This window comes from Rhamphochromis longiceps, linkage group LG1 (genome assembly GCF_057381845.1).
Source record: "Rhamphochromis longiceps isolate RC_006_pf linkage group LG1, R_longiceps_female_GT1.1, whole genome shotgun sequence".
NCBI lineage: Eukaryota > Metazoa > Chordata > Actinopteri > Cichliformes > Cichlidae > Rhamphochromis > Rhamphochromis longiceps.
The window spans coordinates 38067169-38139257 of record NC_140557.1 but is presented as its reverse complement, the minus strand read 5'-3'; the positions used below and the strand labels follow the sequence as shown (position 1 = coordinate 38139257).

At 41.5% G+C, this 72089-nt stretch overlaps 3 protein-coding genes across 3 annotated transcripts; 1 reads left to right on the top strand and 2 right to left on the bottom strand.

Moving 5' to 3' along the window:
- Window positions 1–1396: 1396 nt before the first annotated feature.
- Window positions 1397–18617, bottom strand: drd4b (dopamine receptor D4b). The gene is made up of 4 exons (XM_085412691.1): window positions 18000–18617; window positions 16042–16154; window positions 13820–14412; window positions 1397–3874 (listed from the first exon to the last, which is right to left on the bottom strand). Exons 1-4 carry the CDS (start codon window positions 18246–18248, stop codon window positions 3672–3674), a joined length of 1158 nt encoding a protein of 385 aa, XP_085268817.1. The 5' UTR covers window positions 18249–18617; the 3' UTR covers window positions 1397–3671.
- A 16961-nt stretch (window positions 18618–35578) lies between these two features.
- On the top strand, window positions 35579–47852 carry cdhr5a (cadherin-related family member 5a). The gene is made up of 14 exons (XM_085412670.1): window positions 35579–35669; window positions 38116–38288; window positions 38757–38816; window positions 39332–39421; window positions 39500–39586; window positions 39899–40003; window positions 40083–40268; window positions 41534–41624; window positions 42670–42767; window positions 42852–43058; window positions 45080–45193; window positions 45283–45349; window positions 45790–45950; window positions 47222–47852. The coding sequence occupies exons 1-14, from the start codon at window positions 35579–35581 to the stop codon at window positions 47801–47803; spliced, it is 2112 nt and encodes a 703-aa protein (XP_085268796.1). The 3' UTR covers window positions 47804–47852.
- Window positions 47853–54122: 6270 nt separating this feature from the next.
- Window positions 54123–60997, bottom strand: ctsd (cathepsin D). Its single transcript, XM_085408506.1, has 9 exons — window positions 60823–60997; window positions 58351–58507; window positions 57045–57168; window positions 56783–56901; window positions 56510–56709; window positions 56006–56128; window positions 55144–55288; window positions 54931–55029; window positions 54123–54663 (listed from the first exon to the last, which is right to left on the bottom strand). Exons 1-9 carry the CDS (start codon window positions 60882–60884, stop codon window positions 54502–54504), a joined length of 1191 nt encoding a protein of 396 aa, XP_085264632.1. The 5' UTR covers window positions 60885–60997; the 3' UTR covers window positions 54123–54501.
- Between the last annotated feature and the right edge of the window lie 11092 nt (window positions 60998–72089).

The following is a 72089-nucleotide window of genomic DNA, read 5'->3' as shown; positions in this document are numbered from 1 at the left end:
TAACTATGAAAAAATTACACTCCAAAAGACCCCGGGCTTCTGAAAAAACAACCCGGGCTTAAGCCCAGTAAGCCACCCCCCCCGCTCCGCCACTGTGACTGTGATGAAGTGAAGCTGGTCAGCCAGACACAGATAACAAAACTATTAAACCGCCCACAATGACACACAACATGACCAAAAGGACAGAAAGCCATGTCAAAGAGAAACAGGAAACAGGTCCTAGATAGAGACATGACGGCCTCAAAGAGAAATAGCAGCAATGAGACAAAATGTTCTTATTAGGTTAATAACGTGACTATAAAGAGGGAGAATCGCCTGAAAAAGAACAAAATAACGACAGAGACATGACGACCTCAAACAAAATGACTACACAAAACTCCCTCGATTATAAACAAACAACTACCAAAGAGCCTCAAGAATAACTGCAAAGTGGTTACAAAAGCCTCATCATGCCTAAAGCTGGGCATACACGGTGCGATTTTGAGGTCATTTTGAGCTGATTTTTCAGTCGTGTGACCGTTTTAGGGATCGGCCCAAGTTTCGCCTTAATCATCGTGCGTCGTGCATCGTGTAGTATACGTGGGGTAACGAGAAGCGATTAACACCTCACGACCATGGAAATCATCAATCCTTTGGTCGTAAGAAAATCAAACCTGTTTGAAATCCTGTCGCCCCTCGTGAGGGTGTCACCGCAGCCTCTCACACTGCGCACGCACAAACACAGAAATGGAAGTGAAAAGATGGAGCAGCAGTGCAGCGTGTGATCTGGACACAAGCGACGGAGGCACAACTTGTAGAACTCTTCGATGTGGCCTCACAAAATTATCACGACCACAACAACCGTGAAAAGAGTTGGATGGACATTGGTGCTCAATTATGTTTTTCATTAGCAATTTAACAAAGTTGATGGTGGTGGTGGTATGTGTGTGCGTGTGTGTGCGTGTGTGTGTGTGTGTGAGTGAGAGAGGGAGAGAGAGCGAGAGAAGATATTGTGACCTTCTAACCCCTGCGAGTCAATCTTACAGTTTGAGCAGGAGCTGAAATAATTGTATGCTCAGCTTAAGAAAGACGCAAAATGATTTACGCGAGTAAAAAGGACACAGCTTATTTCTGAACTCCACCTTTATCAAAAATTTTGATTTTTACAAATGGCACTAACATGCAGTACACAGTCCCTTCTCTCTCCATGAGAATGAGCTAAAACCACATCTGGGATGTGGTCTGTGTGCCTGGAACGACGTGTTCTGGCACATCCAACGATGCCATACACCCACCACGCCAACCTCAAACCGAGCTGATTAGATTTCAGATGAAGGCCACTAAAGATGAGCTTTTAGAAAGATGAAACATTTTATTAGAAACTTTCCCACTTAAAGTGTGGATGTGGCATACAGTAGGCACAGTCAGTAACAAAACACAGAGTGGTAATGATACCACTCACAAAACGTGGAAAAACTTTCTGTGAGCTTTCATTCAGCATCAAGCACACTGGAAATACACCAATGACCAAATAAAATTGCAACGTCTACAGCTGTTTTTAAGATTTTTCGGTATTATTCAGCAATAATGTGCTTTAACTGGAATCTTGTGAGACAGCAATAGTTGTTTTATCTTATATTCCTGTAATATTGCTCTAGGAACAATAACAATATTAGCATGGTTTCTTACATTAACAACAAATGCTCGTTAAAATGGCACACATTTTCATTATATTATGCCTTGAACTAAACCAACAAGAATGTCTTCTTACAGTATCAGAAAACTATTGTAATTTTCTTCCCCTTACAACATGCATTACAATCATACTACATATTATGTGTCTATATGTGAAAGAAAATGTAGAAAATAATGTTTGCAGAAGGAACATGTGGTATCTTAAGTATCATAAGCTGCTGTTATTTAGCAATTTAAAAAGAATTATTAATACCACTCATTTCCTGTAATAATGAGAAGTTGAGCAAATATAGTATATATAACAAAACTTTATGTAGACGTGCAGTTCCTTCAGCGCTGAAGCAGAGAAAGGAATAAATTACTCATTATTTCCACGACAGCTTACATTTTTTTGCATGTGTTTTAGATGGATCAATTCTATCATGATGGACAAGAACATCCTTTGAATTTAAGGCATAAAGCTACTAATATTATATGAATCATTTCATTATTACATATCTTAAAATTACTTTAAAGCAGTTAAAGTAAGCTAGTTTCGACTGTGCTATATTCAGTGTTGTATACCATTGAAGAGGTTCACACCAGCTCATTAGATGTCAGCAGTTCATGACTAAATATTGTTATCTTTCACACTTTGGGTCTCGTTCCAAAATCCTCTTTCTCTGAAGGAAAAACATTTTTCCATTTTTAGCTAAAATCAGTTAGGCAGTTACAATGCTTAACTGTACCTGACAATTCATACGACAAGATCTGATGCACAGTTTTACAGATTAGCCATGCCTGATCTAGAAGCAGTCTAAATTGAACTGATGTGAACTTTTCATTATATCAAAAAATTTATTCAGTCTGTTATGTATGGAAACACTTGAATGGTTTCTTACCTGAAGATAGAATAAACACAACATCATTATATCCTTCCACTCAGTCAAACACACTCACAGAGGTTGTTTAGCTCAGCTATGATCAGCATAAAGGCTGGAAAAGGTCGCACACTAGATTCTAGACTGGTAATGTAAAGGAGGCAATACAGTCTTCTGAGCAGAGTCAAAGTAGGACTTGTAACCCTACATAGGGCATCTTGCTGTGCCACTAATCACATCTAATACTATAAAAGTCTTTATTCAGTGGGTAACTCATAAGCGAGCACTGATTACTAATTCTGCTTCTAATGACTGAAAATTGCTACTATGTGGCCGAGATGACGATAATTCAGAGCTGTACAATGTTTTTAATGTTTCTATTCTTTCCAGCCTTTAGCCTAAGCTAAGCTATACTGAGCTAACCTAAGCTACTCTGAGCTAAGTTAAGCTAGGCAGCTGCTGGCTGTAGCTTCATATTTACCACACAAACATGAGACCGGTGTTTATCTTCTTTATCTGTCTGCAAGAAACACATCATGCCAAACTGTTGCTTTATGCTTATTCATAACAGTAGGCATGAGTGGCTGATTTTAGACAAGTTTTTGCTCTTGAAGCTGCTTTTAGCTGCTTGTCATTCTGCTCTGTTGAAGCTTACTCAGTCTTTCCGTATAGTTGGAGATGTTTTGAGATGCTCATGTCCTTCTGTGGAACTGGCTCACAGTAACCCCAGCCAGCCAAGGCTGATGGACAGTATATTCCAAAAAAAGTGCCATGTAGACAAAGTGAAATCTCTGTTTTCAATAAGGGAGGCTGTGTTCATCTGTTTTCTGTAGCTTTCCACAAATGCACTGTTAGTTTTTTCTAGGCCGTAATTCGTGGGGATCACAAAATCACGTCATCAACGGAGAAAACAGACCCAGATATGGAATTTATAAGATCAGTATTTGCAACTTAGAAACAATCTTAATAAGTTGTCAGCAAGCCACTATCAACCATAAGTAAGTGGTTAAACTGAAAACCTCTGACTTTCCAGCAGAAGTCATATGCTGTAAATCCTGTAAATCCTTCCAAAACCCATTCCCAGTCTCGTCATTCCGCCTTCAGCTCACTGCAGAGTCTGTGGTGGGAAATCTGTTGTCAGCAGCAGCTGCGGAAGCATTTCTTGAAGAATTTCTTGAACTCTGTGTTGAACATGGTGTAAATTATGGGGTTGAGAGCACTGTTGACGTAGCCCAACCAGGTGACAGTGCTCATTAGACCAGGATGGATGCTGCATGTCAGACACACGGCTCGCATCGTATGGACCACAAAGAATGGAGTCCAGCAGAACAAGAAGCAACCTGTGGAGAGCGTACAAAAGGGAAATCAAGTTTCTTTTCACTTTAAGTTGTAACTGACAGATTCATATGAGCATACACACACACCAGTCAAAGGTCTGGACAGCACTCCATCACTCTTTGGTCAAACAGCCCTCACACAGCCTGGAGGTGTGTTTGGGGTCATTGTCCTGTTGAAAAATAAATGATGGGATGCATGTCGCAGTAGGATGCTGTGGTAGCCATGCTGGTTCAATATGCCTTCAATTTTAAATAAATCCCCAACAGTGTCACCAGCAAAGCTCCCCCACACCATCACACCTGCTCCTCCATGTTTCACAGTAGGAACCATCGTTTCCCTTTTCTGTGTCACACAAAGACATGGCAGGTGGAACCAAAGATCTCAAATGTGGATTCATTAGACCAAAGCACAGATTTCCACTGGTCTGATGTCCACTCCTTCTGTTTCTTGGCCCAAACAAATCCCTTCTGCTTGTTTCTTTTTCTTGGTGGTGGTTAAAATGGTGTCTTAACAGGATGCCATGTAGTTTCTTAGCAGCTATTTGCCCATAAAGGAATTATGTAATTTTCCAGACTGATTGAGCTTCAGTTCTTAAAGTAATGATGGATTGTCATTTCTCTTTTCTCAGCTGATTAGTTCTTGCCATAATATGAATTCTAACAGTTGTCAAATAGAGCTGTCAGCTGTGTACCAACCTGACTGCTGCACAACAAAACTAATGGTCCCAACTCCATAAAGAAGGCAAGAAATTCCACAAATTAACCCTGACAGGCACACCTGTGAGGTGAAACCATCTCAGGTGACTAAGTAAGTAAGTAAGTAAAGTTTATTTATATAGCACCCTTCACAGACATATGTCACAAAGTGCTTTACAAGGTAAAAACATAATACAGTCATAAAATACACCATGAAAACCCTGGTCTAATTAAAAGCTTTTTGAAATAAAAATGTCTTTAGCTGCTTTTTGAAGGTCTCCACTGAGTCCAAACCCCGTAGAAATAGGGGAAGTGCATTCCGCAATCTGGGTGCAACAGCTTGGAAAGATCGGTCCCCTCGGGTTTTAAAACGAGTGTGGAGGACCACTAAAAGGGTTTGGTTTGCTGACCTCAGGTTACGAGTGGAGGTATGTGTATGAATCAGATCAGCAATGTAGGGGGGGTGCCTGTCTCTGTAATGCTCTAAAAGTTAAAACTAGAATTTTAAAATGGAACCTGAATCTGATTGGTAGCCAGTGCAGCGACTTTAAAACAGGGGTCATATGAGCACCCTTGTTCGAGCGGGTCAGTAGCCTCACTGCAGAGTTTTGAACAACCTGTAGGTGGGCTAGCCCTTTCATGTTTAAACAAGTAAACAGGCTGTTACAGTAGTCAAGTCTTGTAGAGATAAAAGCATGTATTATCATCTTGAGTTCACTTGTTGACACGATGGATCTAAGTTTAGAAATGTTCCTCAGGTGAAAAAAGCAGGTTCTTACTGTCTGATTTAAATGCCCCTCCAAAGAAAAAGCTTCATCAAAAATGACACCCAAGTTTCTAAGGTTATGTTTCTGTGAGGAACCTAAGTCACCCAGTCGCCGTTTAATATCAGGTATTGCACTGCCTGGTGCAATAATCAGAGTTTCTGTTTTGGCCGGGTTTAGCTGTAAGCAGTTATTGTTCAACCATTGTTTAATGTTGGTTAAACAGTCAATCAGATTGGAGAGCTTATGAGCTTCAGCAGGCTTAAAAGAATAATATAGCTGAATATCGTCAGCAAAAAGATGATAAGATACTTCAGGAAACTGCTGTATTATCTGACTTAAAGGAAGAATGTATATTAAAAACAGAATAGGTCCCAGCACAGAGCCCTGAGGAACTCCACACAACAACTCTGTAGATTCCGACATGATCTGGTCTGCAGACACACTAAAACTCCTTTCAGATATATAAGATGAAAACCAGTCTAGAACAGAGCCAGACATCCCAACCAGGTCTCTCAGTCTGTTTATCAGGATGGTATGGTTGACTGTATCAAAGGCTGAGGTAAGGTCTAACAAGACTAGGACTGTGTATTCTCTGGAGTCTGCTGACATCATAATATCATCAGTAACTTTCAGTAGTGCTGTCTCAGTGGAATGCAATTTACGGAACCCAGATTGAAAACGGTCATGGATGTTATATTTCTCCAAGTATGCCGTAAAGTGGACAGCTACTGCCTTCTCAAGGAGTTTTGACATAAATGGGAGTTTGGAGATAGGTCTTAAATTTTGAAGTAGTGTTGGGTCCAGGTTGGGTTTTTTGAGCCTTGGTTCCACAATGGCATGTTTAAAAAAGCTGGGGAACACCCCAGTCTGAAGAGAAACATTAAAAAGGTTCACAACCCAAGGACCAATGGTGTCAAAGGCATTAATAAAAAGCTTAGTGGGGATAATGTCTGAGGGGCTCTCGGACGGCTTCATTTTGTCCACCAGGGCTGCTATTTCATCATATATTACTGTTGTAAAAGTCGACCAGGAGTACAAAGGGAGTGCCTGACTCGGAGAACAAGAAAGCTTTGGGGAGATTTTAGCATTGATGTCGTTAATCTTATTAAAAAATCGGAGGAGTTTATTACTATCTACTTTAGAGTGTACATCTAAAGGTACCACATCTGGGGAGACAATAGCACTAACTTTGTCAAAAAGAAACTTGGGATTTCTGTTGTTTTTTGTTATGAGTCTAGAAAAATATTCTGATCTAACAGTTCTCACTGTGTCATTTAAGGAGAGCATGAGATCTCGAAGATGGAGCCTGTGTACGTCAAGTTTGGTTTTCTTCCATAGTCGTTCTATTTTGCGGCATATTCTCCTTAAGTTTAAGATAGACTCATTTATCCAAGGGCATGTCTTCTTTTGTAAAGCCGAGCTTGTTTTAATAGGTGCCACTTGATCCAAAATGGATGTGCATTCCCTATTAAAAGACTGACTAAGAACATTTACATCATAACAAGTGGAGACCTGAGTTTTTAACTTCACAGGCGTCTATTTAGAGCTAAAATTAAGTTCAACAAAGATACAGTTATGATCACTCAAATGTACATCCTCAGCAAACACATTGCCAATGTTGAGGCCAAAGGAAAAAACAAGGTCCAAGGTATGGCCTTTTACATGGGTTGGACCGGAGACATGTTGGACAAAGTTAAAAGACTCGGATATAGATAGAAGTTCAGCTGCAGAGTTAGATGAGGCATCATCAATATGAATGTTAAAATCCCCAAGAATTAAAGCTTTCTCCAGCTTGATAATAGAAGATAAGAAGTCCATAAAATCCTTTAAGAACTCAGTAGCAGGGCCAGGAGGGCGATAGACTAAAACACAATGAAAGATGTTCGTAGAGCCCACCTTAATTGTTTGCGACTCAAAGAAAGAATAGTTTTCAGTTTGCATACCTCTGCAGGTGAAACTGTCCTTAAAGACAACGGCAAGACCTCCACCACGGCGACCTAAATGGGGGGCGCCCAAGTAAGAGCAGTCTGCAGGACGCAGTTCATTTAGGTGAATAAATTCGCCATCCCTCTGCCATGTTTCGGTGAGAAACAGAAAGTCCAGGCTTTTCCTTGTGAAGAGCTCATTCAGAGAGAAGGATTTGTTTGCGATGGAGCGGGCGTTCAAGAGCGCGATCCGATTAAAAGCTGGCAGTGCAGGTTTCCCATCAGCTTGTCGGAGTGGAATTGACAGCAAACACCGTGCCCGCACGCGAGGTCTCCAGCAGCGCCACGGAACCGGCGGGGCCAACCACCGGTTGTGCGATGCGGGCTGTGAGGGCGCAGCGGTGGGGAGATAATCGGCAAAATCCAGAGCATCAGATGGGCAGGATCCATGCTGTAGTGGCTGCAAGTACGTGTTTCCAATCAAATCCGGAAGGGTAACTGGCAGCAGAAACCGGGGACGCCTCCAGACGAGTCGGGAAATCTCCGATCTGTAGTCTCGTCTGATGTGTACCTGGATGCCGGCCCTACAGCCTCTTTTCCTCGATTTCTTCTTGGAATTGCTTAGGGCACGTTTCGCAGGTAGCAAGAAGTAATCCGGTGAGGTGGAAGAGTGCACAAATGGTGGGGGGAAAGTTTTTCTATAACTGTCCCAGTCATCATAAAGACGTTCCATAGAGTCTTTGATGTGGAGCAAGGAAGAACGGTCGTAAATCACAGCAGCATAGCTCCATATATTAAACGTCAGGGCTGATATAAAAGCATAAAATACAACACAGCGTAGGCAGGTAGACGGCAAGCTGAGCAAAGGCGCCATCTTCCTGTCACAGTCCTGTCACAGTCGTCACGCATGAAGCTCACTGAAAGAAGGCCGAGGGTTTGCAGAGCTGTCACTAAAGGGTGGCCACAGCATGTCTTTATCCTGTCTTCCTTCTCTCACCCCAACCAATCACAGCAGATGGCCCCGCCCCTCCCTGAGCCTGGTTCTGTCGGAGGTTTCTTCCTGTTAAAAGGGAGTTTTTCCTTCCCACTGTCGCCAAAGTGCTTGCTCATAGGGGGTCATATGATCGTTGGGTTTTTCTCTGTATCTATTATTGTAGGGTCTGCCTTACAATATAAAGCACCTTGAGGCAACTGTTGTGATTTGGTGCTGTATAAATAAAACTGAATTGAATTGAATTAAAGCGCTGTCAGGAATCTGAAATATAGAGTTATGAATCTTTTTTTTCTTTGCTACAAAAAACCCAAAAACAAATTCCGCCACTCTGAACGTCTCCGTGTGGTCAACAGCAGACACACATTATGCCCCTATCGTGGTCTAAATCAATCAGAGACAGTCAGGGGCGGGGCCTCTCTGATTGGCCGTGGTCCAGATATTCCCGTAGTCCTTCGTGTGTACATTTGATTTGGATAGAGAGGTGAGTAGCTTGAATAAAGCGATATCGATTCATTAAATCCTGAATTGACATTTAAATATAAACTTATTTTGCCAGAAACGCCAGAATTTCAGGTTAAAGCTCATAAAACTATTTCAACAACCACCAAACAGTAAATGAGAGCAGGTACACGGACTCCACACAAAGACGTAAACGCAGAGCAGACCCCACGCAACAGAATCAGCTTTCTCTTTCTCGGCTTTCTCACCCGACGGCCCGTAGACAGACAAGCCGTCGGGGCTGAAAGCCGACAGCTCACCGATTCTGATGCATCGGGTCCGCGCTGTGTTTACGTCTTTTTTGCGCTAGAGTCTGAGCTGCAGGTTTTGTCTCTCTCCAACCAAAATTCACTGAACCAGCAGCAAAAGAAGATCAAACTACGCTTCACATTTGATAAACATCGTCATGAATTCACTCTGACTTTTGCTGTTTTGCTTCCACCACGATAAAATCACACTTCATGCACAGCGCTCTCTCTCTCTCTCTCTCTCTCTCTCTCTCTCTCTCTCAAATTGGGGTGATCGTGGCTCAAGAGTTGGGAGTTCGTCTTGTAATCGGAAGGTTGCCGGTTCGAGCCCTGGCTTGGACAGTCTCGGTCGTTGTGTCCTTGGGCAAGACACTTCACCCGTTGCCTACTGGTGGTGGTCAGAGGGCCCGGTGGCGCCAGTGTCCGGCAGCCTCGCCTCTGTCAGTGCGCCCCAGGGTGGCTGTGGCTACAATGTAGCTGCCATCACCAGTGTGTGAATGTGTGCGTGAATGGGTGGATGACTGGATATGTAAAGCGCTTTGGGGTCCTTAGGGACTAGTAAAGCGCTATATAAATACAGGCCATTTACCATTCAAATCTCTGTTTTCTGCATTATTCATTCGCTTATTACCCATCAGTCTACTGTTGTTTACAGCGCTGTCGGCCGCTGTCTTTTTTTATTTTTTTTAATCTTTTTACTTAAATGACCTCGGACAGGAATTTAAACATTTTAAAATTATGCAAAATGCAGAATTTTTAAAGGTTATCTGCTATAAAAAGCCAGGCCAGGAAAATCTGCTTCATGTTTTTCTGAGTTTTATTCTCAGTTACTTTGACACAAAGGCCTCTGCTGTGATGCTCACATCTCTGATAAAGTCTCACAAGTGTCAGTACTGATAAATGATCAGAATTATAATATTTCTGACTGTCTGAGGCAAAGTTGAATCAAATCGGGACTTTGTGAATTGGAATCGAATGGATTATAGAAATCAGTGATGATACCCAGCCCTAGCCTAAGAAAAGGTGCACCAGTGCAACCGTGGCAAAAAGTTAGTCTAGAGCCCTGTGAGTGTGTATATATATAAATATATACATGGGGAGAGAGAGAGAGAGAGAGAGAGAGAGAGAGATACTGATAATGACTGACATTTGGATAATGAGTAGTATTGTAGCTTCCAAATCTGACTCCCCCACACATCCCTTTCTGGGTCAGGTTGACCTGCCGTTAGTCCTGTAGTGTCTGTGTGTGTGTGTGTGTGTGTGTGTGTGTGTGTGTGTGTGTGTGTGTGTGTGTGTGTGTGTGTGGCAGGTGTATTGGAACCAGAGCTTTAGCAGCTGCAGCTTACTCAGTCATCAAGCCCTTTAAATACCCGGCTCTGCCACTTCCACTCAGCCTGACTGTAGACTTGGCTAACTGTCAGTGTCTGTATGCGTCACACCAAACCTAGACCAGGCAAGTCTTCTTTTGTCATAAATGTGCATCCCCCACTTTCCTCTCATTAAACGGCCATCCCACAGCTCTTTGCTCATTGAACCATAACAACGCAGCAGCCTCCCAGTGTGTATATTCTGCTAGTCTATTAAACGCCTGCTCTATTCTACCAAACTAGTTACTCATCCATAGCTCCAGCTGTCCATATGCCAGGCTAAACTCGTCTCCAGCTAGCTCTCAGTCAACAACAAGCTCCCAAAACCAAAATTCCCTTGTTTTTCCTGCTTTTTCTTACAGTTGTCCAATCTTTTAGTGGTCTGTGTAACAGCTACCACTTGTCTGTACAGAAAACCTACAGTGATAGTGACAAAGTCAGCAGCTGGCCACAAGTATTAAATATGGTCACAATCTTTGTTTCTGTTCCTCAGGTGTTGGGTTAAGTAATGGTTTGAAAAGGGCATTTACCTACAAATGTGACGCCCCCGTGGCACTGATATTAGTAGTCAGCACTGCTGCCTCACAGCAAGAAAGTCTTGGGTTGAAATCTGTTGCTCATCTGACCCTTTGGTGTGGAGTGTGAATGGTTCTGTGTCATTCTGTGACAGACCAGTGACCTCCACAGGTGAAGCACACACACACACACACACACACACACACACACACACACACACACACACACACAAAAGATCAAATTCACTGTAAGATGGCCCGTAAGGATTTGCCACGGAGGAAAAACTAAAGAGAAGAGAGATGGTTTTCTTTGCCGCCACAGAGTGAGTAATGGTTTCAGCCTGACCACAGGACATTCTTTCAGAGTTAATTTAATATGTAAAAAATGTGATACACTGTGATACACTATTAAAGGTTTCTGTTAGGTTCACTCTCACAATATGCATTTATAACAAACCAAAGGACTGAATGACTGAAATGTGATTACGCACTCAACTGTATGATATGTGCATAGTCTACATAGATATGTCTGTGAAGGTTCTCAGTCATCCAGGTCATCGTAGTCAAAGGAGCTTGCAAAGAAAAGCGTCTGGACTTCTTTAAGTTGCTTGAAGACGTTTCACCTCTCATCCGAGAAGCTTCTTCAGTTCTAAGGTCAAATGGTGGAGAGTCCCAGATATAAACCTAGTGGGAGTTTCCCCCCACAGAGGGACAAAAGGACCCCCTGATGATCCTCTAATCGCCTGAGCCAAGGTGTGAAACTGGGTGTGGGTCCCAATCAGTCAGAGTTGTTTCGAAAATGTGTTGGCTTGATTGTCAGCAATGAAGAGTTTGTAAACATCTGGTTTCAACTGTATATTTGATGATGTTGGTGTTTGAGAGAGAGAGAGAGAGAGAGAGAGAGAGGAACAGAGAGGGAGAGAGAGGAACAGAGAGGGAGAGAGAGCGAGAGAGAGAGGAACAGAGAGGGAGAGAGAGCGAGAGAGAGAGGAACAGAGAGAGGGAAAGAGAGAGAGGAACAGAGAGGGAGAGAGAGCGAGAGAGAGAGGAACAGAGAGGGAGAGAGAGCGAGAGAGAGAGGAACAGAGAGAGGGAAAGAGAGAGAGGAACAGAGAGGGAGAGAGAGCGAGAGAGAGAGGAACAGAGAGGGAGAGAGAGCGAGAGAGAGAGGAACAGAGAGAGGGAAAGAGAGAGAGGGACAGAGAGAGAGAGAGAGCGAGAGAGAGAGGAACAGAGAGAGAGAGGGAGAGAGAGAGGAACAGAGAGAGCGAGAGAGAGAGAGAGAGAGGAACAGAGAGAGCGAGAGAGAGAGAGAGAGAGAGGAACAGAGAGAGAGAGAGAGGAACAAGAGCAGGTGAGACACACATGTTAGTCAAATGGTTGTTTACCAAAAGTATCACCGTATCATAGGTCCTCATGTATCTCGTACCTAGTGTTTCTTTTTAGGTTTGTTATTTTTCAAATTCTATATTTATTAAGTTTTGCAGGCTTGTTTGCACAACAAGGGTAAATAATTATATAAATGTTTCTGAATCTAAATAGTGGACTTTGGTAGAATTAAAAAATAAGTGTAGTGCAGGTCTATGATGATTTTTAGTGCTACTATCATCTAGTTCTGATTCTGGGTCTGTCTTGGTTAAGTCCTAAGTAGTCCTGATTTTGAGCTGTTGTAGTCCTGTTTTAATTCTGGATCAGTGATATATATTTTCCCCTTTATGAAGTCATTTAGTTTTGAACAAAACTCAAAACAGAGCCTATAAACACCCCCCCCCCCCCCCCCATAATCCGCCTCTGTTATTGGTTATAAAAAACGGGGCCTTCACTATGAAAGACTGAATCAGTCTCTGCCTGTACTTTAAAAATAACCTCAAGCTGGCTACAACAAGATAAGAAACACATTTTAATAAGTTACTGTAAAAGTAGAACAATTCAAATGTGTCATCTTGTCCACGTCTGCCATCGGCCTCGCTCTCTTCCAGCATTCGCACTGCTCCAATCTGCAGCTCCACATTCGGTCTCTGCTCAGTTCAGCTGCGGTTGGACATCTAGATTGTTGGCCTGTAAGTCTAGATTCTGCTATGCAGGTGTGTCACTGGTTTATAATCTGTGACAGACGTGCACAATACAAGCTTCTTTGTGTAACCAAAATGAGAAGAAACAGCAGTTTTCTGTGTTTCAGTATCTTTGTCCAACAAGCTGTAACTGAGTAACTATGGAAGCTCAGCCACATAATAGGAAAAGATACATATTATTGGAAGAGATACATAAAAATATAAACCAAGCCCTGGACGGGCTTTCGTTTGTTCAACAGCAACATTCAGCTAACATTATTTATATTAGATTAGAAAGATTATAAAACCTAGTTCACTGTTACACTTGTATTAAAGGTCATACTCCCCATGAGAAAGTGTCCTAAATCAGTTTTAACTTGATTTCATTTATAGTTGAGGCTTTTCGGCTTACACCAGAATTATGTCAGCTTCATTTGCAGCCTCTGAGGTTGCAGCACAGCTCGTGCGTGCTTGGACGGAGGCATCATAAGAGAACTGTGACACGCTGCTTTCTGCTTTTCCCAAAACATTTCTGATGCCAGCTGACCAACAGGAAATGAGCTCAGGAAACTCTGATTCGTCTCCCTTTTTAGCGATCACAACACAAACCTCCTGTCGACTCGAATCATTGATGTGAATGATTGAACGGATGAATGAACGTAAACCGAGCGACAGCGAAAAGCCTGCTAGAAATAACAGGAACACTTAGGTCAACGTGTTTCGACAGCAGGCAGAGGAGCTACAGATCAAATCCTACAGTGCAGGTTATCACAGCAGCGCTGCTTCTGTCAACTATCCACCCAGAGTTGTAAAACACTGATTTGGACTAAAGCTTGGTAACACTAACGGTCCTCGGGTGCTGCTGGCTCACCAATAAAGGCACTCACCTACTACGACAGGCAGGACCTTCATAGCTTTCCTCTCCCTGCTGTTGAGCTTGGCTCTCGTCTTCATTTGCTGCTGGCTGAAGGTCAGCGTAGGCACCGAGTTCTCTCTGTACTGCCGTGGATAAGGAATCTCCTGTTGTATGTAGTCGCCAGAATCATCCATGCGAGACTGGGCTAGATCTCTCTCAATAATCCTGGGCAGAGGCATGGGCAGAGGTCCAGGGATGGTGCCCGGCACTGGGGCGAGGGTCGTGGTGATGGCGGCGTGCTGCAGCTTCCTGCAGGCCTCGATGCTGCTTCGTAGTTTGGCCTTACGGGTCTCCTCCCAGCGACGCAGCCCGCGGAAAACCCCAAAGTAGAGCAGGACCATGATGGGGCAAGGAATGAAGAAGGAGCAGACTGAGGAATACACCACATAGTTGTTGTCCTCCAATTTACACTCTGTGGGATCACGGTTAGGTACGTTGTTGATGCCAAATATGACAGGCGAGGCCACTGCTAAGGCCAGCAGCCAGGTGGCAGATAGCAGGATGATCTGACGATGGTCCACATGTTTGCGGTTGTAGTTTAGTGGAATGGACACGGCAATAAACCTGCAGAAAGAAAGAAGCGTTCACAAGGATATGTTTAACATCATGATCTCAAGCGCTTGGAAGCATTTTGGTTTCCATTCGTAGTCTATGTGTAGTCCAAATTTGATTGTCTAATCATTTTTAGTAAAGCTATCATTAAATACATTAAATACTGGTAAAAAGTCTTTTGGTAAGTAAAAGAAGTAAAATAATCTAAACTTTGTCCTAGGAAACATTTAGCTTTTGTCCACTTCTGACAGGAAGTCTCAGCCTGGTTCACAACACTGGAAAAAACTGTTATTCTTACAGTAACACAGCTGTTCAGAGTTTATATTGCATGATTTTCATTTCAGTATTTCCTGTTACTTCAAATGTATAAGGTTAAAAATGTAAATTTCAGTGTCAAAGCTGAATTATTCTGAGTTACAAAAATAATTCTCTGTCCTCGTGTCACTGAGCAAAGACTCCGGAGACTAATTCAGTCATAGTTACTGTCAAGTTATACTTTTTACCTTGATCGATCACGCTGGGTACGTAAGCGTTGTTTGGAGGTTTTAAATAAAAAGATAGACCTGGGAGCTTTGACAGTCATTTGTAAAGTGGACTCAGTCTATTAAAGGCTTTGGATGACTGTCTGCTGACATTTAGACAAACACAGGGACGAAATTTTTAGCCCCTCTATGAAAATTTCATTTAAAAAAATTGATGTTAAACAGAGTAAGGTTTTCACGCAGCTTTTCCTCTGGCCTATCCGAGCAGTCTTAGGGTGTGAGGCACCCTGGACAGGTCGCCAGTCTGTCGCAGGACTAACACAGATAACTATTTAACCTAACCCCACTAACTGCATGTCTTTGGACTGTGGGAGACGTGGGAGTACCGGGGGACAACATGCAAACTCCACACAGAAGGACCCCGGCCTGATGGTGATCCTGAACTCAGGATGACTTTACTCACTGGCTGCAGTGCTCAAGAGTAATATTTTGTGGTGGCTGTGCCTTTGAGAGAATTCAAAAAACAATTTTGATTCATTAGAACCTCCCATGGCGCAACATTGATTTAACTTGGCAAACGAATATATCCATCCTAAGCAGCTATATTTTCTGTCATTTTATTTTAGCTGTAATGATTTATAGTAAATCAGGCTTTTTGAAAAGCTGCAGTGACCTTGGACCTTTTCATGCTCTCCCGTAAATGATGAGTTCTCTTCCAAATCACCAAAGTTGCAAAGTTAAAGCTACAACAGCCATATTAATGGTTAATTCACCAGACTGAAATAACCTGACATTGGCCTTTAAAAATAGAGAAATTTCAGTTTAGTGTGGATGTGGTGATACAGAAAGTCCACGAAACATTTGTTTTAATGCTTGTTTTTAACTTGAATTTCAGTTTGGAACTTAATTATTTTATAGGAAACAAAATGTGAGGAGTATATCTGGATTACACTGTTATCTGAATGAAATAACTATATGATGAAATTCCCTTTTTAATATTACGTTTTCTTCTTTGTAGCAAGTATTTGTGTCCAGAACAGCTGAAGGATTAATCATAGTATCTGCTGTGTTTTTGTTAGTTTTCACCTTTCAGACTCATCTTCATCGAATGCCTTTGACAGTAAAAGCAAGCATGTAGGAGCAACGTAAAGAGGTATACCTGTCCACACTGATAGCACAGAGGTTAAATATTGATGCGGTGCACAGCATCACATCCATGGTCATCAGGCCATCACACATCAGCATGTTTAAGGACCAGACTCCACCCTGAAACTGCACACACATAAACAAACACAAAAACACACAAACCTTGAGTCAAAAGAAACTCACTGCAAATATTCCCAATCCTCTTGTCTTAGTGCCACAAACGTTCCTGCATGAAGCATGACTCTGTCCCCTGACTTCTTCAGCAAGCACAGTAGGCGTTAACTTTCAGACAGACTTTCTAATCCAGTGACTGTATGTGGACAAAGCACTGGTGTGAAGATTAACTGGCTGTGACCACTGGCACAGATAACAAGATCTCAAATGCAGCTAGTTAAGGAGGATTTAAGGGGAAGCCTCAGCAGGGCGTCTGTATTATATTTAGACAGGCAGGCATGCAGGCAGGTGGCTCCTGATACTGAAGGCAAGGCTACATCCTGGTCTTTTGCCTGCAGATGTTGTGAATTATGGGTCGTACCTTTTCTCAACACCAGAATAAAGCTCCCACTGTCTCCCCTCGGTCTTTATTTATCCTGATGAAAGACGAACAGCCGTCTCTGTTTTATGATGCTCTTTTTCTGATGAGTATAATTAGCTACCTCGCTAAGTCACAACAATCTGAGTGTTAATCCTCCAGAATTGTTATAATTAATAAACACCTGAATTCAAGACAACAGCTTTCTGTCCACTAGTACTTTAGGGCTCACACATTATTAGAAACTGAAGCGTCACATTTTGCATCTTTTTGCAGTCCTTTTGCCATTTTCTTTTGGTAATCATTTTACCGATATGTGCTGATTTTGTCACTCTGCGGTTTCTTTTGTATCTCTGTTTGCATCTTTGTTATTTTGCATCTGCGTGCATCTGCGTGCGATTGTGGCTCAAGAGTTGGGAGTTCACCTTGTAATTGGAAGGTTGCCGGTTCAAGCCCCGGCTTGGACAGTCTCGGTCGTTGTGTCCTTGGGCAAGACACTTCACCCGTTGCCTACTGGTGGTGGTCAGAGGGCCCGGTGGCGCCAGTGTTCGGCAGCCTCGCCTCTGTCAGTGCGCCCCAGGGTGGCTGTGGCTACAATGTAGCTTGCCATCACCAGTGTTTGAATGTGTGCGTGAATGTGTGGATGACTGGATATGTAAAGCGCTTTGGGGTCCTTAGGGACTAGTAAGCGCTGTATAAATGCAGGCCATTTACCATATATTTGGAGTTGTTCTTTTCTGTGTTTCCATGCTCTTTTCTTTAACCTCCTGACATCCACATATGTGGACATCACATTTTGGGCTGTCTAGACCAAAATACTAAATTTTGCTCTACAAGGGCCTGATGTCCACTAACGGGGACGTTTTACTGACACTGTTCTATTGAAATTTAAAACCGATGTCCTCATATGTGGCTCTCATTTTTCTCAGAAACAAAAATCAGGTAAAATAACAAAAAAAATTCTTTGTTTTTACATTCATCAGGTCCCAATCAGCCCAAATAGCAAAGAGAAATTAAAAATGCATGCTGTGGAAGAGTTCGGGTCTTATGAGGTTAAGGGTATTTTAGACGGGTTTGGAGTCTAAAGTTTGCATTTTACTGTTTTTTGTAGCAAGCATGTGTTTTTTTCCCCAGTTTTGCTATTTTTGCACAGTGGTTTGTACGTCTTGGTTACGTCTATTACGTCTATAGTCTCCAGGCCTTTAAAGTTCTTATGGGCACCTTGGATTTTGTGAAGTCTTGAAGCCACACTGTGCGGCCTTCAGTCTTTATATATTTTTCATTTCCTCTTGGTTAATGTTGCATCTGAACTGCAGGAGATGTAGAGATACCTGCTTATCTTCTGTCTGACGCTTTCTTCGAGTCACAGTCAGACTCATCTGCACGCATGCTGTACTAAATGCTGACCTGATAAGCCTGTTGGGTAATACGGCTCTTACCTCTGCGTAAACGAAGAGAGGGAGAACCAGCACCGCCAGCAGCAGGTCTGCAAATGCCAGACTCACTATAAAGTAGTTTGTAGTGGTTTTTAAAGCTTTCTCCAAGTAAACGCTTATACACACTAGCACATTTCCACAGGTGACGACGATGATCAAGAAAATCCCGAAAATGAGAGCTGGGAAGTTTAAATGTGTGACGGCGGCCGCCGGCAGGGTGTCGTTGTTAAAATCCGTGAAGTTGTCCGACATGGTCGCCGGTGTTGCGCCGTGCGCCGCAGACTGACGGGCTCCTTGTCCTACGAAGAGTTTCCTCCAGGGTAGTTTTCATCTATAAGCCGTTAAGGAAAGCAGAAGGTTTCCAGATGAAGTCGGGCTAAGTTGTTCTCCGTGGACGCGCATCCACGGCGCCCAGTGTGCGCACTGAAACCGATGCGCAAAGCCACACCGCTCGATGTAACCACGTTACCAGCCCTTAGGAACCCTTTCTTCAAATTTGACCGGCTGTCAAATGTGGATTCTCTGATAATTGCTTGCTACTGAAGGGGTAGCTGTGCAAAGTGGACGAATCAGAAGGCAACGGCTTAACCGGATAAATCTGCTTATGTGTTAACAGCCTCAGCAGGTTGGCAAATCAGGTTCGACCGAGACAGCAAACAGTGTGGAAATCAGCTGTTCCTCACATATGTAGACTTCTTACACTAAACTGCAGCTCTGAATATCAGTACATGGAAAAGACTTTACATGAAGTCATTCGTTAATTGTTTATATAATCGGAATGATTATTTTCTGCTACACTGAGTAACAATGAGACATATTTCAAACACATATTTGAACTCGATCTTTTTTCTAAAAGTATTCAAGTAGTTTTGAAGCTAGCCAATCAGGAAGAGGAGGAAAACGTCAGCAACAAGTGAGACCAAAGTGGTGAAACACAAACTGCGCTCATATAAGCGCCGCTCTACACTTGCTGTAATAAGCTGCAGTTATAACCCAAACATGCTACACAGGTGTATGCTCTGTAACCCCCTGTCCCAACTTTGCTCAAATCTGGATCAAATTTCAAAATATTATTAACAATAATAATCTCAGTTTTAACATTTATTTATGGTAAATGAAGTACAACATATATAAGATAGAGCCACTAGTGTGCTACATGTGGTTGCAACATGAGAAACAAATGGGTAATGTGAAGATAGTTGCATCTATCTTTTACACTGTTTATGGTTTTTATCTCAGCTGCTTCTTTTAGTTTCACATCAACAGCAGTCTCCTATTTTTTCATAATTTTCTTCTTCATCTCAAAAAAAGCCTGCAGCTCTCTATATTGGCACTATATTTAAAGTCATATAATTGGGTTTAACCGGGTATCACATGGCGGTCATCACATGATGAGCATTTCAAGTACTTAATGGGCATTTTGGCAGTGTTGGATTTTACTTGTTTCGTGTGTTGATGATCAAATATGTGGCTTAGAAATGAGCAAATGAAAATAAAGGCTTCAGAAAACTAATTTTAGCAGTGGCGGCTCTGCTGAGAGTCTGTAAATGTTAGCGTTGTTAGTGGATAATATGGCGCTTGAACCATGAAGGCTGCCATTACTGATATCTGCACATATCTAATGCCATTGCTGGGCATTCTTTCTGCTATTTTTCATGCTTGAATACACATTTCAGGAATATGGTGACTGACATATATCTGAATGACTGATTGGATATGCCCCGATGAGCAGTTATCATGATACTGGAACTGATGCCGAAGTCATTCTGCTAGAGTCTGAGAAGCAGAATGAGCTTCACAGTCATGTGTAATGAAGTGCTGCCTGCATCACCGCCTTTAAAGACTATCTGCTCTTAGGAATTTTCTGTTTCTCAGATTGAAACTGAAAGTCCTGGAAACGCATCAGTAGAGGAATACTCTATTCCATACTTTAATTAAAGTCTCATAATTAAAAGTTTTCCACTGCTGCTCTTCAAGGGTAGCGCTCCCATCTTTGAAGTTAGAGTGAGGAAGTAGAACTGAATTATGCCAAAATGGGAAATCCTGTGATCGCTGTTGGTAAAATCACACACTGACTCACTGAGATAACACCTGGTGTGTCTTCTATTCACTGATGTGGACACTGCAAATGACCAGGTCAGTAACAGCATTTCACTTAAAGTTTCCTGGACATTCTTTGGATACTTTGATAGGTGGTATTATCTTGCTGGGGTTACATGATATTCATGAATGATGAACCAGGCCCTGTAAATTACCCTGTAGTGTATTCACTACTGCAGTGATGAACAGTCCCAGCCAGCAGCAGCAGGCCTTTGCTACATGTGGCTGCTTAAGGCAGTGTTTCCAAACCACTGTGGTGTGGCACAAAGGTGTGCCATGGAAGATTATCTGCTTCCACCTGATTAGTAACGGGCAGCACAATTATATTCTCTTCCACTAGAGGGCAGCACAACTACCTGCTGTAATTCAATGGGTTGCCAACTGCCAGGAAAACAGAAGAAGACGAAGAAGAAATTACTTATTCTATGTCCCAATCAATGACTTGGTCCCAATTCAGGTCCTGCATCGTCCTGTGACGATGGAGGCCACATTTCAGGGCAGATTACGTCACAGCGACGCAACGAAGGCTGTCCCAATTCGACAGCTGTGTCGCTACCAAAGACTGTAGCTGTGTCCCAAAACATCGGCTGCATCCTCCGGAGGCCGCATTTGTAGGCCGATTATGTCACAGCCAGGCGACGAAGGCTGTCGACAGCTGTGTCGCTACCAAAGACTGTTTTCTAGTTATTGGTCACTACCCGATCTGTACTGGAAACCCAATCGGTACCACGCGTGTGCAAATCTTACGTCACTTCTTCTCTTTACCAACATTGCGACAGTTAATATATTTGAAGAGACACGGTTAGCACCCAGTTAGCACCTCTCGACACCTCTTTTTCGACTGCCCGGGACATTTAAACAATGGACACCTCCGTATACAAACAAAATCATGCTTTTCTCCTCAACGGAGAACAATTCAATTCCCCCGATTGAACAACAGCGACGTAAAATAAGAAGAATGGCGCCTAATTATAGAGTTAATAATACTGACTTAGTAATGTGTCACGTGAAGATTCATCAGCCAGATTAAGTGTTTACTGACAATTGACAGTGATAGCGGACATCATCATCACTATTCCAACAATCCTCTCCGCACAGACAAGCATAAACACACTCGACTATCACTAAATCAAATTTACACATAGAAACACGATTTGTAATGATGATAGTTCATTCGGTCGCTCAGCAGGTGGCTGTATCCTCGTACACTGGGGAGTAAACTGCCATTAAACGAAACAGAAGAAGAAAAAAACTTCTGCACATGCGTGGTACGGATCGGGTAGACCCCATTTGTATGGTCCCGTCTTTGCACGTGTGCAGTAAGGATCGGGGAGTCCTGAACCATAACTAACTTTTTTTTTTGTTACATTATACTGAAATGTTTCATTATTGCAAACATTTTAAGAGATACTTAACATCTTAAACGATACTCTGACCCGTAACTATCATAAAATGCTTCGACCGAAAGTAGACACCTTTTGCACAGTGAATCGGGTTTTTTGAGTCATTTGATTCACTGAGTCAGTTGACCAGAGAGTGCAAAAAATTTACATTTTCACTCAAACTTAATTTGTTTCTCTTTTCATGTAAATCCTACTGCTAAGATGAGTGATTCTAAAAGAAAACAACTATTTTATAGAGCAAAAAACATTCTAAAGGGAACATTTATTTTGTTTATTTTTATTTTCCTTAAATGTGTCAAATATATATTTTCTCATCTAAATGTCCACTGAGCTGTGAGCCAGGGGGCGGTAATGCTTCTTAACATTGGTTGCCAACCAAGAAGAAGAAGAAGCTGTGAGCCAGGAGGGAGGGGGTGAGTGAGTCCTGAGTGATTTGTTCATGATTCATGAGTCAGTAAAGTGATTCTCGAGTATTGAACGATTCGTTCATGATTCGCGCATCACTAGCGTCCTCCTTTTCCCCAGATTTGAAGGATGGGTGGGGTGCGTCCTTTGTGGCCCACCATATCCCAGAATTCATAGCGCGGCCCAGCCAATTTCAGTTTCCAACAATGGCGGCAGCTACTTAGTTTTAATATTACTCTTACTACTCTTTCTGGGTCACAAAATAAACTTTTAAGATATTTTCAGGCGAGAATGTAGCTGTGTAAACTTCAAATATCTGCTCGGTTTATCAAGACATCACATATTTGCAAAAGTGCTCCGATGTTTTCGGAGACGTCTGCTACCCACCAGCTCGATAGGTGACCTGGGAGGTCACTAGAGCCGGCAAGAACAGTGAACTCCTGGCTTCATTGTTTTCAACCCCCTGCGGTCTTTGGCTACTCAGGTTAAACATGATGTATAAGTCACTTAGATAACTAAAAATGTTACTGTTTGGTTTTTTTCAGTTTTTTATTTGTTCCTGAGTAAATCAGTTTGGCTGAGATTAAAGTTATAGTTTTTACACAGCTGAATAAACGTCAAGCACACAACTGATTATCAGAAGTGCGAGATGTTCGAGAGTTTACGCCAGTGTCCTGTTATATTTTAGATAGTAAGGAGCAGACGGCTGAGTTTATTAAACTCCACCGAGACAGCGGTGACCCAGATCTGAAGGCTAGACTGTCCAATTTCACAGCCTCGCACTTCCAGCCTTCTCAGTTTTTAGAGGACCCGGCCCACGCAGACCGCGAAGGCCAGGTCCTTCAAAGGATGCAGCCCCTGCATTGGGACACAACCATAATAGTCATGCTGTGAGAAAAGAAAAAGTAGTCAGTCTGACCTGGTCCTGGTCCTGGGGGTTGGTTGGAGGATCCTGCCGTGTGGCAGCAAGCACAGTCTGCCCACGATGAGTCTGTGCTGCATTATCTGACACAAATGTATGCATTTCCCTGTTATTTGTGACTATTGCTAAAACAATTGCAAACACGTTCTACAGGAATGTGGTCCATCTTTGGCAAAGATAGTAATAATCAATATAATTACAGTGGGGCAAAAAAGTATTTAGTCAGCCACCGATTGTGCAAGTTCCCCCACTTAAAATGATGACAGAGGTCAGTAATTTGCACCAGAGGTACACTTCAACTGTGAGAGACAGAATGTGAAAAAAAAATCCATGAATTCACATGGTAGGATTTGTAAAGAATTTATTCGTAAATTAGGGTGGAAAATAAGTATTTGGTCACCTCAAACAAGGAAAATCTCTGGCTCTCACAGACCTGTAACGTCTTCTGTAAGAAGCTTTTCTGTCCCCCACTCGTTACCTGTATGAATGGCACCTGTTTGAACTCATCATCTGTATAAAAGACACCTGTCCACAGCCTCAAACAGTCAGACTCCAAACTCCGCCATGGCCAAGACCAAAGAGCTTTCGAAGGACACCAGGAAAAGTATTGTAGACCTGCACCAGAATGGGAAGAGTGAATCTACAATAGGCAAGCAGCTTGGTGTGAAAAAATCAACTGTGGGAGCAATCATCAGAAAATGGAAGACATACAAGACCACTGATAATCTCCCTCGATCTGGGGCTCCACGCAACATCTCATCCCGTGGGGTCAAAATGATCATGAGAACGGTGAGCAAAGATCCCAGAACCACACGGGGGGACCTGGTGAATGACCTGCAGAGAGCTGGGACCAAAGTAACAAAGGTCACCATCAGTAACACACTACAACGGCAGGGAATCAAATCCCGCAGTGCCAGACGTGTTCCGCTGCTGAAGCCAGTGCATGTCCAGGCCCGTCTGAAGTTTGCCAGAGAGCACATGGATGATACAGCAGAGGATTGGGAGAATGTCATGTGGTCAGATGAAACCAAAGTAGAACTTTTTGGTATAAACTCAACTCGTCGTGTTTGGAGGAAGAAGAATACTGAGTTGCATCCCAAGAACACCATACCTACTGTGAAGCATGGGGGTGGAAACATCATGCTATGGGGCTGTTTTTCTGCCAAGGGGACAGGACGACTGATCCGTGTTAAGAACAGAATGAATGGGGCCATGTATCGTGAGATTTTGAGCCAAAACCTCCTTCCATCAGTGAGAACTTTGAAGATGAAACGAGGCTGGGTCTTCCAACATGACAATGATCCAAAACACACCGCCCAGGCAACAAAGGAGTGGCTCCGTAAGAAGCATTTGAAAGTCCTGGAGTGGCCTAGCCAGTCTCCAGACCTCAACCCCATAGAAAATCTGTGGCGGGAGTTGAAAGTCCGTGTTGCTCGGCGACAGCCCCAAAACATCACTGCTCTCGAGAAGATCTACATGGAGGAATGGGCCAAAATACCAGCTACTGTGTGTGCAAACCTGGTAAAGACCTATAGTAAACGTTTGACCTCTGTTATTGCCAACAAAGGTTATGTTACAAAGTATTGAGTTGTATTTTTGTTATTGACCAAATACTTATTTTCCACCCTGATTTACGAATAAATTCTTTTTTTTTTTTTTTTTTTTTTTTTTGGAAGTGACATCAGAAACAGCAGCATGTGACATCACGTGATGGCGGAGCTTCAGTTCATCCTTTGTCATCCTTTTCTTTTTTTTTTTTTTTAATAGGACAGGGGGAAAGAATGAAAGAAAGAGGGGGAGAGGAAGAAAGAAAACCAAAGGGGAGAAGAGACGGTGAGAAGGGGGGGAAGAGAGAAAAAAAAACAAACAAACAAAAAAAAAAAAACTCCTGGGTCACCTGTATGGAGAGAAAGAAAAACAAAAAAAAACAGGGGAGACAGCAAACAACAAAGAGCAACATAATAATAATAATAAAAAAAAAAAGCACCATCACAATAAACTATCTAGTTATAGATATCAATAGTTACTAAATAATAAACGATATTGTGCAGCACGCAAGATAGACAGCGCACAGTGTGCTTTGAGGCAGCAGCCAAGAAAGCTGTAGTCCGCATCTGTGAATACCCATGTGTACACCTGTGTGCATACCTGTGTGGATCAGCATGCTTGCATTCCAAAGGTTTCTCCATGTAATGATCTGCTAGAGAGTGTGGGGAGCCACAGCCCTGTCCTCTATGGTATCAAGCAGGTATGGAGGAGATCAAAACTCCAGACATCCAGAGGCCCCCAGAACACAAGAGACCAAGGAAGACCAACAGAGGGGCAGCCGCGCCACTGTCCCAGTAAGAGCTAAGGAGAGTCCCAGATGAGGGCTCATTCAGCAGCCGCGGAGCAGAAGCCAGGGGGAGTTGCAGTGACGCGCCCGTGAGCTCCGCTGGCAGCCAGCTGTGCCTGAGTGACCGAGCCCCAGGCCGAGAGGCCGGGGGCACCCCACCTCCGAAGTGGCCCGAGCGAGCCCCAATAAGCGGCCGCCAAGGAGTGAGCCGGTGTGTACCCGGACGCCCACCCCCAGATACAAAGAACCACCAACGCACCGATACCTGAGGGAGTCCGCCACCGGCAGGGGAAGTGGTGGTGGGTGGAGATAGGCCTCCAAACCTTGGAGGGCCCGAGATGTCCCCAGAGAGGTGGCGTCTGATACCCAACCTGACATATAGACACAGACATACAGGCACACACAGACACAAACATCCATTCCCACCCTCATGCTCTCATATGTACTTCACACTCAACCGACGTGGAGACAGACATAAAGGGACGCTGTATACACGATCACACTCCCCAAGCGTACTCTACTAACCGGGTCTAGGTACCCTTGCCCCTGGAGGGGGGGACTGCACCCAGACCCAGGTGGTGTTACCCTTTTCCCTGCGGTGGGGAGAGGCAGACCGCCCCGACTCCGCAGCAGCAGGGAGGCCCCAGACCGCAGTCGGACGGCCCACTCCTCCTAGCCCCCCCGCTCCAGTAGGCCGCAGAGAATGGATTCTCTGCGGCCTACCATGTGGATTCATGGATTTTTTTTTGACATTCTGTCTCTCACAGTTGAAGTGTACCTCTGGTGCAAATTACTGACCTCTGTCATCATTTTAGGTGGGGGAACTTGCACAATCGGTGGCTGACTAAATACTTTTTTGCCCCACTGTATATATGAGTTACTAGGTAAATATATATACAGCTTGCATGTTAAAAGTCAACAATACGTTTTAGAACTCTTACCATCTCAGAACGCTGGCCTAATGAAAATGAGGTAATACAATATGGGGGAGTCCAGTATAACCTGACTAAACAGATTAAATTATAATAGAAACAGTTTTTCTATTATTTTCAAAGAGAGAGAGAGAAAATGAGTGGCTATACTGTGTTGCACTATTATAATCTAAAAATGGATTGCATTTATGTAGCGCTTTACAATTCCACTATTCATTCACACACTGGTGGAGGCAAATCACAGTTGTAGCCACAGCTGCCCTGGGGCAGACTGACAGAAGCGAGGCTGCCATGTTGCGCCATCGTTTGGCCATCACCAGTAGGGTGAAGTGTCTTTCCCTAGAACACAACGACCAGGACAGAGAGAGCTGGGGGATTGAACTGGCAACCTTCCAGTTACAGATGAGCTTACCAACCCCCTGAACCACGGTCACCCCAAATATATCAAGTTTCTTTTATAACATCTGGGATACCAGTGTATACAGAACCAGTATGATACCACCAAAGCTGGCCTGATCATGCTGGAGATAACAGATAACAGATATTGTGTTGCTAAGTTACAGCAAATGTTGCATAATTTATTTTCTATTTTCTGGAGACAGAACGTGGAAAGTTGGCCAATTAGATATCTACTATGAGAGACAAGTACATAGCTACATGTAAGCATATACAGGCTACACTGTAGCTGTGTCCAAGTGGAGACTTTTAGAAAACAAATGCATCGCAACAGCTTCTTACACAACAGAAACAGCTTTACCTCCAGTCCAATTTGCACACTGTTAACCTCTGCCTTATCACCACATGTTTTAGATACAGGGTTTCTACAAACAGAAGCATGAATGTGCCATGGACTACCCACTGTCACCCACTGTAGGCATCCTTTACATGGAGCAAGTGGAAGGAAAGGCTCTTGGCTCTTTTAAAGGGACAGCACCCAGCCACTGATACAGATATGTGGACGACACCTGGAGTCAAAATAAGTAGAAGCCTTCACTGTTCACATTAACTCAGTGGATAGAAATATAAAGTTCACCAGGGAGGGATAACAGTTTGCCATGTCTGGACTGTGCCGTGCGCATCGAGGAAGATGGAAGCCTCAACACTTCAGTTTACCAGAAGCCGACACACACACCTACTCTTTGACTCCCACCACCCTCTGGAACACAAACTTGGGGGGATCAGGACCCTACAAGATACACAGGAAATAAGGTCAGACACCAACCAGACAGAAACAGAATGACAAGTGGAGTGGCTGTAGCTCAGGCGGTAGAGTGGGTCATCCACTGATCGGAAGGTTGGTGGTTCGATTCCTGGCTTCTCCTAGTCTGCATGCCAAATATCCTTAGGCCAGATATTAAATTGTTCTCCGATGCATCGGAGTATGAATGTGTGTGAATGCTACTTAGAACAATATGCTGGTGTGAATGGCTGAATGCACAAGTTGTGTAAAGAGTAGTGCTATATAAGAACCAGTCCATACAACACTGTCATCCCTTATGTAGCAGGTTTGTCAGAGACTCAGGAGAGTTTTCTCCAAACATGACAGTGCACTTCTAACCCAGACAGATCCTCAGACAAAAACTGGTTCATTCCAAGGACAAAACTACAAAACACAAGTTTAACAGCATAGTGTATGCTGGCAGTGCAGTGAGGAGTGCTCAGACCTCTACACCATACATTTGGCCAGTGGACAGAAAGACTTTGAAAGCACGGAGGACCTGAAAATGTAGCCAAATTGAATGTTTTAAGATTCTTCATTATTTTAACATTTGTTAAAATGTTTTTACATTTGTATTATGGGTGGGCGATATAAACGATATACGATAGAAACGATATAAATTTGTCCAACAATAGAGATTTTGACTATATCCGATAGCGCATGTTGATGATGTCATCAAGCTGCGCCTGTTTTGGTCAAAGCATAGCGGCGGCTAAAACCATTATCATCTGCAAATTATGGCGGGCGACAGTCATAGCAAAGAGATGAAGCACTTTTGAAATATGGGGAAAGCCAAAAACTGCGCTTCCTCCACTTCCGTAACATTGATTCATTAATGTTGAATTCTCTCGCAGCTGCTCTATTCCCATGTTGTTGCAGTATATTAATAACTAACCTCGTATTGTGGATGAATGATCTCAGTTGTTCTCCTGACTGAAGTTTGGCCCGTGTATAGCGTCCTGCTATGCGATTGCATTTGTCCCTGACCACCAGAATCCCTCACGTTAACTTTTAATGAGTGGGAAAAAAAGTTGGCGTTCATCCTCCAGCTTCACTGTGCTAATGTTATGCTAACATAGCTGTGTCGCTAGCGATCACGTAGCACATCATTATATACCAGGTAATCCAACTTCAGTAACCCTGCAAACGCCACTGCTGTTTAGTATTTTTTGTGTGGAAAATACATTATACAGAAGAAAAGAATATATATCGTGACATATATCGTTACCGCACATGCTTCAAATTATATCGTGATATGGATTTTAGGCCATATCGCCCAGCCCTAATTTGTATAAATGTCCAGGATGCAGCCCCTGAATTTGGTCATAGCCTGGCGATGGTTACTTTGTGATGTTAGCAGAGAAAATCACAGAAAATGTTAACATTAGTGAATAGTGAATTTCATTTATACCAACCTAAACTAACACCAAGGCACCGGCAACCATGGTGACTTCTTTTAAAAAATTTAGCCTGCACCTGTCACACAGAAGTCAGTCTACAGGCTGTAAGCAGTAACTGAGAGAGTTGGAGATGGAACAGTTTTAGACATGGCACCGAGCACTCCGATTACCACTGGGACCACTGTTACCTCCACCCTCCACATCTTCTCCAGCTCTTCTCTGAGCCCTTTGTATTTCTCCAGCTTCTCGTGTTCCTTCTTCCTGATGTTGCTGTCATTCGGTATCGCGACATCGATCACGTCTTCTTCTGTTTGTCTACTACCACTATGTCCAGCACTAGCCATCACCATTTTGTCCGTCTGTATCTGGAAGTCCCACAGGATCTTAGCTCGGTCATTCTCCACCACCCTTGGGGGCGTCTCCTATTTTGACCTCGGGACCTCCCTGCCATACTCGGCACAGATGATCCTGTATACTATGACGGCCACTTGGTTATGGCGTTCCATGTATGCCCTGCCTGCTAGCATCTTGCACCCTGCTGTTATGTGCTGAGCACGCAGTCGGTTGGGGCGGTCTTCCTGAGGTATTCGTGGATGGTTGTTGCCTCATCCTGGACAGGAACTCACCAGTCCCCGGCCTCCTCGCTTCCGCTTAGTATGCGGAAGGAAGGAAGTGCTGGACTTGAGGTGAAACCCTCCATGCATGGTCAGGAGCTTCCTGGTCTTCCTGTCAGTGGCTTCTATCTCCTCCTTTGGCCAGCTGTGGACAAGCACATGCTAAGGTGTCACATTATTATCATTATTATTAATTTGTATTTGTCCCGGTCACAGAGCAGTTTGTTGTAATCTGTTTATTTATGTTCCTGGTTACAGTTGCACCAGAATCCCCTACAATCCTTTGATGTGTACATTAAAAGGATTTGTCTTCATACAGATTTTATATCTATTATTTTGGAGCATAATTGGAGGACCACACTTTTTATTTTTATTTTTTATTTACTGTTTGCTTTGTTTACCGCCCCAAAAAATATTGCCTGGCTTGAAATTTCTTATTTATGTTTAGGAAAAAGAGCTACTTGGTTAGGGCTGCCAAAAAATTGAGTACAATACAAAGCTCAGTTTTCCTGGTTGCCCTGTTGTAGTGTTCTTTCAAGGCCTTTCATACAGGACAAAGCATGTGTGCTTGGCACTTTCTTCAGCATACTGCTCAAAGTAAAATAGACATCCCAGTGAAAGTTAAAAAAGCTTGATCGTGCTACCTCTTTTTCCCACTGATGTCATTGTTAGACTGCTTTTTCTTTGGTATCTCAACCTCACGCGCTACCTCAGGCTCCTTCCCCACCAAAGAGGATATGTTCCATGTCCCAGTAGCCAGCCTCAATAGCAGTGATCAGACTGGCCTCTACCCTGACGGCTCCCTGACACACATTGCACTTGATGCCTACGGCACCTCCTACAATATAGTAAATATCAGAAAACGATGCTGCTATCTCCTTCTTTGGCCAGCTTATTATCCAGCGGAGTATCTGAGGAGCGGCAGGGAGCAGCTGTTGATTACCTGCATCTTGTCCTTCCCATTCTGCTGGCTCCTTAGGACTTGTCTTACTCTCTGTGAGTATTTGGTGGATGCAGCTTCTCTCGTGACCTCTTCGTGGTTCCCATTTACTTGTGGGATTCCAAGATACTTGTAGCTGTTATTGATGTCTGGTACTGTAGTTCCCTCAGGTCTGACTTCCCTCTCTTTTTTTACCTTCCAACTGCATGTCTCCAGTCTGAATGATGTCCCAATGCCGTTGCTTTAGATCCTAGTGGTGTGGATCAGTCAATCAGTGTCTGACTCCTGGCATTCAACTTGATTTCATCCATGCAGAGGCGGTGCTCCATAATCAGTCTCATCTGGCTGTGGGGGTTCAGGCCTGTGCAGAACAGCAGTGGTGACAGAGCATCTAATTGGTAAACCCTGGACTTGATGGTGACTTGAAGCTTGAAGGTAGCCTCTGGTGTTGTCTGCTACATCCCTGTTGTATTCCTGATGATTGCACTTAGGGTTTTCTTGTTGTGTTACTGCCAATTTTCCTCTGGGACATGCTCATGTATTGAGCCATTTAGCTGTTCACCTTAACTGCTATGATGCCTAACAGGAACTTCCACGCGGTGCTGATGCAGGTTATTGGCCAGTGGTTAAATAGGTCCCTTCTGGGGATTTTGGAGAATGAGGACTGTTTGACCTTAGGTTAACCTTTTTAGCCAGTAGGTGGGAATCATGTCAGGGCCTGGTGCTGTCCAACTCTTCATACTTACGGCTCTTTCTTGGATGTGTCCCACTGTGATGCTATCGTCTGCTCTTGGCAGTTACCAGTCACTAATGAAAAATATCTATTCCTCAAGCAGTTGGTGAGTGGCTGCTGGTGCATGGCTGCACCAAAGATCTTTTTGTCATTGCTTTGGTTGCAAACAGACTTTATGGAAAGCACTGACTTGTCTGCAAACTTTCACTAACTACTTTCTAGTAGTGAAACTGGAAAAAGTGCAACACAAACTGCCAGTTTTTCACTAGCTACTCTTGGCTGCTAGGCAGTCATCAGTCAGACAATATGAATGGGTCGCTCTGAGGAGCTCAGTGAATTCCAGCATGATACTGTGATCAATGCCACATGTGTAACAACTCCAACTGTGAAATTTTCTTTCCACTAAATATTCCACAGAGTGGAAATGATTGGGAACAACAGCAACGCAGCCTTGTAAAATCAGGGTGCTGAGGCACATATTGTGTAGAGTTCACTAACTTTCTGTAGACTTCATCACTACAGACCTCCAAACTTCTGGTAGCCTTCAGATTAGCTCATGAATTATCAGTAGAGAGCTTCCTGGAATGGGTTTCCATGGCCAGCTGCATCAAAGCCTCACATCACCAATTGCAATGGAAAGCATATAATGCAGTGGTGTAAGGCACGCCGCCGCTGGACTCTAGAGCAATGGAGACTTGTTCTCTGGAGTGATGAATCACGCTTCGCAACATGTCTGACTGTACTGTGCAAAGTTTTGTAGAGGGGGATTATGGTGTGGGGCTGTTGGGCTCGGTCCCTTTGTTCCAGTGACAGGAACACTTCATGCCTCAGCACGCCAAGACATTTTGAATATTTTCATGCTCCCAATTTTGTGCGAAGAATTTGGTGATGTCCCTTCCTGTTCCAACATGACTGTGCATAAGTACTCAAAGTAAGGTCCAAACAGACATGGATGAGTGAGTCTGATGTGGAAGAACTTGACTGGACTGCTGAGCTCAAAGTGACAGAACACCTTTGGGATGAAAAAGAGGAGATCTCTGAGCCAAACCAATATTCCGGTTCAACATCAGTGTCTGATGAACTGGACTTTTACAAGAAGGATCAAAAATTCCCATATACTGTGAAGGCGTAATGATATATAAATAATGAATTAAGCACTTGCTAATACCTTAATGATGCTTAATAGTGTGACATCATTATGTTACCAATTATAGTGAACAAACATGATTCTCAGTGTTTGATTTTAGCAGGTGTTGAATTTGTTTTTCAGTCTTGAAAATTTCATGTGGTTTGTTGTCTCAAGATGCTTTATATATAAAGGTAAAGATTTGACAATAATACAAGACGATCAGACGATCCCCTACGAGAAAGTGACAGTGGGAAGGAAAAACTCCTTCATAACAGGAAGAAACATCCAGCAGAACCAGGCTGTCATGATTGGTTGGGAATAAGGGGAGGGAGACAGGATAAAATAGCACACTGTGGAAGAGAGCCAAAGATGAAGTTCTATCCAGTTTAGTTTGGAAATTGAAAAAGGAAAACCCCAACAAAACAATTCATTCTAAACTAGGCAGTAAAACTTTTTCTCAATGAGAAAAAACTCTGAAACAGCTGTACTATCCATCACAAGGCTTAAAGACACAGCTCCAGCTTAATAGAATAAGAATTCCATTAAGTAGGTCTCTAATGAGATTACTTCCTCTGTTAACCCCTCCCCGACGCTGAGTAACAGTTACATCACCAAACACAGCTCAAATTATTACCTATAACTCACGTCAGGATTGTTGTTATATAAGATACAACTTGACATACTGCCTTTCATACATTTTTATTATACATATTCATTTTCAATGTTGAGTATCCAGTTAGTGTAACATGTTAGAGTTAAGTCACCCACCTCGGCATGACAGTGGTGGTCAAACAAATCTGTTGGTTTATTTTCCTTCCTGCTGTACATACTGTCCACATGGACAGATGAAAGGAAACGGACCTATGGACACAGATATTATAGAGGCCCTTCAGAGCTTTGCACTGAAGATGCTTTTTGTGGCCATTTGGGTTTTTTTGAAGTAATCTTTCGTGTATCTGAAGTTATTGGGGATCTCTTTGAAGTTGTTCTGTGTCTGTTTGAAATGCTTTTATGTCTTTGGGAAGTTGTTTTTGTTTGCGTGTTTATTTGTTACATCTTTTTGATGTGCTATTTGGAACCTATCCTCACACAGCTTTACTAATTCTCCCAGAACATTGAGTGTGTAAGATGCTGTGTAAGTTTGTCTGCTGTACATCTCTTTGTCATCATTGTGCGTCTTTCCTTTGATGTTTTATATCATTTGTAGTCATTTTATCTAAGGTGCTTTGCATTTCATTGTAGCTTTGCTTTGTTTCCTCAGTGTCTTCCAAGACACACATGTTTTGTGTCTCTTTAAAATTGTGTTAGAAATCACTGAACTCATTTGTTCCTCTTTCGTCTTTGTCTATTTGAAGTCATTTGAAAAGACTTTTCTGTGAAGATGTTGAATCTGCTTTTCTTTCATCTGTCAAGGTGTGATGATTACAGACTATCGTAACCTGTCAGCGTCAGTTAATAATTTGACTGATCACTGTCATTGTGCCAATATAAGTTAATATGGCAGGGTTTGTATATATAAATGTGTCAGTAGAAAAACAGGAAATGCTTTAACATCACACACCTGTACAGAATTTATAAAAGGTGTGAAAGCTTGCTATAACTCATTAATAACTACTTTATGCTACAATTCTAATGTCTGTGGAATTTCTGTAACTTGTGTATAAACACTTCAATAAAGCTTGTTAGTATAACACAGTTGTATACAATTTGTCTCTGCTATACTTTGTTATCACTGTATGTGTAGCAAATCTTTCTCACTATGTCTTACTGAGAAAGACCGTGAGATTCTTCTAAAAGCTCCGGAGCACATCAGCTGAGAATGTAGATGCAATGAAAAGGCCAAAAAGTATTTTAGTTTCAGTCTAAACTGAGGATCTCAGGCTCCTCCTGGTGGACGTAAGAGGAATTACATCATTCAATTAGCACTTATTAACTTCAGTGATATTTTATAGTTGTATATATATCTTCATGAGAACCAAGGAAAAAAAGAATCCCCCTTCATATCCACACACACACACACACACACACACACACACACACACACACACACACACACACACACACGCACACACACACACACATATATATATATATATACATATATATATATATATATATATATATATATATATATATATATATATATATATATATAGATATATAGATATATATATATATATATATATATATATATATATAGATAATGTTTACAGACTGATGAGCTGCCTGTGTTGGTGAGAAGCATTTCTGCATGGAGGCACAATGTATGAGCTTTGTGTGACATCATGACACTCTGAGCTTGTTGTTCCCACACAGATGCGGGGAGGGTATTTGTGCGATGTACTACAGCCTAGTGTGTGCACAGTGCTGCTTTGTCCACATGTGAGGCCATTATGTGTCCCACTTTGTGCCAGTGTAACTTTCTGTCATTGTCATCATGTGAGGGATGAGACAGGAAGCAGAGGACACAGAAACATTTCTGTTTTTTGTTTTCATTTTCAAAACTTTTGTATAAATGTTGTGTTTTTTCTTACTTTGTCTCTTACATTCAAGACTTTTGTAGGAACTAGGACTGTAGATCATTTTTCAGACTACGTGCTGTGGCAGACACAGTACATGGATATTATTCAGAACCAAAGCTGACTGAGTATTTAGTGTAGCCTGCAGCCTGAGTTTTTTGCTCACAGAGTTCAACGTGGGCTCATTATATGAATTACTGCTAATTTTAAGTGTAGACCCCCACCACTGGGAGAGTATATGCATGGCACAAAATAAGGAAAAGCATAATAGTTCCACCTTATAAATGTTAAAATCCAGTTATTCAACACTGACAGTGGTGATAAATGAAAACTAGTCTGCTGGTCACACTGAAAAAGAAGCCCCACCTTTGAGTTTGACTGAACAATGACTGCAAGAGGAGTCAAACAACTCCTGTAGTAGTAAAAACGATTCTTTCCTGTTTGCCTGCGTTAGTGTTCATTATAGGCTCAGAGAGGGTCCCTGATATAATCCCACTCCCATCTTGAACCCATCTGTTACTCCTGCCGGACACTTCACTACTGTTTAGATGTTTTCATAGATGTCATCACTAGTGAGTCATACAAAGAAGCAAATTGAAAGGGCTGTCTACCTAAAATATATCAATGCATGAGAAAAGTTTCCAGTTTCCTCTGCTGGATTTCTCCCAGAAAAAAACAGGGGCACCAGTACAGAATGACCAGTCCAGCTAAAAGAGATGCAAGTATTTTAGTGGGAGGCTGCGAGTCCTCTGCTGGCAGGCGCTTAATGCAATATGTGCCCGTAAGATGAAGTCACAAACATTGCGACTGTAGTCTACTCCCACTCTCGGAGCAGCACAAACGGGGCATTATGCTGACGAGTACCAGCTGGTACCACGGGGCTCCTCATCCTCCTCGGGACTTCATTTGTTGCTGCTGCTGAAATCAGGACATGGAACTGAAATCGAAGCGCAAACCTGTAGACGTTGTCCTTGGATGCTTCATTGCAGTCTGCCTTTATAACCTTTGTCTGGCTCAAAGAAGTGAGTGGAGCTTTGTTTTCTGTGAAGGGCGGTGATGTGGGGCTGGATGAGGACCTGTGGATGATAATCTGTGGACAGAATGTGTGTGGGGGCAGTTTTTCATCCTTGAAGAAGAGATCGTCACCCTTTTTGTGTCCTCTCAAACTCACACCTAAAAAAGAGAAGTGCATATTTTCTTGTTTCTTTATTGAGAGGCCTGAAGGGGTCCGGCTAACTGTGTTTTTGTGCCGTATGTTGAAAAAAAATCTCAAAACTAAAGAGAAGGAAGAGTTCAGGAATAATATATGATCAAAGTACCAGGCACACAAATCCTTAGGCCAAGTGATACGGTCACATCATGGGCGAATCTTAAGGTGGAAACCAACCAATGCCATGCTCAGGACTGATTTCATTTGTTAGATATATTTTGTACATGCTGTACAGTTCCTGATGTAACTAACCACTATTTTTGGTAATAACATTGTTTTGTTCACAGATCGTATTATCACAGTATGATGTGAACCATCACAGGAGCTACTAATGTAGCTGTGAACATTTGATCCCTAGGGTTAATGTAAAACATTTTTTCTCAGTTTTTACATTGATTTAAGATTTTTATCCCAAAAAGCTTGGATGCTGTGTGAGTTACAGATAAATAAAAACAGAATGTAATGATTTACAAATCTCAGAGACCAATACATCATTCACAGTAGAACAGAGAAAACCAAATGTTTCAAATGACAAAATGTAAAAAAAGGTAAATTTGAATTTTATGACAGCAACACGTCACAAAACCTGTGGGCCCGGGCTATGTTTGTCTCTGTGCAGCATCTCCTCTTCTTTTAACGCTGTTCCTGAAACGTGAGGAAATTAGGATATGAACTGCTGAACTTTTGGGACAGAGGTTTTCAGTTGGTGAAAGGTCTGAACTGCAAGCGGGCCACTTCAGACTCTTCTACTGCAATGCCATGCTATTATAACAGCTACAATACGAGGTTTAGCATTGTGTTGCTGAAACATGCAAGGCTTTGTCCCGGCTTGAAGAGAGCAGACAGCAGACAATGATCTCTGGAACTGTTACCGAGTAAACGAGCTAACGTTAGGACGTTTTCACAGTGCTCCAGCCTTTTCAGAACTGGGGTTTTAATATTTCTATATTTACTGTATTTAGAACTATGTTTACATCTCAATACTTCTAAATGTTCAGAATCGTCATTACTAGAAGTATTTCCTGTAATTTAACCTCTTAACATCCACAAGCTCATCAGTGGCATCTATAAGTTTAGGATGAGGTTGATGTCTGCCGCTTTTGTGGGGAATTTTAACAAATATGGACCACCCAGATATAAAAGGTTTTCAAAGAAAAACTATCAGGCCTTAAACGAATAACACAAGTAAGAAAATGTTCTATATTTTCTGAAAATGTGCATATTTTAGCATGTGGCTTAAACAAAACACAATCCTAAGCCCCGGTGTGCAAGCCAGTCGTGTGTGTGTGTGTGTGTGTGTGTGTGTGTGTGTGTGTGTGTGTGTGTGTGTGTGTGTGTGTGTGTGTGTGTGTGTGTGTGTGTGTGTGTGTGTGTGTATTCTACACACATGCATGTGTCTGAATAAGAGGGAAGGTTGAAAAGTGAAGCTGCGACTAGTGGCTCGAGAGAGGTGAAAAAGAGTGCAGGCAGGGTGGAGTGGCTGAAGAGGAGTGTCCAGAAATCTGGAGACAAAGTTTAAGAAGCAAAGATGGTTTTACATGTGCAGAGGAGGGATAGTGGATATGGTGGACAAATGATGGTGAAGGCAAAGAGAAGAAGACCACAGGGAAGGTTAAAAGATGCAGTGAAGGAGGACAGAAGAGGATTTAAGACATGATGGAGGCAGATGAGCTGCTGTGGTGACTCATAAAAGGAGCAACTGATCAAAGAGGAAGTGCTTGTATTCTACGAGTTGATGATTAACCTTTGACATTAAAGTGCAAATAAACCGAGGTTTACCATCTCAGAAAACAATGGGTGCTGGCAAAAGCTTAATTTATTTTAGAGTAAAGTCCATCAGGTGACTGTATCATATACACGTCTGTGTCTGTGAGCTGGAGACTTTAGCAGGGACACATTAGCAGGGAGTGATGAAGCCACAGCATAGCCTCCTGAGCTCTCTCTGTGTGTTGGGCGATCGTGGCTCAAGAGTTGGGAGTTCGCCTTGTAATTGGAAGGTTGCAAGTTCGAGCCCCGGCTTGGACAGTCTCAGTCGTTGTGTCCTTGGGCAAGACACTTCACCCTTTGCCTACTGGTGGCGCCAGTGTCCGGCAGCCTTGTCAGTGCGCCCCAGGGCTACAATGTAGCTTGCCATCACCAGTGTGTGAATGTGTGGAGGACAGGTTGTGTGAAGTGCTATACAAATACAGGCCATGGACCATTTTGCTGGTGTAAAACCTCAATCACTGCACATGTTTCTGTCACCTATGCTCTCCCAGTTTGCACAGTGCCCCCTGGCCCCATACCAGTGTCAGAAAACAACACGGCTGACGTCCAGGTGGCCAAAATCAGCTCCAACAGTGATGTGACTCTGACAGTGACGGTGAACCCTGAAGATTTATTCTACCTGAAAGGAAACGCCCTCATGGTAAAGAAAGGCCTGGACTATGAGGTGATGTATGGAACACAAATAATGTATATAAGAGATATGTGATCAGTTTTTGGAATTGGATATTAGAATGTGGTATGCAGAAAGTTTATAAAGTGTTTTCAGGACTACCTAGGTCACAGGTGTCGAACTCCAGGCCTCGGCGGCCGGTGTCCTGCAGGTTTTAGATGTGTCCTTGATCCAACACAGCGGATTCAAATGGCTAAATGACATCCTCAGCATGTCTTGAAGTTCCAGAGGCCTGGTAATGAACTAATCATTTGATTCAGGTGTATTGAGCCAGGGTGAGATCTAAACCCTGCAGGACACCGACCCTCGAGGCCTGGAGTTCGACCCTGACCTAGGTTATATGAGCATGTACTGTAATGATATCATTATGAACATTTATTTGTATTCTTTTACAGCTAATAATATTTCAGAATATTCCTGCAGTAGGCGCGTCCCATGTATCTGTTTTTGTTTCTTTATTAGTCATTGCCCAGCGCGACTCTGATGGTGTGGATAAAGTGCAGCAGAGCTGGCTCTAGATCTGTGAGTAAGAGTCATCACATTAAAAACAGACAGAAGTCAGCAAATGAACCGAGTCTGGGGGAAATGAATCTGAAAGTCAAGACATCAGGTCACCTGTACACGCCTAATGCCAACATTATGTTCTCATGTAAGGGACTCCACCTGTCAGGGTTCTTCAGCTCCAGAGCTGCACCGGCTCTTTTTGCCCCATCACCAGTCACCCCGTGTGACTTTGGCAAGAAAAACTAGATGAATATAAAAATGGAAATGAACAGTTATTTTTTACTTTTTAAAAATGTTTATCATTGCTGTAAGTTGTGTCTATAAATGTAAAAATTATATTGTATTATTATATAACAAGTTAAACAGAAAATGCGTGTCACACTCTAAATCTGTCTCCTAGTTTCACTCCGCCCACAGAGCATGTTTATAAGGCTTGAGTGCTGTTGTGTCGTTGTGTTGTTAGGAGCAGTGCCTCGATGTGTTGTTGTGTTCTCACTGTTTGACTGAAGCTGAGCTGATTCTCTCTCCTCAAGGTGAACGAGTCCGTCGAGGTTTTGGTTGAAAACGTGAACGATAACCCCCCCAACTTTGCTCAGAACCACTATGTGCTGGATGTGAATGAGGTGGGCTGCACTGCTCTTTCATGCTTGTAGAACAACATGTGTTTGTGTTTCCTCTTTGAACCATTTTATGTCCTGCAGCTCATTCCGGTCAACTCCAGTATTGGTCTGATAGAAGCCACAGATGTTGATTCACAGCCGCTGTATTATCGCTTGGAGACAACAACAGTAAGACAAGACAAACTATGTCCAAATGACTATGATGAAGTTCGGACGCATTTAGACAAATGAATGGAATACATGCATCTGCTATTTGTTTACATCATACTGATCTGTGAGGCCCAGGCTCCACATGAATCAACTTCTCTTGGACAAAATTATGTCTATGACTAAAGCTTCATTATTAACAACGGGAAGAAAAGTGTAAAGGTTCCCTCAATTGCTAACCTCTGATGGACCTTTGAGCATAGCCTTTGTTCAGGCTTCAGGCCACAAAATCCAAGTGAGATCAGCTGATCTGTCTCTGTCGGTTTTCCTCAGGACAAGTATTTCCGCTTGGAAAACGTCAATACTCCAAAGATTCTTGTGAAAACCATCCTGGACTACGATGTTGTACAAAAGATCTCGCTGGTCTTACACGTGCAGGTACAGTAATGACTTATGAAAACATCCTGCAAGGCTCTGCTTTTTCTGTAAAAACCAGTCTGAAGTCTGCTTCTTACAGGACACGTTCAACGGTTCAGCTTCCAACAAGCCCTTCTTCACCTCTGTGGCCACCATCACAGTGCGTGTGAAGGATGTGGACAACCGGCCCCCGTGGTTTCAGCCATGCACGAGGACAAACTTAGGAAATGCTAAACTGTGTGTGAGCAGCGGCTACAGAGGCAAAGTCAACCTCACAGAGAAACAGGTGGGGTCTGACTCTGGCGTTTACATCACAGCAAGAAAAGAAATGCGCTTCACCTGAACAGGAAGTCGCTCACATGGCTGACATCTCTGGGCCTTATTTTAATTATGCAAGAGCCATCGTGCTATTCTAGCTCATACAGAAAAAAGGTTAAAAACCTTATTATACAGGGGAAGTTCATATTTGATATGATGTCATGAAAACACATTTATCATCTAAAAAACTGGTTTTCTGTATAAAACATATTCTTTATTTAACCAAGTACAGTTTTACGACTATATGAAATGTATACCAGTCTGTGCTACTTTGGACAATGAGTGTGCACATCCAGGCAAACACTGTTACTTTAGCTGCTACACAGAAAAATCAAATACACAGGAAACAGGACAAAGTGTCTTAAGTCTGTACGCTGCACAGACATTTGAGGGTCACAATAACCTTCATGCTGTTTTAAATACATTTGTTATCTGGGGAGTGAATAATGTAAATGATTAAACATTTTCAGAAATGTTTCCATCGAAGCTCTGAGGGTTCGTTCTGATGTTCATCACTGCAGCGGCAGCAGTCTGTCACACAGTTTCTATGAAATAAGAACTATCAGCTTCGAGCTGCTTTATTTGACAGACCATGGCAGGTGTGCACTTCTGTGCTGGGCACCAAAACACCACACAGGTGTGCAAAGAAAATTTCAGGGTAATAAAATTATCATCAGAGCAGTGCTTGCGTGTGTTGGTGATCATAGTGATCCTAAGATACCAGCATCATGACATCTCAGCCTTTCAGGGAAACCTCAGCACTGGTTTATCTGTGAGGGAGGACACTTGCTCAGGTTCCACTGTAGGGCCAAACATTACAGGCTAAAACCTGCAACGAGATCCAATGACATAGGGACGATGCAAATTTTGGTGATTTTTACATGTTGTGTTTGCCAGTATTTATTCAGTGATAGCAATATTAACGGTAATGACTTGTGAAATCAATCAGTGTGGAGGACACACGATAACAGCTAACCGGTCGCAGCAGATGGCCCCGCCCCTCCCTGAGCCTGGTTCTGCTGGAGGTTTCTTCCTGTTAAAAGGGAGTTTTTCCTTCCCACTGTCGCCAAAGTGCTTGCTCATAGGGGGTCATATGATTGTTGCGTTTTTGGGTTTTTCTCTGTATCTATGAAGCGCCTTGAGGTGACTTTTGTTGTGATTTGGCGCTATATAAATAAAATTGAATTGAATTGAATTGAATTGAAATGAATACATACTGATTTTCACCTTCAGGAAGGCCCGCTGGTGCTGGAACCTGGACCTGTGTTTGCCAAGGATGGAGACAAGAACAAGAGCGAGCAGATCAGCTACAGAATATTACGAGGTCGGATAAAAAACCTTTGGAGGACCCGAGTTTTACACTCAACAGTTTCAGTTTGGTGTGCTTATTAAACTGATTATCACATATAGACAGACAGTCTTACACGCCTCTCTGCAGCTTCTCTCCTCCTGCTACCCCCCCCCCCCCCCCCAAAACCCATCTCCATAGAGACTGTGTCAGCTTCCAAACAGACAAAAAACAAACTAAAAACCAGCAACAAACAACTTAAACATAAACAATCACAAAGAAAGAACAATACAGTATCCACATCTGAACCAAAGAGTAAAACAGTGAAATGTGGATTATTAAACTTAATAATTGATCAACAAATCAATTTACTCTGCCTTACAGAAACCTGGTTGCAGCAGGATGATTATGTTAGTTTAAATGAATCAACATCCCCGAGTCATTCTAACTACCAGAAACCTCGAAGCACAGGCCGAGGGGGCGGTGTGGCAGCAATTTTTCACACCAGCCTATTAATCAACCAAAGACCCAGACAGACTTTTAATTCATTTGAAAGCCTGATGCTTAGCCTTGTGTAAAACTCAGAAACCAGTCTTACTTGGTATCATCTGTATGTATTATTGTAGGGTCTACCTTACAATATAAAGAACCTTGAGGCGACTGTTGTTGTGATTTGGCGCTGTATGAATAAAATTGAATTGAATTGAACTGATAGAAGTTTGAAGGCTCTACTACTAAAAGTAGTTATCAAAATGCTTTTAATCCTTTCCATTTATTTTTAATTGTTCATCTAATCGTGTGATATAAGAAGCTCAGAAGAAAAAAATAAGTAAATCATCGTTACCTGGTGCCATTTAGAGGCTAGCAACGACCAAGTGATTGCACCCACTTTGCAATCACTGCTGCTTAGTTTGTTTTTGTACACGCTCTCATGGCACCATTCTGTTAATGAGGTCGAATTTCAATAAGTCAGATTCAGGTCGTGGTTAAATAATAAAGTAAGCTTATTCTGCTGGTTTGTAGGGCAGCATAAAGAAAATGCTCTTATTTGTCTTTATGTGTTTTTTTCCTTTATCTGTAGGAAACGAAGGAAATATATTTCAGATTGATGAAGAAACGGGGAACATCACAATGACCAAAGCTGCTGATATTGTTGGTCCAATAACTCTCACTATCCTGGTAAAACAAATATTATATACATTTGTCAAATAATATAAAGAAAATACAGATTTTCAGGAATTAGATATTTGGTTTTACTATCAGGCATCACAGGTGACCAACAGAGATCAGTTTGCAGTGACACAGGTTACCATTGATGTGATGAAGAAGAGCAGGAGTCCTCCTCGTTTTGAAAGGGAGCGATATGAAGGATTTATCTACAGCAACTCTGTGCCTGAGACCATGATCCTCCGAGACCGAAACACCAACCGACCCTTCAGGGTCCGAGCACGGGACGAAGACTTCGCCAGTGTGAGCGCTCTTTGAAATCAAAGCTAAATATTATAGTATATGTTATAAGCCTAACCCTGATGTTTGGCTGGTTGTAGCTACAATAAGCAAAACCATTAGTAACACCCTACTGAGTTAACTGAAAAGGTCAGCTATGGATGCTGCTGATTTACACATGGAAGGGTTGTAGAGACCGACCGACTGTCAGGTACACGTGCTACGAGGAAATCATTTGTTTTGGCATTTTGCTGGTCTGGGCCATTCAGGTGGACACGCTGTCGGAGCTTAGCGATTCTTCGGGTCCGCGCTGTGTTTACGTCTTTTTGCGCTGATTCTGAGCTGCAGGTTTTGCCTCTCTCCAACCAAAATTCACCGAGCCAGCAGCAAAAGAAGCAGCAAACTGCGCTTCACATTTGATCAATGTCGTCATGAATTCCCTCTGACTTTTGCTGTTTTGCTTCCACCACGATAAAAATCACACTTCCTGCACAGCTCTCTCTCTCTCTCTCTGTACTTCAGGAACAGTTTCCCGTCTCAAATCTGTTTTCTGCATTATTCATTCGCTTATTACCCACCAGTCTAGCGTTGTTTACAGCGCTTTTTCTTTTTTCACTTAAATGACCTCGGACAAGAAAGCCTAATTTCTGCTGTTCAATACTGAAGAAATTTAAATTTCTTAAAATTATGCAAAATTGCAGAATATTTTTAAGGTTATCTGCTATAAAAAGCCAGACCAGGAAAATCTCCTTCATGTTTTCCTGTGTTTTGTTCTCAGTTACTTTCACACAAAGGCATCTGCTGTGATTTTCACAATTCTGATGAAGTCTCATGTGTATCAGTACTGATAAATGATCAGAATTATAATATTTCTGACTGTCTGAGGCTAAATTGAATCAAATCAGGACTTTGAGAACCGGAATTGAATGGATTATAGAAATCAGTGATGATACTCAGCCCTAGTGAGCAGCCTAGGCCTGAGAGAAGTGGATGTAGCTGTGGGTAATAAGAAAAGATGAAAAGAACTATTGATAACTTTTTTGTTAAGTTAAGGCCTGATCTGTCTGAAATTCATAGCCAGTGCTCTGACACGGTGCCATCAATATTTGAATGCTGAAAAAGCACAGTGTATCCAGAAAACACATTATATGCTGCAGTAAATGCACTGCCCAAGTGTCCCCTCTCCCCACGGCCTTTCAGCAGCTGACAGCAGCAAACAGGTTGTCAGAGGAGGCCAAGATGATGATTAAGTTTTTAACATTTTCTACAATATTGACAAAGCACTTTAAGCACAAGTTTGTTAGTTAATAATTTAGAAATTAATATTGTCTGTATGGACTTCCCCCCCCAAAGAAAGTGCACATGTAAAACTGCGGTGTTAAGCGATGCGGTTGAAAAATTTGAGTGCGCCTAACTTTTGTGCCAGTACGCCTAAATTTTTAAAGTTAGGCGTACCGGTGCGCCCATGTCAAAAAGTTAGTCTAGACCCCTGTATATATTAGACTACAGTCTAGGTCATGTAACAGGACAACAGAATGGCTGAACATGGAAGAATCGAGGTGTTGCAGTGCCACATTCCAGGCCGGACTTTTAGCTGATTGGAATTCAGCAGGACCTTAAGAGCACTGTGTGAAATTAAAGCCTCAGTGACCTGAAACAACAAGTAGAGAAAAGTGGGGCAAAATTCCTCCACAACCATGTCAGAGCCTGATAAAGTCATACAGAGAAGAATAACTTAAAGTTCTTGCTCTTATTTAACCCTGGCTGAAAGAACCGCTTACAGGAAGAACATACTAAATCTGTTTCTAGTGTAGTAGATTATACAGATTTAAATGTACAGGAGTACTAGAGTACTTGTAAAAATGTGCAGGTGTTTATTTTGATTAACCCCTGTACAGTTAAAAAGGTACGCGATCACAATTACGTTTATTGTGCAAGCTGTTGCTGGTCATTATTTTCTACCTCCTGCTGGTTAGAAATCACTTAAAGCAGCTTTAAATGCACAACTAATGCTAAACTAACAAGATAAAATCTTTGTTTGTCAGGGTGTGAATCCAGATGTCAAATACGAGGTTCAGTACAGCAGCTACGTCAATGTGACCTCTGATGGTTTCGTGATACTGAAAAGAGTTGTGAAGACAGAGTCCTTCGCTCTTCAGGTGAATTTTTAAGACGTCATGGCACAATGAGAGCAAAGACTTCCTGGTTCTTGACACTTTGTAAGCTGTTAAACTTTTACTTTCTGCAGCTCCGAGCAGTGGATGTGACAACAGGGGAGTTTGGAACTGCAGCCCTCTCAGTTCAGGTCATACCTGGTGAGACTTCGGACTGGAAAAACTTTCACCTTATTTCTCCTGTTTCTAATTTCATGTCATATCAGTAAAAACGAAATCACTAAAAACATTACTAAATCTTTATAAAAAAAACAGTTTTTATACTAATGATTTCAAATGAACCTAAAATATGATATATTATTACCTCTCAAGGAGGGAACACAAAACTGTGTTTATTCTTCAAAATTAAAGGGCTTGCTGTTATTCTTTATTTGTAATATTGTAAAACAAAGTCAAATGTAAGCCAGAAATATTACTTCATACTGAGGCTGGGAGCCCATTTGGTTCCTCCTGAACATTTCAGTGAAATTCAAAATGGGCACTGTGTTAATTGTTCATTTTTAATCAAAGTTAAAGGAAATCATAGCTTTAATAATAATCATTCCTTTAACCTTAAGTCCTTTGCTTTTCTTCCTGTGCAGATTTAGCCAGCCCATCTCCCTCAAACATCGGCTATCGTCCAGGTGACATGGCGCTTCTGGGCTTGATCATGGCAGCTCTGCTGATCCTTTGCCTGATTGTTATTGGCTTCTTAGTTTCCCACTTGTGGAAGGGAAATACGGGTGTGGACAAACTATGTGAGGTTAGTCGGTTTGGCAATGGAAATATTTTAAACCGGTGAAAAGATGATAAGTTTACAAATCTTTAATCCTTCCTCACTGCTTTCCATCTTGGACATCATGTAAATGAGTGTAACAGACAATATCAGGCTTTCAGTCTTTCCTTCTTTCTGATCTCACAGTACACATCATACAAATGATTTATTGTTTTCTAAAGTAAACAAAGTGTCAAAGTTAACATTTGCAGTATACATATACTGTAAAAAATGTCCCTTAGCAAGAATCAACCTTGACAACAAGCTTTGGGTATAATTTTCATCAGATATTTAACTGTCAGGTGGAGTGGTTACTATAGGAGCTGATTTTAAAAAAAAGTCCAAATACATTTCAAAGGCTTGTGATGTGAGTTTCAAGTAAGTTTCAACAGATGGTTTGAGGCTATGCTGATGAATTGTGTGCTAGTCCACCTAAAATATACCAGTTCTACTGACAGCAAACTGGCCTCAGAGCCCGATGCTGCCTTCACCATGTTTAACAGTTGTTACAGTTTTCTTTGCATTGCAGGTCTCTCCTTTCCTAAATGCAGTAAAACAACTCTATTTTCCCTCTAAAACATATTTTCTTTGTCAGTGTAGTCAGTTACAAACTTTAGTCAAGATTGAAGATGTTGAAGCAGGATCTTCTTTCTTGGATGGCAGTGTCTCAGTCAATGATAAGGTAAAAAACAGGTGGTGTAGCCAGTGTAGGTCCTATGACTTAGTGGCTTCTGGGTTTTTTATAATGATTTGAACCAACTGCTTCTCAGATGAGAGTGAGTTTGGTTTTCAGACATTAGCAAACTGGCTGACTCATTAACCACCCGTACAGTCGTTTCAACTGAATATGTAGTTTCTCATAAAATACCAGGATTTCATTCAGCAAAACTGAAACACAAACATTTTGGATAATTTGTGACTGTGACAAAGAAAGAATTTGGCTCAGCCTGAAACTAAGCTTTTAAAAGTGGTAACATTGTTACTGCACATTACACTATTAAAGTAAATAGTGGTTATTTTTGTACATATGTAATATAATAACATGGAATTCATTATTGGAGACTAGATAAACTGCATTTCTGCTTGGCCGACTTATTCATAGATCAAGTGAAAGCCTACGAAGCCTTTATTGGCTATATGATAAAGTATAAATAGACACCTCCATTGTTTAGACTTCAGAGACAGACTGAAGGTAGTGCATTGGCAGTACCTCATGCATTAACTGCTTTATTAATGAGGAACCTCTCTCCTGACTGTAGTGCCTGAGCCCATGTTTGCAGTCCGGCCAGCCCCGAAGTGGCCACAGAGACTCCCTGCAGTACACCAATGATGGCTTCCAGAATGAGGGGGACCTGAGCCGTCGGGGAGCCAGACGCTGGAACAATGTTCTCCCCAGAAGGAGCACCTTCCCCCAGGCCCGGGGCCGCGTCATAGCCCTAGAGAGGCGGAGCCACCACTGTTCTTCATGTGGCATCTATACTAACCACATCCCTAAGGGGAGTCCCTCAGTGAGACCCTCCAGGAGGGGCAGAGAAGATGAGGATGAATATAGTGCAAGGTCAATCCTGACCAAGCAGCGGAGGAAGGAGGGCCAGAAGACTGTGTGGTTCAAGGAGAGTGAAGATTCGTCAGACATTGAGGTGGAGATCATCCCAGACACTGTGGGCCGGGTGGAGGAGGAGACAGAGGAGGAGCTGGAGGGGGAGGTAGAGATGGAAAGTGTTGTCAGAGACCCGGCAGCCCCTTTAAGAGAGGCTGATGATGGGCAGGAGACCAACGAACAGTACCCAGAGAACGCTAGTTCAGAAAAACAGGAAGGAAGCCAGGAGCGGGAGCACTGACAGTAGAGGTCAGAGGTCAAACTGGAGTCTGAAAGGACTGAGCAGAATGCTGTTTGCTTTCCTGGATGCCTACAGTCAAAGTCTCAGCAGTGGACAATGGCACGCTTAACATCTGTGGACTACTGCCCAACCTCAAAGAACTGACTCAAGCATCCAGAAGTATTTGTCTTCTACTGTGAGTATACTACACTACAGTTCCAGCGGAATTAACTGGATACCAAACATACACTTGGAACCAGTGTGGGCCAAGTATTAAACACATTTTTGGTTTATAATTGTGCCCATTAGACTATTACAGTCCCCATTACAGGAATTGTAGAGATCACAGTGCCAGCATGACCTCAAGTCCAGCGGGGCAAAAAACACGAGCAGTCAGTGTTTCACTAGGCGAGGTTGAGATCCGATGCTTTACAGTCTGTGCGGTGTGTAACAGTTTGCATATAAATGTAGCAACACAGCACCGAACAGGTGATCAAAGAGCAATGTTTTCCCCTTCTAAACGTTGGAAAGGTTTTTAAGGAAACCTTTCCAACGTTTACCTGAGAAATTAATTTCTTTTTTAAAGACATCATCATTAAAAAAACATCAGACCCTCTTTGGACTCATAGAAACCTCCTATATGGACCCGCCAATCCAAATAATCTGTTCTGACTCTTTGAGTTTCTTGCCCCACTGAACTTTTGTGAGGGAACACCACCTCCACAGGCCAAAAACTTCAGTTTTCAAACTGTTAACTAAGCTTATCACAAAAAAGACACATTTTTGTTTTCAAATGTATTTGTTGTAAAGTAAATCTTATACCTTTAGAAAGCCTGTTTATTTCCTAACAAATGGTGCCATATTTGTTAGGAAACTGCTTCTGTGAGTTGTGCAGCAGATTTGAGTTTACTGGGTGCACTCAAGAAAAACTTGCCAAATCCTCTCTCCCAATGCCAAACAGCCTTTTCTATTATTGACTCTTGTTTTGAGCTTCTGCTGCCCTAGGTGCTCAGTTGGTGGTGATCTGCAGCACCATGGACCCGGCTGCCAGGGTCAGTTAGTGTCACTTAAGCCACATTTGACTGATCTGAATAGGACCCATACCATAGGGCAACTTCAATCTGGTGTTCCGCAAAACCAAGCTGCAGCATTATTTTGAGTAAGTCCAAGTACAATCTCCAAATTGAAGGCCAAGTTCCATATAACAGGGGATGTCAAAGAAAAGCTGCTATGTGTGCGTTCCAAGAAGACGACACCGCAAGAAAACTGTTTCCTCGCCCTGTCAGCACGTAGGAAGTGGTCTTCTACAGAAATACAGAAATGCATCTCCTGCTGCATAGGGCTTTAATATCTGCTCTTCACCATCAGACCTATTCGAGTTGATTTTGGCAACTTGTGCACTGGAACCTGAAGATGTAGAGTTATATTCAGCAGTGAGTCCAGATTCTTCCTATAACACTTAGGTCGAAGTGTGCATGGAGAATGCTATGCTGACTGCTTTTGGTGGAGGCGTTGTTATGTTGTGGGGCGGTATTATCCTCACTGGAAAAATGTCATCATTGGATGCAGAGATATCGAGATGAGATCCTGAAACAGCTGGCATTCCCTTATCTCTACAGCCAAGTAGCTAACTCTATCCTCCGAGATCACAGAGAGACTGCCTCCAGAATTTGAGTGGATTTGTTGAGGATGGCCTGCCTGCAGTCCTGACTTCAACCCCACTGAACACTTGTGAGATCAACTTGTTTTTCATGCTGAAAAACAATTTGACATTGGCTGACTTGCAACAAATGTAACTTGAAGAATGCGATCTCATCCCACAGCAGTGGGTGACCAAGCTAATGACCCGCATGAGAAGGAAGTGACCGGCTGTTGTGGTTGTGTATGGTGCTTCCACATGTTACTGAGGCCCCTGCTTCCTAAATTGCAAATATGTCTTGTCTCTTCACACTTCAGTCATCCAATTCGATACACAACATCAAACATCAGTCAGCAGAATAATTTGTTTGGCATTGGAAGAGAAGATTTAGCAAGTTTTTCATGGGCACAACCCACATACTGAACTCTGCTGCTCAACCCACAAATGCACTTTCTGTACAAATGTGGCAACAAATAAACAGGCTTTCAGGTGGTATAAGATTCACTTCAGGTTATATTGTCATTAGCATTAGAAATCATGGTACAAACTACAAAAGCAAATCACAAAGTATTACTAATAAACCATTTTCATTATCGTAAAGTGACTGGCTCCACTTTCTAAAAGGCACCATTTATACAGAGGTATAAGTGGTAGTCAACAAACCCTTTTATGTCATTGGTAATTCATTCTGTCTTCATTGACTGAATTCATACTGAATCCATCAGCAACTATAAGTTTGAATGTATAATCATTATCATAAAACAGACCATTCATTTTGCAGCTATAGAAGCTTTGATGGTGTTAGAGCTACAAAACTAAAATGCATTCATTCTAGTTTTGGGCTAAGTCCAGTTAATTCTCGGCTGCGGCTCTTTGACATCTTACCTTGCAATATAAACGTGACGCAGCATGGGAGACACTGGCCAAAACCTCCGACTGAGACAACAACAGTCAAGCAATGACACAATCAAGAACAACTGAACATTCCAACATTCACTGTCTGCAAATATCTCTCAAAGCTACATCTGTAAAATGTAATTTATCAAGTAGTTTCTCATGCATAAACTGCAAATAAAGAACTCATCTTCCATCATTGTCCCAGCAAACCTCTTGGATGTGGGAGGGAGATCCCATCTGCACTATCATTTATGTCAGACAGCAAGAAAAACCTCCCCCGCTGGTGATGCTAGCAGCTTTTCTGTCTTTGGGCTGTAACGGGGTGTGGATTGTGGTCGATTCACAGCTTCTTGTAGCCTACAAATGAATATCATTTGCATTAGTGATGGGATTTCCGGCTCTTTTTAGAGAACCGGCTCTTTCGGTTCGGCTCACTAAAAAGAGCCGGCACTTTCGGCTCTGAACCGGCTCTTCAGGTTGTTTTGTTGCTTTAATTAATTTATTATTAACAATAATATAAAATTATGCACAAAAGGAATTACTAATGTAAAAACAAAGTGGTTTTACTTATATATGTTTATATATAAATATTTACGGTGGCCCCTAGAGACAAAACGCGTACAAACTCCAAAACACATTTCTAGCATGAACTGAACTTCCAAAACAGAGCTACCAGATCACTTAAATTACACAACTGAAAGCATATGTGTATTGTTTGTGTATTTATACACAAGCACTCATATATATTCAAATAATTTAAAAAAAATGTTTATTTACCTGTTATTACCACACACCAAATCCAGTCGTTGGTACTTCCTGGCTTGTGTAGCCACTAGGTAACAAAAGCTCAAAACTGCACCCTAGCATTCTGGAGCACTTCTGTTGTCTTTTGTACGTGTTTTGAGTTTTTATGTGCTTCTGAGTTTTTACGTGTTTTGGAGTTTTTACGTGTTTTGGAGTTTTTACGTGCTTTGTCTGTAGGGGCCACTGTAAATATACTTTTATTTATTCACTCCACATAAAATGTAATAAATAAATCATATAATACAAAAAACAACTATTCACAGTTCAACTTTTAACTATTTAAATTTTCAGCTTTTTCCTTTAAAATTTTTAAAGTGAAAAAACACAAAACACTACAAACCACAACGCAATTAAATATAAATTAAACTATGAAAACAAAAAGAACATGCACATTCTCTGTCATATGGACCTGCATGAATAAACTTTCTGAATCCTTTATCATCTGCAACTGAAAATAGTTGTGGATGATTACTATACCTTTCTAATGTGACGTTGTTGTCCCTGGCTCTCTTTCTCTCTCTCTCCCTCCCGCTCTGTTCCTGTGCTACTGCAAGTGTAACTACCGCCCCTCCCTCCTCTGCTCAGCGCAAAGCAGAAGGCTCGCATGCGGAGTGAAGCGGAAAAAAAGTGAGAGAGACCATGGTTTCTGCATGGTGTGTCATAAATATTACAACATCATATACAACCAAAGTTCTAAGAAAGTTTGGACACTATTTAAAACGTAAATGAGCCTGTATTTTATTCACAATAGAATGCAGGAAACATAGCAGCTATTTAAGCTAAGAAACATAAATATTAAGCTAGGCTAATGTTTACATTTTTTATATCTTTATGCTTAAAATGAGAAATAAACTTCCTGTGCATGTGTTTGTCTTTCACCTATGTGCTTTTTTTGTCCATGTCAAAAATGTTGTGACGGTTAGCAGAAGGTAGGCTCTTGATATCGCCTCGCAACAAGCGCACCAAACATTAGCTATGCCACAGGAGCAGATAGGAGTGGTGCTAAGGGCTATGTAGCCTAGCTTTGCTAACTAGCAGTACCTGCTACTTCTTCCTGCCTGATGTTAGTAAAATGTGATTCTACTTAAACAGCGGAGACCTTAAAGATTATCTTCTATCCAGTAAAGTGCCTTCACACTATGTGCCTACTGCAGTCTGCCTTTGTGTGCTTCATTTTTCTATAAGCCATTAGCAAAAGATTTATTGACACTAAATAAACCCACTGATAAGTGGTGCCTTATTAGAAAATGGTAATGTGAGGTTTTTCTTTGTTTTTTTGTTTTTGTTTTTGTTTTTTTTTTTTGGGGGGGGGGGGGGGGTGCATTAATGGGTTGGGGGTTAGTTATCAGTATTCACTTGATTATCATGTATTTGTATGGTTTCAACATTGAAATTTCAGGAACTCAACCCCACATTGCAACACAAATTACCCATGCTAAACACCAGACACCCCAAAGTGTCGCCTGGTTCTGCTTTTAGCAGCAGTGAGTAACTTCTTTGTGTAGAGCTGTCATCATTTCCACACACAGTGTTTATGAACTTTATGAAACTAAAGCGGTTTTGTTGTGATTCCAGGTTGAGAAAATGATTTGATGGTAAAACTTTATCTACTGAGTACTAAACAGCTGTAAAGATTTTATATGTGTATTTATTACTGCTGTCAGTGTTAATCTCATTAAAATGACGTTAACGCTATAACCGCATTAACGCGGCAAATCTCACCCCATGCGTGGGGCTGCATGGCGCTAACACTTTAACGAGCTAACTGTGCTAACGCGTTGACGCCGTGCAGCCCCACGTGGCGTTAACGTTATTTTAAGGAGATTAATGCTGAAAGCACTAGTATTTATATGTATTTATTGAGAATGTTGGTTAAAATAACTACTTTTATGGGGAAATCTATGGTTTATGTATAGCTGATATTTTGTACATTATAGTGATTGATGTAAAGCACTTGAGGGAATAATAAAGTTTGAGTCTTGTTGGTTGTCGCACATTTTTATTCACATACTATAAAACCATCTTCCTGTACAGGGAAGTGGTTTTAAGAGGTCCTTAATGGAGATCTGGGGTCCAGAGAGTTGAAGGAGTGGTAATTCTGGGTTTGTCAACTGTGAGCTGAGGGAAAATATATATGTTCTGTTTCAGAAAGAGAGTTAAGCTAAACTCCGAGTCATCTATCTGGGTAATAGACTCTGTAAACCTAAGCTACGTACTGGCAGCTTTTATTTGACAGGTTCCTCTGATTCCTGCCCTCCTTCAGGCAACTGACTGACATTTTGCAGTTTCTTATTCAGTTAATATCAAAGCAACAGTTTTATTAATCTGTGGAAATGTGTGTCTTTACAAACATAATATAATTTAGATGATTTTTATATTTAACATATTTGCCAACCGTTAACTCAAACTACAGCTGTCAGCCTCATCCACGCGCTGGAATATTTACTATACTATACTGTAGGACTCAGTTAATAAAACAAGGCTTATGGACAAACACTGATGAACCTTTAATGGGAAAACACCTCACACTCCTGACATGTTGTTTGAGAAGATGTGAACGTTTGACAGTGAAGATCGGTGTCAAATGGTAAAGAAAGCTGTACTAAATGTAGTTTAATTTGACTCTTTGATTAGTCTGGATGTGTTCCAAGCTAGGATTCAATAAAATGCTCTTAAACAATTTTGAAATGTACAATAGACAATAGTGCTCAAAGTTTGAGCTTCAACAGCTCACCCCCTGCATATCACCAAATTCCTCAGTGGATTAAACTGGAGGCTTTGCTTCATACTTAGCCATTGTCATGATGACTCATGGTGAAGCACCACTGGCGATGGCTTACAGTTAGCATCCACAAACGCCCTAACTCTGATCTGATGACGTAACACTTTTCAAAACAGACTTTTAGACAACAGGTGGAAATGTGTACTTTTCTAAAACTTACAGAGACTGTGTCTTTAAAAGAACCACCCAAAATCAATTCACTCAAAACACAAAACGGATCATATTTTAAAAATTGTTTATTGAAGCTAGTCAGATTAAAAGACACACCTATCAGTAGTAGATACCATCTTCCTCCCAAAAATACAAATTCAAAAGTTCTTTTTAAAACAAATCCCTGATTAAAAAAGAAAAAGGATCACTTGAATGGGCAGGAAATTTATAATCGACTGCTCTTAGACACTTATCACACAACTCACGAAGTATCCTATCTGCTTCTCCTGCTCTTGGAAATCTTACATATTGTTCAGATCAGTGCATTTAGTCTATTCCATAAAATCTATTGCTCTATACTGTTTGATTGCAAAGCAACAGAAAACGTGTGCAGCTTAGATTTGTAGCGTTGCACTTGGACATGCTCCTCAAAAGTGCAGGATGGGCTCATTTGGATTTAGCAAAGCCCACCCTGTTGTTGTCACGATCGAAGACTGTGTAGTACTGGCCAATGAAAACGTCTCCCAGAATCCATAGGGGCCCAGCAGGTGGAGGGATGTCCAATCCCATGAAGCCACTTAGACAAATAGTCTTCCCAGCCTGACTCTCCTAATAGGAAGACAAAGATAAAGTCAAGAACAGGTGAACATGAAACGACCATCTTTTACATAATTCAGAGAATCTGAAGCGCTCGTGAGCAGGAACGAGGAAAACAAACTGATCCCTCCTCAGACACGAAGCCAGCCCTCTGCCGGTTGTGCTAAATCCAACAAAACTGCATTTGTTTGGACTTTAATGACGCGAAACACAGTCACAGTGTTGTTTTGTCACATCAGATGGGGACGCTCTGCCGCCCTCTGCTGGAAACAGTCTCACCTGGAGGACATACTGCTCTCCAGTCAGAGTGTAGCTCTGTCCGCCTACGTTGAAGGTGATGACAGGCAGCGATGGGATCTTACTGCAGTTCACCAAGTACTAAAACACAAATTTCAACAACACTTTGTTTTGTATTGTATTTGTGTGAGTGATGTTTGAAGGATTTTATATCACAGTGTTATTCAGCAGATTAAAGGTGAGGACTGCTCTCACCTCTCCCTGGATGAGCGGGATGGCTCCGATGGCCTTCTGCAGGGCCTTGACCTCGGCAGCGGGGCCAGTGATTAGAGAGGTCCCAGTGTCTACGATGGCCTCACAGCCGCTCTTGCACAGACTAAGCTGGCTGCCAACTGTCATCCTGTCAAACACATACAAAAACATTCACGCTACACGAAGACACTCAACTAAATGTCCTAAATTTTAATCACTTTGGAAGAAGTGATTCAAACACGTACTGACTGAAACTCCTTCAGACTGACCTGTTTGACCAATTTGTGTTCATTTGCTGTCCAACATATTTCAGACTTCAGGTACTGATGCAACTGTTTTAATAACCATTAATTCAATACGGGATGCAGGGGGCTAAACTCTGTCATAGCTTACATGAAAGTTAATTTCAATTTCGGTGGGTTTTTGGTGATCAAGCTGGGCCACCAGATATCTCGTTCTGTCCAAACAAGAACTAAAAATCAAAGATTAAACTTCTGATGATGATGATGCAAAACAAAGCAAAGCAGTGAATCTTCAGACATGAGACCAGAAATGCTTGCTTAGCAGTGCCTAAATTAAACAGTGTTGTAATGGTTAATCCCCCCACATGTGCTAACTGATGCTAAAATAGAATTATGTTTTAGTACTTGAATGTTACGCTTGATTCATTTCTGACATCTGGAAGCAGTCCAATGTGCCACATATGAAAACATGAATTTCAGTAGTTTTTAAACACGGTTTTCTTGTTTTTAACGACAGGTGGTCTGATAAGTTTGTTAAACACTCGATAAAAATTTTTCAGGTGAATGTTTTATGCATCGCTTCAGAAATTAAGCACGTATGAGTACGATATCTGAGCCTTTACCCATCCATGTGGACCTGCCAGTAGGCCTGCCGGCTGATGTTGGCATAGTGGAAGTCACCGTCGTAGTATTTGGGGTCGGTCCCTCCCAGGAGCAGCTCACCACCAGGTTCTGTGTCAGGGTTCCTGATGAACAGCAAGCTTTGATATTAGCACCTGCCCAAGTGTTTGTCTGAAAACACTTAATCTTAAAGGGAGAAACAGTCGTGTGATTTTCTTGTTATGTAAGAGATTATCCATTCAGACCTTCAGCAGCATACAAAACACTCAGTTAAACACAGCAAATATAAAACAAATAGCAAAAGTACCAAAAACCTGGCACTGACATTACCCACAAGGCTCACTGCTTCACTAAAAACACTTGTTTGTCCATCTTGGTCTTTTACAGCTGTGTCCCGTTCACACTAACCAGCAACACGTCAACATAAGGTTAGAAAACATGAACTCTGAGCAGGTCACTCTGCAGCCCAACACTCTGAGCTTGAGCTTAGAAATGGCTGCTCTCACCTGTTCAGGTAGAAGGAAAAGACGTTCTTCTCCACCTTCTTCTGGTTCATGATGTTGTCAAACACCGGAACCACCCCATCCACGGAGATGCGCGGGTAGGCCATGCCGAGGATCCCGTCGAACTTTGCTGCGATGAAAGCGACGCCGGGTTGCTTGATGGCCTCTCCAAAGATCTGTTTTTCTATTGATATGTCTCCAATCTGAAAGAGCAGGACGAATAATTAGAAGGAACTGACTCCGACTATACACTAATGTGGGACCGCTGAAACTTACAGTGCATGTATCCTGACTGAGGTAGCCCGACAAACTGCCAGATCCATACTGAATGGCAAAGGAAGTTCCATTCTTCACATATGTGCTGGATTTTGCAGAATTATATTTGTGGTGAAGCCCTGAGAAACAAAAACACACATTTTAATCCGTCTCTGTAATCTGTGCTTTGTTTGTTCAAACAAATCTTCTTGTGTGATCACAGGTAATCTGATTCTGCACGGCAACGCCATGAACGCCTTGTGTTTTGGAGCTGATAACTTACAGCATGCTATGTCGAAGAAAGAGCAGTGAACAGAGGGCACCCATAGGTTGGAGGAACCCGTGTCAAACACCACGGTAAACTTCTGAGGAGGCGTTCCCAGGGTAATCTCGCCATAATACTGGGCCTGGATGGAAAAGGAAGAAATCGATCAGTTAGCTGAGCTGAAAGAAGAACTATGCAGCTGATCTTCTGTTATAGTAACCTAAAGAGGACCAGGTCTACAACAAAGTCTCATCGTACATGTAAAAGTGAGCCAGCCTGTTTTTACGTCTGTCAGTATCAGCACATGTTATTAGGACGCAGGTCAAATAAGAAGTGAGTCATAGCAGTAAATCAGCTGCTACACAAAAGAAATGACTACCCCATAAATTCAGGACATGAAGCAAACTTCCATTTCATGTGACACAAAATCTCTCAGATCGAAACCTTCATTGCAAAATAGTGTCGACATTTCTGCCCAGTCACTGTGGTCACACAACGCTTCCTTTTTCTGAGCAAAATGTAGAAGTCACGTTCCTTTGATTGCTCCAGTGATTGATTTTGGCTGTTCACAGTTTAGGTTTGTCTGTGAAGACTCTCACGTTTCAGCCTTGCAGGGACACAAATGTCAAACTATGATGGAAAAGCAGCAGGAATACTAAAACTCATGAGCAGACAGCAAGCAGCAGTTTTCTTATGATAGATAACAAGAAGACAATTAATAATTTCACTTTTGGTTTGATTATATAAAAGAAAAACCATTTAAACCTCCCTGTTTTCTGGGTAGATTAGGCTGAAACTAATACAGAGCAACTGTCATGTTATAGATTCGTCCTGTTATAACGGTTATTATTAGCTTTAGTTTTTGTTTAAACCTTGATGTTTTTGGTCTACTCAAAATTGTAAGTCTGGTTTTTGTGTCTCTTTATAACCTATAAAAGCTGACTGAGTATTTGAAGACAAAAGAACTGATTCCACGATGTGTTGAGTAAAACAGTGCTAACCAGTCTTCTGTAGGCTCATTAGGATCCTGCAGCTTCCAGATCAATGAGTCAGCTGTCAGATAGTCCCTGTTCCTCTTGTGTCTCTCAGTCTCTCACTGTGAATCAGCCTTGTTAAAAAATATAATGTGTTTGCTGGGAATGACTCTGCCTGACAGACGAGCCTATTTTTCCAAACTGCTGGAGGATTTACAGAGGAAGGCTGAGGCAGCCACAGCACAAGAAGACCTTTGTTGTGGCTCTCCCTGCGAGGGTTTTAAACTTGTGAAAAGTGCATTAAGGAAAGTGAAGACTTTAAGGTTGCCAGTTTGGAGAGTGACGCTTACATCAAGGTAGTTCTTAAGGGTTTCTGGAGTGGGTCCGTTACTCGAGGGGAAGCCAAAGTTGTACTTAAGGGAGTGTTTGTCAGCCACAAGCTCCTTGATTCCTTTCCCCGAGTCGGTCAATTCACGTCTGATGGAACGGAATTTCTTTAAGGGAATTCTGAAAAGAGGAAAACAAAATTAGACTGCTCTGTTCATTTGCAGTGACATAACACAAGTCTGAATGCCTAGATCTGTGATCTGCAGAAATGTAACATTTCGTGTTCAGTTGGTTCAGAAAGTGTGGCGACACGTTTAGAAGCACACCAAAGCTTTAGCCTCCCTGTGAGCTTAGCCGTGAAGGCAGCTACCTCCTGGGCCTCCTGAAAAACTCCAGTTTCTGCCTTCACAAAAGATTTACATAAGTTCCTTTTTTTAAATCAAAAGAATAAATCACTCATTATGATTCTGTTAATTACTAACATTAGGGGTGAAGCCACTTTCCCCAGTGCCAGCACTATAAGCTGTAGCCAGTAACTGTGTGCTGTGGCCTCACCTCTGCAAATTCAAGCCCCTGAACTGCACCTGTTGCCTGTATTTGTGCTCTTGGAGTATTTTCTACATTTTCATGGAAACTCTGTGCTTCAGTTTTGGTGAGCGATATTAGTTCAACTATTAATCCATTACTTAGCGTTAATTACCAGAGAGAGTTACATCAGTACAACACGACTGTACTGATGTACAGTCGATGTTGTGTGGGGTCGAACACAACATCGACCCCACCCTCAGGTCGATGTTGTGTTCACTTTTAACAGTGAAGCTCAACCTTCTCTGCTCACACTGCACAACCACAAACAACCTGCCCAGTGACAATTTTAAAAGTACGTCTTCTATCAAGTTTAAACCACGGGGAAAAAAAGAGAAAATCTTCAGTCCACTGAGTTTCCTTTGTGAAATATTAACACATTTTAATACTAACGCCTCGCAGATAAGGAAGTAGCAAGTGGGCCACATCTTATCTACAAAATGTTCTGCAACAGGGCTGCAAAAATGTGCACCACCCATAAGGCAAGCATGACATGATCAACTTTAAAAAATATTTCTTCTGCCCTCTTGAAATGAAAATGCTAGTAGGGTTCATTGCTTCTGTAAATGTAAACTAGGCGTAAACCCTTCTACTGAAAGTCCCTCTATTTTACTGTAGCTATGCAGGAAACAAACATGTGACCCAAAGGCTTCAGGAAACACTAATCACCATCTTACTGCTACGCTTAAAACCAAGACGTACAACAAAATCCCATACTGAGTTTTTAATGTTCATCTGACAATTAATTACCAACAACAGAAAATCTGAGAAAGTCAGAAAACAGGCTGTCGATTAACTCTACTCAGAATCTGAGCCCTGCTTAATTTAATGTATAATTTAAAATGGATAAAAGTCATTCTTCTCAATCTAAATATTCCAAATATTCCTTTATACTACGTATTAAATACATGTGACTTCACCTATCACATATAATTCTTCCATGTTAGCCCTAATTTAGGTCTAAATTCACACTCAGTAATAATGTCTTATTATTATTATTCCTACATTTATTCCTATTAACGACAATGGTACTAATATTAGTAGCAGTAATAGATGTGGTAGTAAGTATAAAGGAGGGACCGAGAAATTCGATTTTCATAAATACCAAAACCTGTTTTAATACTGAACTAGTGGGCTTACTTTGTTCTTCAACTCACGTCTGGGATCATGATTTTATGGCAGTAGTTGTTACTGAATAGGATTGTAAATATATTTCTTTCAGCATTCCTTCATACCGGCACCTCCCTCCCTATATATTCATCTATAGATCTGTTTGTGTTATAAATATAGTTTTCGTGTCTGTCTGCGCATGTCTGTTCAGCACTTATACACTTATTATTATTAGACCCAAAGTAAACACAAAGACATTTAGCTTCACTGTGGCGCTTTTAACGGCTCCCAGGCAGGAAGAAAAACACCTGTAACAGGCACAGTCCGCACAGTAGGCGTTTTGACATGTTAGTGCAGATAAAGCTCAGGTGTATTAATTACAGCTGTTTTCAATTTGAGAGCCTTCTACACGCCATGTTGTTCTACCGGCCAACCTAGTTTACTTTACCCGACGAAAGTGAGCCATAATAAATGATTAATTACGTCTGGATTTTCTGGAAGCGTCTTTGCTTTCCGCTGATAAACAGCTGTGTGTTTGGACGACGGGGGGCACAAGTCACAAGACCAACAGACAAAGAGAATACCATGAGCACACGGGAGACGATGCGGGCTTGTTAGCTAAAACAAGCTGAATAAATGTAAGAATAAAGCTGGCTGCCTGCTACCAAAAACAGCTCCTATGAAGCACAGCCTGACTGTCGCGTATTGCAGTGTTATTCATGGTAAGTTGCATTACAGACGAGCTAGCAGTGAGTCCAGCCGAAATAACAGGAGGCTAACAAACGGAATATTTCCCTTACCGCACCAAGGCGTCGTTAGTCAAGGCTAACGCTGCGATGACAAACAGGAATAAGGACCTCATTGTAACGGCTGGAAAATCACAGAAACACACTCCACAACAATGACTGAGCACTTCGCCTTGTTGACCACAAACAGCCGACTTTAATCAGCTGACGGTAGTCACCTGCCCAAAAATGAAGTCACATCCGGTTTTTTTCCGGCTTGTCAGCGGAAGTAGAAAGTTTTAATTTTTAGAGAACCGGCTCTTTCGGCTCCAAACCGACTCTTCAGGTTGTTTTGTTGCTTTAATTAATTAATTATTAACAATAATATAAAATTATGCACAAAAGGAATTACTAATGTAAAAAAAAAAACCGTGGTTTTATTTATATATGTTTATATCTAAATATATACAGTGGTCCCTAGAGACAAAACACGTACAAACTCAAAAACACATTTCTAGCGTTAACTGAACTTCCAAAACAGCTGCCTAGATCCCTTAAATTACACAGTTGGAAGCATATGTGTGTTGTTTGTGTATTTATACACAAGCACTCATGTATATTCAAATAATTAAAAAAATGTAAATGTTCATTTACCTGTTATTACCACACACCAAATCCGGTCGTTGGTACGTCCTGGCTTGTGTAGCCACTAGGTAACAAAAGCTCAAAACTGCCCCTAGCATCCTGCACTTCTGTTGTGTTACTACGTGTTTTGGAGTTTGTACGTGTTTCGGAGTTTGTATGTGCTTTGTCTGTAGGGGCCACCGTAAATATACTTTTATTTATTCACTCCACATAAAATGTAATAAATAAATCATATAATACAAAAACCAACTATTCACAGTTCAACTTTTAAGTATTAAAATTTTCAGCTTTTTCCTTTTAAACAAATTTAAAGTGAAACAACACAAAACACTGCAAACCACAACACAATTAAATATAAATATGAAAAAATATGAAAACAAAAAGAAGATGCACATTCTCTGTCATATGGGCCTGCATGAATAAACTTTCTGAATCCTTTATCATCTGCAACTGAAAATAGTTGTAGATGATTACTATACCTTTCTAATGTGACATTGTTGACCCTGGCTCTCTCTCTCCCTCCCGCTCTGTTCCTATGCTACTGCGAGTGTAACTACCGCCCCTCCCCCCTCTGCTCAGCGCAAAGCAGAAGGCTCGCGTGCGGAGTGAAGCGGGGAAAAAAGTGAGAGAGAGGGTGAGAGAAAGAGAAAAAAAACCCCATGGCTCTTGATAAGGAGCCGGCTCGCGTCATTCACTTCAAAGAGTCAGCTCTAAGAGCCGTTTCGTTCGCGACCGACACATCACTAGTAAGTACTGAAAGGATTAGCCGAGTGTAATATATTGACTTTTTGGTGTTAATTACTCATTAAGCACAATTTTACAAAAAATTGTAATTTAACCTTACATTGTGCTAGTCCTTTTAAGCATATCAGTTCACATCTTTACAGAAGCCATTCAAACATTAAGAAATAATCAGACCTTTACTTTCAAACAAAAGGTTTTACAGTTTGTGAATGCTGATGGTCAATCACTGCTTTTTGAGGAATCAGACCATGAACCAGTCCTCTGACTGTTGGAACGTGTCACAAGACCCAACATGAAACCACTTCTGCATATGTGTTGTAGAGTCGGCATTGTTTTTCCCTCAAAAATGTGTTAAGGTGCTTTTATATAAAAAGTGATATGAACAGTACTCTTGGAAGTCACATGCTAATAGTTTTTTGTTTCAATCTACAATCACAAAAAATCTCTTTTGGCAAAACCTTTGAAAACAAATCAAAACTGTTTTGTGCTCAAAAGCACTTGGTGGTGTCACTGCCTCCACACAGCTAGTAAAACTAACACTACTGAGCATTCATTTACACACTACATATTACAATATACCAGAGGTGTGGACTCGAGTCACATGACTTGGACTCGAGTCAGACTCGAGTCATTAATTTTATGACTTTAGACTTGACTTGAAAAAATGTTCTAAGACTTGTGGCTTGACTTGGACTTTTACACCAATGACTTGGGACTTGAATTGGACTTGAACCGGTTTACTTGAAAAGACTTGATATTTTACCCCAAATATAAAATTTAACATGCATATTATATAGAGATTGAAAATGTGACGTCATTCACGGGTAGAACCGCAAAGGATTCTGGGAACTCGTGGCAAGCGGTACTAGCTCACGCAGGCTTTCAATTAAAATCAGTTATACAGCGATAAAAAGAAACACAAAAATGTCAAGAAGCTGTTGTATTATTAACTGCAATAGCCGGTCGCATGACAGCCACGGGAAGCCGACGGGTAAAGAGATCGGTTGTTATCGGATTACGTCGTTGAAGAGAAATTGTTCGAGCCATGTTTCCGAAGTAACAAAGAGGCGAGGATGGCCTGGATTGCAGCCATTCAAAGACCAATTATAACGTCCCAGAACACTCCAGCTCACAGGTTAGTCTGCTCCAAGCATTTACACAAAGGTCAGTGTTTTTTAGTAGTTAATACGTCATTTTCATAACATAATTAGTGATATAGGTTACAAGCAAGTCTGGCGCTGAACAGAAATTGTCGCGCTATGCTCCTTTATTTATTGTGCATAAATAGTGAATTGTCCTGACACAATATTGCGTTTCGCTTCTGTTATTATGGTACATTGACAAAAACATATACTTTTATTCACAGGATAAAACAGGTTTTTTTGTATCACCAATTGCCCAGTACGATTACAGCATACAATATTATTGTCACTGCTACATTTCTGTGATGGGTACCAGAAATTATTTCCACTGCTAATTAATTACCGTTGAGCTCAAAGGTCCTATTAATAAACGGTTAAGGAATGTGTATTTATGAAGACGATTTGTGAGACTGGTAAACTTATGATACGTACGATGGTCTTTCGTTCTACACGGTGCATTTCATGGTCCCTGTACCCATCCGTCGGTAAACTGTACCTGGGCTTGTTGCAGTGACCTGAAGTTACTAAACTTCATGAGTGTATGCACTCACTCCAAGAAGCGTATGATTATAAATATGCATATAAATATGCTACAATGAGATAGCTGACTTCATCTAACTAGCAAATGTTGTACAGGCTACGTTGGTGATGCAGTTTTTTTTAATGTGTATGATATTTTTGTCATGCGATTTTAAAGCTGGTCCTACAACCGCATCCAAGAATAACATGCAGCTTATCTCAGAACTGTCGGTGAAAATTATTCTTGGAGCTAGGTTTAATTGAGCTGCATTTTAAAGAGGTGCAATTTCACAATTTGTGTATATTTTCTAAGTTCACTATTTTGTCATGTGTTGAGAAAAACACAGATTAAAAAATTACATGGTCTAATATTTACATTTAGCATAACTGCAACATTATTTTTTCGTTTTTTTTTTTTTTAAAGACTCGAAAGGACTTGAAATTCAAAGTTTCAGACTTGTGACTTGACTCGGACTTTTACACCAGTGACTTGAGACTCGACTCTGACTTGCCTGACATTACTTGAGACTTGACTTGAGACTTGAGGATAAAGACTTGAGACTTACTTGAGACTTGCAAAACAATGACTTGGTCCCACCTCTGCAATATACTATTTAAAACGCAGTGTTCAGCACATGCAATGCAGGATTGCCAACTTCACATGGCTGTCTTCTAATTGTACAAAACATTTACAAAATTATTTGCAGAATTTCTGAAAAGATTCAACAAGTTTGTAACAAAGATCCTGCTAAAACAAAGTTGTTCATTTTTTCCAAATTAATTATTCCATTCACATATTGAATCATTTCCATCCATCAGTTGTACAGTTGACCATATGTGTTTTTCTTTTCCAGTCTTTCATCAATAAAGATTTAAATGAGTGAATTTTTCCCAAGGGTGTGAGTGTGTTATCGGTTTCGTATGTTTGTCTGTTTGTTAGCAATCCAGTGTCCAGTTTTCAAGATATTTCAAATCTTGTGTGATAGCAGATAACAACAATAATAGCAACGACAGCTCAAGTTGATTTAATTCTGGTGAGGTCAAGGTCACATTAAATATGAAAATTAGTAAAAACTTTATGTTACCCACAGTTTGTTATTAATTGTCTTCAAACAGTATACTAGGCCGTGGGGGGCATAAGTACCCAGGCTGGCTAAGCATTTGACCTTGACCTTCACTGTTAGTGCCCAGGGTCAAAGTTGACCTTGGAAAAAAAAATCAAGAAAGCTTATTAAATAATATGTCATATGAAAGAACATGAAGCGGGCTGTACAACACAATTTTTATTTTTTCTGCATGACTCCCTACGACATCACAGTTTCACAATAACAGGCTGACATCATCATACTGTAATAAAAGTATGAAGCAGCATCAAAGTTTTTTTTTATCACTTTTACATTATTTCATAGTCATATTAATCATAGTAAATGTATTTTGTTTTCACTACAGTTCAGACAGGCAACAAGTAAATTCGCTGGTATCAGATTTTTACATTCTGCACAACCCCAAATAATCCTTCACAAATAAATTATATATTGGAAAAATTAATTTTTCTCAATTTTATCTCCAAATGCATCACTCTCTTTAATTTCTTAGTTTATTTATAGCTGGACAATAAAGTGAAATATTTTTTTCATAGTTTATTACAGGACTGACATTTCTGAAGGCTTTTGTTATAATTTATTTATTCTTTTGTAATAATAGAAATCTATTGGACACTTGCAAATCATTTTATCCTCGGTCTCAGTCTGTAGCTTGAGACGTGACACATTAAATCCTTTACTGAAGGTCATTGTTGTGTCAGCTGGAGAATAGGGGCTTAGTGGGATTCCTGTAATGCCGACGTTTGGCAGCTAGTGGCTTCCTCTCCCCACAAATCACAGACCATCCAGCGTCTGCTCTCCCTCTGTGTGAAATCAAACCTTGCTGATGAGCTATTTTAAGATCACACAGACACAGACAGGCTCTTTCTTCTTGTCTAACATAGTTGCAGCACATAGTAACAAAGAAAATCCAACATGTAGAAAATGTTACAGCACATAGTGAGCCTTATTTATCATAACCAACACTGTGTCCTTCTCATTTAATAAAGCTGCTAGGAAGATCTTACGACATTATCATACTACATCAACTATAAGAAGTAGTCTTATTATTGTAGGGTCTCCCTTACAATATAAAGCACCTTGAGGCGACTGTTGTTGTGAGTTGGCGCTGTCTATATGTAATTGAACTGAATTGAAAAATAGTCTTTTGCAATGCAAGATGTAATCTACATAAAATCTGTGAATGTTTCAGAACTCCTGTAAATAATGTTAGATGATATTAAAGGTCAAACAGAAATAACGAAAAATTCTGTGAACTATAATTTTTAACTGATAACACGACTCGCTTCTCAAATGGGAGGATTTCAGTGGCATGTCACCCCAGAGTAAGATGACGATTTCATTTGTTAGAGCAGCTGGAGAGCGCTTGAGAGAAACTGTAACTGCATTACTCCCAACATTTTATACACCAAATCCTTCATTTATAAACAAATGTAAAACTTCATTTTGAAATGACTTTTTATCCGAGTTTGAAAAAAACAAACGGATTCAGACACAAGTCTGAGTTGTCCTGCGCATGTGTCTTGCATTTTGCATGCGACAGCGTTACGCTGGTATTATACTGTAAACATTTAATAACAGCACAGCTGTTGTGCAGTCAGAGCAGCACAACAGTTGTGCTGTACGTCTGCTTTGGTCTCTATTTGGAATGTTACCATGTTACCATTTTGCCATGAACACTGTTGTTACAAAGTAAGGAAGTACTGCTGCTGTGTTGTTGTATGACAGCTGGATCCTTCAGTGTTTCAGCTCTTATGGTTTTGTGCTTTCAATCTATATCAATCATTTAGATTGGGCTGAAGTCATTCACAATACAATAGACCACTGGTGCATAACTCTTATATCTCCTCTCCTGCCGTTCCTGCAGTTTCCTTTTCTTTCTTTCTATCTTGGTCTGTGCTTGATTACAGGATTGCAGGTGTGCACTACAGCCTGAACAGCAGCAGTGGCAGCTACTTTTACAATCAATTCTCTTTGAATTGTTCTGCCCCACCGCCTCATCTTTGCCAGAACGTAGTCTCTGCTGTAGCAGTCAGTTATGGGTCTAGCCTTTTGTCAATTATGCTGATACTATTTTGCAATGCTGGCAGTATCCAGGCCCTCATTCCACACTTCTTGGAAACCCTGCTTGGCACACCTCTCCTTTTCCCCCTTTAGCCTAAGACCTGTAGTTATACAATTTTCTCTAGTCTAACGGAGGTTTAGTGGTTCTGATTTTGATCCTTTGCTTCTTTATACCATGTCTAAAAACAGATGTTTTTCTCCCAGAGCAATGGACATTTTCCTGAATTAAACCAATCTGCTATCGGAGACTTTGTTCTTTAAATGTCATGGCAGCGAGTGTCTGCCAGATGCCATAAAGACACCCTCAGCAGGGGTCCTCAATCCAATAATTTACACCAGACTATCAAGTGCCATCTTCCTGCTGATGTTTAGCATACTGCTCAATTGTAAATATTATGCTGTTTATGTATTTCTGAGCCAAGGCCAAGTTTTGTGTTGTCTTTGTGGTTAAACAGCATTAAAACTTTTTTTTAAATTCTTGGAACTTCAAACACAGTGGCACTTCCAAGAATGTGAAAGAAACGTTTCTACTACACTGACTGTGATTGCAGATTTCAGCATCAGCACGAGATGTCAGCATCTATTTCCAAGATATTGTGGAGTTACTTCAGGGGAGCTGCATGTCTATAATAATCGTGATGACTGAACATGACTGATAAATGTACTCGCTGACACATTGGCCTTAACACTTTCATGGGGTCGCATTTACACCCAACAGGCTGTGTTATTTGTGTTTTTTCAGTAAAATGCATGGGGAAATACCCCACTTTAACTTGAAGATTTAAGATTGGGTGGGCCCTGTGGGATGTTCTGTTCTTTAAGTGGGCTGCAGCACGCTTGACTTTGGGAATGGTGAGTTCATCATATACAGTGGCTTACAAAAGTATTCGGCCCCCTTGAACTTTTCCACATTTTGTCACGTTACAGCCACAAACATGAATCAATTTTATTGGAATTCCACGTGAAAGACCAACACAAAGTGGTGTACACGTGAGAAGTGGAACGAAAATCATTCATGATTCCAAACATTTTTTTACAAATAAATAACTTAACAGTGGGGTGTGCGTAATTATTCAACCCCTTTGGACTGAGTGCAGTCAGTTGCACATAGACGTTGCCTGATGAGTGCTAATGACTAAATAGAGTGCACCTGTGTGTAATCTAATGTCAGTACAGATACAGCTGCTCTGTGACGGCCTCAGAGGTTGTCTAAGAGAATATTGGGAGCAACAACACCATGAAGTCCAAAGAACACACCAGACTGGTCAGGGATAAAGTTATTGAGAAATCTAAAGCACGCTTAGGCTACAAAAAGCAATCATTCAGAAATGGAAGGAGTCTGGCACAACTGCAAATCTACAAAGACAAGGCCGTCCACCTAAACTCACAGGCCGAACAGGGAGAGCGCTGATCAGAAATGCAGCCAAGAAGCCCATGGTGACTCTGGACGAGCTGCAGAGATCTACAGCTCAGGTGGGGGAATCTGTCCGTAGGACAACTATTAGTCGTGCACTGCACAAAGTTGGCCTTTATGGAAGAGTGGCAAGAAGAAAGCCATTGTTAACAGAAAACCATAAAAAGTCCCGTTTGCAGTTTGCCACAAACCATGTGGGGGACACAGCAAACATGTGGAAGAAGGTGCTCTGGTCAGATGAGACCAAAATGGAACTTTTTGGCTAAAATGCAAAACGCTATGTGTGGTGGAAAACTAACACTGCACATCACTCTGAACGCACCATCCCCACTGTCAAATATGCTGGTGGCAGCATCATGCTCTGGGGGTGCTTCTCTTCAGCAGGGACAGGGAAGCTGGTCAGAGTTGATGGGAAGATGGATGGAGCCAAATACAGGGCAATCTTGGAAGAAAACCTCTTGGAGTCTGCAGAAGACTTGAGACTGGGGCAGAGGTTCACCTTCCAGCAGGACAACGACCCTGAACATAAAGCCAGGAAACAATGGGATGGTTTAAAACAAAACACATCCATGTGTTAGAATGGCCCAGTCAAAGTCCAGATCTAAATCCAATTGAGAATCTGTGGCAAGATCTGAAAACTGCTGTTCACAAACGCTGTACATCTAATCTGACTGAGCTGGAGCTGTTTTGCAAAGAAGAATGGGCAAAGATTCAGTCTGCAGATGTGCAAAGCTGGTAGAGACAGACCCTAAAAGACTGGCAGCTGGAATTGCAGCAAAAGGTGGTTCTACAAAGTATTGACTCAGGGGGCTGAATAATTACGCACACCCCACTTTGCAGTTATTTATTTGTAAAAAATGTTTGGAATCATGTATGATTTTCGTTCCACTTCTCACGTGTGCATCACTTTGTGTTGGTCTTTCACGTGGAATTCCAATAAAATTGATTCATGTTTGTGGCTGTAATGTGACAAAATATGGAAAAGTTCAAGGGGGTCGAATACTTTTGCAAGCCACTGTATATGTGAAGTAGACAAAGTCAGACAGAGACCAAAGAGAAACCTTTTAAATGGAACGAGTCATCACTGAAACTTGCAACAAAGACTGTTTAATATTGTCAGCATTTTTGAATGTTCCACGCAGGCAAATCATGTGATTCCAAACTGCAAAAATTACTTCCTGTTCTCAGGGTTGAGGGAAAGGTCTGGAAAATCACGAGAAAACGTGATAAAACAAAGCAACAAAGAGGAACGTGGGTCTTAAGTTGAAACTAACCAACATGCATGAGACTCTGTGAACAAACATGATTGCAACAGCATGCTTGTGCTTAACTGCTGATTGACCTGAGTCACTCTGCTTGTGGCTAATACGTAAAAGTAAGTACGCACAGAGTGCACACAAACTGATTCACACATCAACAAACTTTTTTACCAAGGCAAGGCCTTCGGTGCCTGCAGCCAAACCAGAGCGTTGGCTGCTTTGCTCCAGTTTAAAGACGTGTTAATGCTGCAGCATGTAGTTACAGTTCACAGAGATGTGATAACAGCTTCTAGAAGGCTCTGTTCTATGAGTGGGTCTCACAGTGGCAAGCTCTCAGTTCTTTATTTTAGTCATCACATAAAAACAAATCTGCCAGCAGATGGGCAGAAAACGAAGTGAACTGGCCAGAGACGGAGTGACTGAGTAATGAAGCACAACTGAGTGGAACAGAGGAAGTTTGGCTGTGGAGTCAAACATTCAGTGGCTGGGATCTGGGACAACAACCTATAAATACACACAGAATGTTTGCACAGTGAAAATGTTATAGGCACTAAAAGAAAAGTGAGAATGCTTTCATAAATAATGCAAGGATTATCTTTTACTGTGAAGTAAACAGAAAACGTTGTGGAATTAATATTTGACTAGAGATCTTTTGCCTTTAAAGCAGCACCAGCGCTCCTGGATACTTCGAGGTATCTGGCAGACAACTTGTTCCAGCACCTAGGAAGACACATCTGTTGTGGATTTAGGCCGTCCCACTGTCTCCTGTAATCCAAGAATGACTCCATAATGCAGACATAAGGTCAAAACTTTAGACTTTTTTGGATTGTTTGTGAACCTTTTTAAGTGAGTTTAAGTCTAAGTTTAGGCTATGATTAGTATGTTTTGAAATGTGGTGGGTCTGTTTAGGACCATTTTTGGAAAACTTCTGTCATCCGTGTTTTGCATATCTATCTTGCATAATAAACACAAAAATGAAAAAAACTAGTTTGAAGGCCGGGGTCGTCACAGATGGCCACTTAGGCCTCAGGAGGTTAAACATTTATTGGAGGACATTACAGGACTTTTGTCTTTCAAATCATATTTAAATATATAAATAAATAAAAAGACGAATACATGTAAACTTAAAGGAACATCTGTTTGGAAACATTTCTAATTCAAAGTACAGAGACTGACACTTCGATACAAATACAATTATAAATCTGCAACACTTATCAACGTCCAGTCCAGTCAGACTTATCCAGTGGTACTGCTGTAACATCAGCATAACTGAAGATTCAGAAAATAATAGTCTCCAACAAGACAAAGTGACTAAACATATATGCTTAGCTTCAACAATGTAAGCTCAGTAACAGTTAAGACCTACTGAGGACAAAGCATATAAATTCTGGCATAAAAACAGGAAATACATAAAAAGTGGTAAAAAAAAATGTGGCACTGATTACAGCTGTAAATCACAAATATTGAATTAGTAATCCAGCTTTAACAGTAATAAGATTTACATTAAAAATAAATATGTCATGTAAGTATAATAAAAACTGTTATAAATTTATAAAACTGGCCAAAATGACACATATCTTTACAATTTATAGCTTGAAAATCTCTTTAAATGGGTGAATTCATGACTTAATGATGTTACACAATCCTGTGGAAATATTCACTGCACTACACAATTCTAATGTCTTACATTATAAAATGCTATTTGTAAGAAAAACAGAACTACCCATTACTGGGTACATCAAGCTCATCTAAAAATATTAAAAAAAACCCTCACCATCACTTAGGTGAACATTATGTATGATCAAATATGATGCCACACATTTCTTATGGACAGTGGAGCAGGAAGAGAGAAAGAATATAAGTGCTGAGGGTTGGACAGATGCACTTGGGTCGCCTACTCAGGCACTGAGCTACAGTGGCACCCAGAATAAGGTTATCATTGTTAGTTTGGATATTATGACTGTAAGTCTTGGGGCAGGTAAGTGCTCAAAACCCAATTTCCCAAACTGCACTAAAACCCAAAAGTTTAAAATGCCCGAGGCTGATTAGTCAGATGTAATGATGTTCCTACCTGTGATTAGGGATGGGTATTTAAAACCGGTTCTTGTTGAGAACCGTTCGCACTGTTTGAATTCCTTGGAATTGTTTGCCATTTTTGCAACCGATTCCCTTATCGATTCCAGTTGCCCCGAATGACGTCACCACATTGCGGAGCGTCATTTACCTGGCAGGAAACATGGCGGCTCAAACGCTCAAAAGTTTGATTATACTTTACGAGAACGGATGACAACAGGGCCACTTGCAATACTTGCAAAGTAGATATTTCATTTAAGGGAGGAAACACTACGAATATTCAAAAGCATTTGCTCACAAAACACACGATGACCTTAAATGAATGTCGTGTTTTTAATTCTGCTCCGGACTCGTGAATCTCAACCCAGCAGCAGCGGTA

Excerpts from the sequence above, each read along its gene's own strand:
- drd4b (XM_085412691.1), bottom strand. The coding sequence starts at position 18,248 with ATGTCGGACAACTTCACGGATTTTAACAACGACACCCTGCCGGCGGCC. Across the intron at positions 14,413-16,041 it reads TGTGCTATCAGTGTGGACAG|GTTTATTGCCGTGTCCATTC; the intron begins GTATACCTCTTT and ends TTCTTTCTGCAG. Across the intron at positions 3,875-13,819 it reads GGTCCTGCCTGTCGTAGTAG|GTTGCTTCTTGTTCTGCTGG; the intron begins GTGAGTGCCTTT and ends CGCTCTCCACAG.
- cdhr5a (XM_085412670.1), top strand. The coding sequence starts at position 35,579 with ATGGAACTGAAATCGAAGCGCAAACCTGTAGACGTTGTCCTTGGATGC. Across the intron at positions 41,625-42,669 it reads CAGCTACAGAATATTACGAG|GAAACGAAGGAAATATATTT; the intron begins GTCGGATAAAAA and ends CTTTATCTGTAG. Across the intron at positions 45,194-45,282 it reads CAGAGTCCTTCGCTCTTCAG|CTCCGAGCAGTGGATGTGAC; the intron begins GTGAATTTTTAA and ends TACTTTCTGCAG.
- ctsd (XM_085408506.1), bottom strand. The coding sequence starts at position 60,884 with ATGAGGTCCTTATTCCTGTTTGTCATCGCAGCGTTAGCCTTGACTAAC. Across the intron at positions 55,030-55,143 it reads TCCCGCTCATCCAGGGAGAG|TACTTGGTGAACTGCAGTAA; the intron begins GTGAGAGCAGTC and ends TTTGTGTTTTAG. Across the intron at positions 54,664-54,930 it reads GAGAGCAGTATGTCCTCCAG|GAGAGTCAGGCTGGGAAGAC; the intron begins GTGAGACTGTTT and ends TCTTCCTATTAG.